Source organism: Nasonia vitripennis, chromosome 3 (assembly GCF_009193385.2).
Source record: "Nasonia vitripennis strain AsymCx chromosome 3, Nvit_psr_1.1, whole genome shotgun sequence".
In the NCBI taxonomy this organism is placed as follows: domain Eukaryota; kingdom Metazoa; phylum Arthropoda; class Insecta; order Hymenoptera; family Pteromalidae; genus Nasonia; species Nasonia vitripennis.
In genome coordinates this window covers 11329137-11401068 of record NC_045759.1, presented here as the reverse complement: position 1 = coordinate 11401068, position 71932 = coordinate 11329137, and the positions used below count along the sequence as shown (strand labels likewise).

The 71932-nt window shown below is 47.5% G+C and overlaps 3 protein-coding genes across 3 annotated transcripts; 1 reads left to right on the top strand and 2 right to left on the bottom strand.

The window, feature by feature from the left end:
- Window positions 1-15153: 15153 nt before the first annotated feature.
- Window positions 15154-16371, top strand: LOC116416769. Its single transcript, XM_031926335.1, has 3 exons — window positions 15154-15309; window positions 15370-15938; window positions 16092-16371. Exons 1-3 carry the CDS (start codon window positions 15154-15156, stop codon window positions 16369-16371), a joined length of 1005 nt encoding a protein of 334 aa, XP_031782195.1.
- Window positions 16372-16379: 8 nt separating this feature from the next.
- LOC116416770 (acrosin-binding protein-like) lies at window positions 16380-44504 on the bottom strand. The gene is made up of 2 exons (XM_031926336.1): window positions 43397-44504; window positions 16380-16486 (listed from the first exon to the last, which is right to left on the bottom strand). The coding sequence occupies exons 1-2, from the start codon at window positions 44502-44504 to the stop codon at window positions 16380-16382; spliced, it is 1215 nt and encodes a 404-aa protein (XP_031782196.1).
- Window positions 44505-64172: 19668 nt separating this feature from the next.
- On the bottom strand, window positions 64173-64983 carry LOC100302000 (venom protein K). The gene is given in 5 exon segments (NM_001161556.1): window positions 64173-64355; window positions 64431-64514; window positions 64643-64693; window positions 64769-64789; window positions 64857-64983. Coding segments are annotated over 5 exon segments (351 nt in total). The 5' UTR covers window positions 64923-64983; the 3' UTR covers window positions 64173-64226.
- Between the last annotated feature and the right edge of the window lie 6949 nt (window positions 64984-71932).

The window sequence follows — 71932 nt, the reverse complement described above, 5'->3', positions numbered from 1 at the left end:
TCTACAAGTGAACCTTTTATTGTTACGGAGCGCACTTCCTAGAGTCCGTCATCGCCGACCCCGAACACCTAGACACGAAAAGCTATGTAGCGTACTAGATAGCTGCATACTTGAGGTGTTTATTTATTCGTGAAGCAATTGTTCAAAAATATAACCTCTAATTGAAGAGCTCTCGGTGCTTATAGGGTAGGTGGATTTGAGGTTTAGTTTTTAGATAAAAAATTATCACCTCCACTTGCTTTCCTTCTATGTGCTGCGCATAAAAACCAAAGCTCGAGATAAACTATGTTATTATTTATGGATTGCCGTTATTTATTATTAATTTAGTTTGTACATATTGAAGTACTTAATATATCAGATATGAAATTTTGAGCGTAATAGTTCAGTTTAGGTATATATAATTAAATATAATTATCATACTAAATTAATAAAAATTTATAATAATAGGTCTAAAATAAATAAACAAAGAAAGAAATTAATTTTATTGTTCCTCGGTGTACATTTCTAATCGATTTAAAATTCGACATTTTCACTGATTTAAGCAGTGACCATTTCACTAATTAATTCAGTGAATAATCACTATTTGGCAGTTGCATACTTTTCACTGTATAAATTAGCGCATATGCACTATCAATCAGTAAAATTTCACTATTTTACACGGAGAGAGTACTTTGATAAACATTATACTTTTCTTTATAAGCTACTATATTGTTAGATAAAAATATACCATTTTTATTTAACTCATCACCAGGATTATTTTCTTGAATTATTACGATTTCGATGTATGCTAAAATCTCACCCTCTAGTTAAAAATAGAGAAAGGGGATGAGTTAAAGAAAACAAAAAAACATGGCAATGCAACAACTGAAACGAAGCAGACTAATGGTTTCCCCCTATAAAGAATTGATTGGGATATGTATCGATGTTCTCTGTATGTTTTTCGTTTGCAGTGGTTAGGTACAATTAACATTCGTCATATTTTTTTAAATCATAATTGGCATGCCACTTTTCATTGAGATACGTACAACATCGTTGATCATACTCTAAAACTCAAAAAGACGCAATATTCTATTCATTCAGTGCTTTTAATACACTATCCAATTTGCTTTAAACTTTTTACATATAAAATGGGTGAAACAAATAAATACATCCCATCCCTGGTAGCAGCGTTCCCGAGAAAGTACCTGGAAACTACCGAGATTTTTCAAATGTAGCAGGTTTCCAGAGTAGAATCTAGATGAAAACCCTGATAAATCAGACATGATTTCTGGAAAAATCTCGGTAGAATTTTTTCTCCACTATGATTTGTTCATATAACCTTACTTTTCACACCAATGATCCTGCTCTTCATTGACATTGTTTGAAAATATTCATAAATTGATGAATATATATACCTTATAAATTCATCTACAATGTCTTTTAAAGGGGAAGCATGATTTTTAAGGTGCACATTAATAGTGAAAACCTAACCCTACACATGCATGCTCTCATACATGACAGTATGTACAGCATTGTGTACTGACTGTGCAAACCTCATCATTGGTGACTTTGAGCATCGATGACACTTTTTACACAGTAATTGCACTTGAACAAAGTCAGTCAGTACAGCATGCTTGTACCTACTGTCATATATGACAGTATGCATGTGTAGGGTTAGGTTTTCACTCTTAATGGGTACTTTTTGAAAATCATATTTTCCCTTTAAAATCATTCTAGATGAATTAATAGGTTAAATATTCATTATTCAACATTGACTGAAACTGTGAAAACTGTAGTTCTGTCTGCTATGCTATTTTGCTGTATAACATAGCAGACAGCCTCTACAGTACTTCTAGTATGCCTGTGCCTGGCCTGAACCGTACGCGCATGCGCAAAAAATTAAGAGAACTTCTGCTACTCGGGTTTCAGCGTAGAAACTACGCATATTTCTCGACGGATTCTGGGTTTCATTTCTACCGAGTTGCTAGGGAACGGGCCAGAACTTATCGGCCATTTGCTACCAATACAGAATATAGAAATTAAATAAAAAATCCTTTTGGCAAAATTTTTGATTGCCAACGAAGAATTAACAGAAATTGTTCATTTACTATACGAAAGCAAATGGCAACACTGGTCGAGAAGCGCAAATTCCGCTGGTCTCTCGGGCTCGTCCTGCTCGTCGAGCTTATAAAACGGGGCTAAAAACGAATTAAAGCCCAGTCTGCGAAAATGTCCCCCGCATTAAAGTTCGGACTAACAGGTGTGCGCGTATGCTGATATGCTCAACCCGCTACTGCTGCTGCAGCACAGTTTCGACATCAGCATTAAGCTCGTTCGGCTATAGATGACTTTATCGGGCGGGGGAGGACGAGGTGCTTGTTTTGTAATTAATTTCGGATTTTACACAGATTTTTGGCGAAACCCTACACGCGCGCCCGTATATACGCCAGGATTATCGTCGCCGGCTGCGTATAACGGATTTCGTCGCGGATTTTATTTGACACGTCGCAATATAACGCTTGGCCGCGGTTCCCGCTGTTTGCGATCTTTACTGTCTTTCATGATTTCCGCGCACCCGAACATTACACGCGATATTATAATGCAGTCTCGGAGATGGGAGCTGAAAAAAGGATCGCCCCGCGCGCGCGCGAAATTCTAATATCGATACTGCGCGTGTGCGTGCGACAATATAAAGCGAGCGCGCGCTATCGGGCAATAACAGCCGAAGCGAAAATCCCATTCCCCTCTTGCCTTGCCGACGGTAAAGCGAGTAAATATTATATGTTTTACACGCGTCGCCGACGAGCGTGCGAGCATAAATTAATTCGCGCATTCCTCGCGCTCGCTTTGTAATCGGATTTTCCGGGCGGCGGCGCGTCGATCGCACGCACGCACGCCCACCCACACGCAAGATATTATGAATCGGCCTATAATTGAATCCTGATTTTACGGCTGTGCAGCCTGCGCCATCGCAACATAAGCCTTTGTGCACCGCGCGAAAACGAGGAGAATTTTCATAATTCCACCGCTGGCGCTACGCTGCAATTATGCGCGCGGCCCCTCTGCCTTTGCGGAGGTCTACCGCTGTTGTAGCCGCTGAATTAATCAGGATCGAAACGGCCAATCGAAAGCTGTCCCGCGAATGAGCCCGGACAAAGCGATTCGCGCTTTTTCGACTCTTTACCTCGTGTGTTCGTTTTTTTTTTCGACTATTTCGACGTGCAAAACGCATCGGTGATCGCTTGCCACTGGGATTATGAAAATGAGCCTCGAGGGGGCGCGCGAAAAATTCGAGAGATGCGAAGTTGCGGCTGGAATATTTTGATTTCGCGTCATTGTTGCTCGGCGCTGGCTACTTTGCGGAATCGAGTATTGTGGTTGTTCGGTTTTTTGTGACGTTTAAATTCGATTAAATCAAAATACTCGAGGGTCGTATGCGCAAATTATTTCGGGTCACGTACGTTACATCGTCGTTGTTTTTACGCAATCGTGCGCTAGTATAACTAATCAAAGGCTTACGGAGCATTACGATAACAAAGTGTCCCTCTAGATTCCAGCGAAAAGTTAGTTACACCGAGTTCGCAAAGCCGAATTCGGCGAGGGAAGCGCAACTAACATTTAATTGCCGCGAAGCAGAAGCTCTATATACAGGGCTACTGGCAAAAATATACAGCTACAGCAATTCCGAAGCTTCGATCAGGAGGGATAGAAGCAGTGGGCCGCGCATCTGCACAATTCAAGTGCAATGGATTCGCAAAATCGAAGTCAATCGAGCTTAAAATTGAGCGGCGCAAAAAATACAAGTTGCCAGCCCTCCCATTGTACACCTACTCCGGCGCTGCGCGCACACACACGGCTGTAGAGGACTATGTGTGTACGGGAGGCCAACTCCCTGGTTACAATGCTAAATAAAGGGGGATCTCGAATAAGAGTGAGAGAGAGCTTTTTGAAAGGGTCGTCCGTGAAGGGAAGCCGACCGGCTACGCCGGGGAATTTCGCCTGGATTCAGACGGCAACGGCAATCTCAGGAGAAATATATACCGGCGAACGGATCCGTCGAGGAAAAATTGGACTTGGCTTCCTCTCTTTCTGTACGGAGTGCGTACGCACGATACGGGCCTTCCAGGGATTTCATATTTGTCAGGTGAAATCGTTTGCCGACGATAAGAGAAAAATACTTGCGATTGCGGGACTGGCTCCCAGAGAGGAAGCTTATCGACGAGTACAATCAATATTCGCTTTGTCGGTCGACTTGGCCCGAAGAAGTAGCTCGAAGTACCGAGTTCATAATCGAAGTCCGCGGGGCTGGAAGCTACTGAAACAGTAATTCCCCGCGGACAAATCGCTTACATCCGAAATCAAAGCAAACAACGGCATACAGAGGCTACTGCGTCATACCCTTGAACAGACGTCCTCTCTCTCTCTCTGTCTCTCTGTCTCTCTCTCTCTCTCTCTCTCACTCTCTGTAACTCGCGCATTCGAGATCCTTGCCGATCGTCGAGAACAAAAGCTCATCAAATCCCCCGATTCACTTAGCCATTGTATATTACACAGGGCCTGCCATTATATACGAGCTGCGCACACAACTGCGTTCCTCCTCGGCCATAATTCAAAATGGCCGCTTCGCAGTCCACTCCAGCCTCTCGCCCTCTATGCGTGGATATATAATACACATCGCCTGGCGGGTTATAAGGAGGTCTTGAGACAACGAGAATCAAGAACTAGCGCGCGAGCCGATTGCAGCTAGCGCACGTGAGAATTTACCAGTGGCCTATTGTGCGGCCGGTAGTTCGCATAACAGTTTAACGCCAAAGTGGGTAATTCAGCGCGCGTTTGACAACATTTCCATGGAGCGAAAGAGGGAGAGACGAGGAGGGAGATAGGGATCTATATGCTAGCGGCGGCGGCTGCAGTTATACACCGACTGCGGGAACAATGGCGCGGAGCGAGAGAAGCCAGCGATTGCTTTATAAACGCTTTGGCTTTTCCGCCGAGCGAGCGCAACTTGCTTTTTTCTCGACGACTGTGCACACAATTATTGCAACGTCCAATCAACGGTCCCCGGCACGAAAGACCCAATCAATCTCATTCGCGGGGCGACCCGACAATGCGTCCAATAAAAAAGTGCCAGGGCATCTCTCCGCCGCCCGACACTCGGCTCGTCACTTTATTCAGCCATTAGTCACGCCTTTTGTTCCCTCCGCAGCTCCCCGCGCGCCTTCATTTCGACCTCGTCGTCGTCGTCGTCGTCGTCGACGTCGTCACCGGGTCTTGGGCATTTTTACATATTCCATTTTCTCTCTCGCTCTCTCGACGCTGCTGGCGGTATATATACACGGGCTGCTTGCCAAACCTACTTCGCTCTCCCTTTCTCCCTCGACGACGCCTTGGAGTAGACGGCGGCGACTCCCAAGATGCCATCCCTCCTCGAAATCAATATGCAGATTACCTCCTCGTCTCGCGCCATTCGCGCCAATATGACGGAATTGAGAGGAGCGGCCGCGAGTCTGCCAAAATCGACCCTCCGCAGGAGAGAGCTTATCGGGCCGCCGCGGTCGCGCGACTACTTCGGTAATTCGCTCCTCTTATATCCATACTTTTCTTATACTTCCGCCGAGGGCATACCCGCGCGTGGCCCTTTTATCCCGGCTTTGTCTTTTAATCTTGTTCGGCGGCTTTTTACCGCGCTGCTTTTTCCGTCGCGGACGCGCGGCGGTTATTCATGGTCCGGATCGATTCGAGCAAAAACCGCACCCCGGACGGCTCGTCGAGCTAATCAAAATTGAGAATCGCGTCGCACACTCCATCACCGCGCGGAACGAGGCTCTCGAACATTCGTTACGCTCGAGAGTCCTCCTACATCGTCGTTGTTTAATTAACGCGATACTCTTCGCAGCGCCCACGCGGGGGTGAGTAAGCAAAAATCATCGTGCAGGAGACATCCGGTGCATATTGAACTTTGCATTACTGGTCGACGCGCGCTTTCCGGCGTTCGGCGAGCTGCTGGAATTTCGATACCGCCCCTGGAGCGAGGCAGCGTGGCGGAGACAACGCGCGGAACGTCGAGCGATGCTGCGGCCTCCGCTGATGCTGGAAGCTCGTCGGTGGGAAGTTAAGGGACGGAGCTGCGCGCGTGCAGGCTTGATGAGGTTATCGGGGAAAATAACACGGGTGGGATGGGATACGGGATTACGGGCCGGGATAATGGAAAGTGCTTTATGGATATGAAACGGGGATTACTTTTTTGCATAGTGAACGAGGACTGCAGTTTGATAAAATTCACGCGTCACTCGTTTTACACCCATCTATACTACCTCGTGATTAGCAGTTCAAGATTCGCTCAATAAAAAAGGCAAGCTCGTACGTGTATGGCCTTCACAGAGTTTCATCTAGAGCCTCGGCACAATCATTGCGTGATTTCCTCTGTACTAAAGATGTGCTGGACCAAAAAAGTCTCGAGATTTCACGTCCCGTCTCGAGAAAAATAATTCCGCCTCGTCTCAAGAATCCTGAAATATTTTTGGATTTTTCGAAAACTTCGAATATAGCTAAAAAATAACACCTCAATGCGCATGCATTGTGCATACTATTATTTGAATTCTTATTGTTCAAAATAATTACGTTCTCGTACTAGAGCGGGAATGGGCCATTTTTCGCACTCAAGCGCGTGTGCAAATAGTATATTTCAATACAAATGCGTAGTATCTGATTCTTGCATGGATCCCTGTGCAAGGATTACTTACTCAGTGCACATGCGTTGAAATTTTTCAAAAATTTTCAAAAATTTTTTGGCATCTTTGAAAATATTGCAATTTTATTAATTTTAACCAAAATAACTATTTGTTTATCTCCAAAACAATTGGATTTTTTCATGTGGGAAAGATCTGAAATTTACTGTATGTCTTTGCGGCATATCTGAACCGTACTAGTCTTCGAGGCAAATCTGAACCGTACTACTCTTCGTAGGGACCGACGGTATGTTCACGTACATTCGCGTACGTTTTGGTTAAGATTCGAACACTTCGTACTGGGTGCGTCCAGACAGACACGCTTAGACGCTACCGTTTGATAATCGGTAGCGATTAGCGCAGTGCGACCAACTCAAGCTTCGCTTTCGCGCGAACGAACGAACGAACGAACAGACCAGCAGATCAACGCATAGACCTTAGGCTGGAGTAGCTTGGACAAAAATTCTCATTTGTCGTCTGCACTGTGTCGCTTTAATTCCACGCGACTGAGTCGACTGCTGTTGTATTTGCCAAAAGTGCCTGCAATTTTACAATCAACATAATCAGATAAGTATCAGTGTTAATAGATGGACTTTTTTTATAAAACGAGGTTACTTTGTGAAATTTTTTTTATTTTTAGGGTTAGAAAAGCGGTACTTGGAGATGTGAGCAGTCAAGCAGGAGGTTAGGAGACTCTACAGCATTGCACATAAAGATATCCTTTTCAACATCTTGCAGTCAATCAAGGATTTCTCATATACTTCCTGATGGTGGTGAGTGGTCTTCTTGGCTGATTCGATTACCTGGAGACAAGCCGGATGCTGCATTCATTGCTGCTTTGAGTTGTTGTAGCTGCTGTATAAGTATGCCCTGTCTACTGGTGCTGTTTGGCGTTCCTGGCAGAGACCAAGAAAAGTGCTGTTTGGCGTTGTCAGCTGTTACAACTCCCTGAGACGACCTTGAAGATGAATGCAGGGCTCGCCAATCACTTTGGAATCATCTACCTGTCCAGTGTGCGCTATCCACTGGTGCTGTTTGGTGTTGAAACGAAGTACTTACTATTATTAACGAAGTACTTACTATTATTCTGCGTACCGTCAGCCTCAGGTGTTTCAAGAAGCTCCGCAGCTGTTGGTTCAGGAAGCTCCTTTGGTCGTCATCTTATCCCTATCCTTGTGCATATACTATTCGGGTCTGAGTGAACAGGGGATAGAAGGGGGTGGAGTGGTTGGGAACGCCATCTATGGGATGTCAAACGGAGCTAGTTGGGTTTAACAGTGGCGCCAATATTTATAAGACTCATATTAGTAAGAGCTGATCACAGGACTAAATGCGGAAAACTTGAGGGGGAATATGATATTAGAAGTTGTGATCGCGACGCGTTTATTATAGTTTAATTCGTCGGTACGTCACAATAGCAATCCAATAGCATTCGACTAATGACTACTACGCTATTGTAAAAAGGAGGTGAAGTGACTGGAGGGTCAGGATGATTCAAGTATACTAGGATGAATTCTATGAAATCTTAAGTAATTATGTTACAGCTCATTGACCTGTCCTGGCCTTAACCTATCTAGGAGGCACAGTCAGCGCCTTACTGTCGCACTCAAGATCTTTTAACGGTTTATCAACCTGTACCATAAAACGGCAGGTCATAACGCCTCACGTTACGGCACCAGATTTTATCTCAGATCGCCCAGCATTGTAGCGATTCTGCAACAAGGGACTAAAATCGTAGATTATTCCTGTGGGTGGGTTTACTTCCCGAGCTGTAATCACTTGTGGTGAGGATGTGCTAGACTAACAAAGCCTTTCGAGATTTCTCGTCTCGTCTTGGGACAAGGCTTGCACGGTCGGATCGGGCTCGTGGCGCGCGTTATTCCATAAAGAAATTTCCGAAAACTGTGTACTCACCTTCTACTACGTCTGACCCATACCTAAAACTCTTAATGAGGTCTACCCACCCCCACTCTTTTCAACGAATTTCATCCTGCCTCAACCTTCTTGATTAGACTATCCTAACTAACTCACAGCTGCTCCAGCCATGTAAAAGGTTCGGTACGCACATTTTCAGTCAGTGTTGATGAAACGGCAGTCCAAGACATACAACTGTATAGACAAGATGACAGGCGCAGACGTAGTTTTAGCACGGCAGTTAAAGGACAAGCGAATCATGCGAGAATTCGCCAACTACTTCGGCGAGGATTCAGAGGACGACGTTGAACATCTACCAATCCATAGAATCAAAAATCTAAGAAGCAGCAGCTCTGGGAGACCCCAGAAAGTCAACTCGAGAAGACTTCATGCCAACCAACAACTTCGATGATTCAACACAAGGAACATTTGACGAGTTTATTCGAACCTGGATCTCTGCACCGTCCAGCTCCGGTGATCCAGGATAATAAACAGGTTGATCATCCACATCGGCCAGCAGCCCGCAAGTTCAAGGGAATGGAAATAAAATTACCCCAGTCCAATTAGTAATGCAGGTTCAAGAAGATGACATCTCGAAGATAGTATAGTTCCAAAGAAGCAGCCGTTCATTGTGCCAAAGCAGCCGATATCAAACTCTCAGATGGCAAGAGAAATCCGCCAGATGTATGGATCTGGACGTTCTACAGCAAAGTACAAAACACGCCCAGTTTATGCGCCGATTCCAATGCCGGATCATGGGCTAGCTGCAAAAAGGATGGGTTTTATGTAAGTTCGTAAATTAAAATTTTTTTCATTACTTTTAACGTTTGTAAATACTTTTTATGTAAGTATGTGAATTAAAAAATTTTTTTAATATTTTAATGTTTGTAAATTTTGATGGACAAAAATAGATTTTTATTGCAGTCAATATTTGGTTTTAAGTGTAATACAAAGTTTTTGTACTTTTTCGTTTGATAAATAAAATTATTTTTAATCGATTATAATTATTTCGACTATAATTGTTAAACTAAGCTTCAAGAGACATCACTCCCATTTTCACCTGACACCCTTTTTACCAACCTATATATTTGTAATTCTATTAATTGATATAATAATTTTGAACCTAACTATTTAAACTAACTGGCTTCATAAACAGTCCGAAGAAAGGAATCATGATGCTATATAATGCTAGCTAAATCTAATATTTGAAATTGATTATTGCCTTTTTACTCCTGTAATCGTACGACATAGGAAACCCCATTCTTTTTGTTATCGATTTTTAGTTCAATAACTAGTTGCCAAAATGATATTATTGCTTTTTATTGTCATCATTTTTTTCAAAACGTTTGACAACTTCGTTTTGAAGATATTAAATTTTTATTAAATTACCTTTTTTATCATAACACAATTGAATGGTTTTTCCCGAGAAAAAATCCGGAGGAAATTCCAATGCCTAACCCCTGGTAGAAAATTAAGCAGTGCAACTAGCCAGTTTAAAATGCCTGTCACTGACGTAGAACTGCCAAGTAGAATATAAAAATATATTCTATGAATAAAAAACTTGAATAATAAGAAAAATTATACGAAAATGGTTACAACAATTATTGTTGATGAGAAATCAACTTAATCACCGTTTACGCTAATATTTGTAATATATTATTAAAACTTATGTATTACAAAGGCGAAGTAAAACAACCTAACCTATTCACACAATAGTATTCGCCGCGTAATAGTCTGCTCATATCGCAGTATGAGCATAGATAGGATATAATGTCTCGATCTGGAAGTTCCTTATATACTAACCGAACAGTTTTTTGTCATTTGCGAGTGGAGTTTACAAGTCGCCCGCTAGCGGCAATAAGTGATCAGGCGAATCCTGTCGTCGGGTTGAGTTACGACGAATTTTTGAGCTCTGTCAGTATCAGTAATTTTTTACCGACGTAACACAGCGAGTCAAAGCGGAGTGCAATTTTTACTATACTGGTTTAGCAATTTTTGATAAATGTATAGTAAATATTCACACAAACATACTATATTTTCTGCATAGGTTGAGTTCGTCTCCTGATTAGGAGAAAATATAGTAATTTTTAGTTATACATTTCTCTCCGTGTCGAGGACAGCGATTATAAAATCCCGACGTCTATTACTGATAAACTTATAATTACGTGGCCCACTATCACTGACCAATTGAAATATCGGATCGCGAACGTAACTTATGTTCTCTGCGCAAATCAGCCAAAATCACAAGCCGACGGGCGAGCTGCTCTCTGCAGGCAGTCTTCCCTTCTCGGGTAGCAGGCACAGCAACTACGTTGCCCGAGAGAGAAGACAACCCAAGTCTTCCTCTCTTCACGCGGCACCTCCCGTATATACGGCCGTAATCGATAGGGAAGAGTTCAAAGACGGGCCCAACGCGACTTCTCTGCGCCTTCGCACCGAGTCCGTCGGCCTATGCAACGATCATAATCGATGCGCTCGTGCGCCTACCCGCTGAAATCCATCGCCTCTGACCCGGTTTATCATTCACATCAGGAACACAAATATAGACTGAAAGACACAGAGCGCACTACCTAGACTTCATTTTTTCTTTTGCCGAACACACCGGGATCCTGTCTCGTCTCGACAAAAATCGTCGAGATAAATCTCGATTCATCTCGATCTAGTCTCGCATATTCTTACTTTAGACGTATCGTTGGCTTTGCTTTTTAACGATCGATCTTCGCTTCTCCGCCGACGAGATCTCGGACGCGCGCAATCGATTTGATGAGCACCGAGCGCGCTAAGCCGGTTCGATCTTCTGAGGATACATGCGAAAATTGCAAGGACCAATCGAAGACGCAAGCCAATGCAGCGCTGAAATCAAAGCGTCCGCTTCAAAGGGTCGTGATCAAACTCAGACACGCGGCTCGGCATCGAAACTATTCATTCGAGCGAACTTTGATCCGCACATACGTGTACACAAGCCGTGGCATCGTTCCCTTGCATCTGATTTAATTGACAGTCGCAGACGGAAATCCTCCCGCGGCACAGCTATATATACAGGCCGTCCCTGCACGTACGGAGTATTCAGCTACGAGAAAATTCGCGAAATCCTCCCCTGGACTTGGACGCGCGACGGTGGCCCAGTTCGCGGATGCTTCTGCTTCCGATAATCCATCTGTACGCATACACACCACCCGTCCCTCACTGAGCTCAGTGATTCTCTGCCGCTGCTACTGCCTTCGGATTTCGTCGGATTGCTCGATGACGCATCGGCTTCGTCTCTCGCGGAGAATTAGCTCTTTGTCTATGCATGCAGTTCTCCCTGCTGCTGCTACTCTCGGCTTCTGTGTGTTTGCTTGCGCGACCGTGTTTGCACTCCTCTACCTCCCGCAGTATATACGTATGGGAAAGACGCGACTAGTACAGCCGGGGTGATGAGAGGAGGATTGGCTTAATTGCACTGAAAGCACTCGTGTTTACCCCGTCTCTCTCGCTGACGTGGGCCTACGCGTGCGCGCATCAGAAGAGGCTGTGTCGGTTGTTTATTCAAGAGTAGGACGAATGTTGAAAACTTTTACCGTTGACTTTTTTCACTGCGATAAGAATTTTCATCGAAAACAAAGTCCTTCAGATGCTTTCCCGTGTTTGCGTAGTTGCTCGCGTCGATGTATCACTACATGGGGCTGGAAATAGTACATTACGCAACTAGTGCGAGGGGAACACGATTTACACACGCGTAGTAGTTACTACCACTAAGCTATCACGAGTGCGTAAGTCGTGTTTCCTCGCACGAGTTGCGTATACTATTTTTCATAACAAATGTTGTGGAGCTCGACATTATACTAAATTAGTATATTATACAAATTATATTTATTTCATAATGCGAAATAGGCCACGCTCCTGTGAAAGCTTATTCATACAAAAAGTTCGTTCAATCACACATTGTCGTTATATACGAGTGTAATTATACTAAACTAAAATATTTTTGCAAATTTAAAAATGAATTAGCCCAGCTCTGGTCTGTCCCCTCCTCTCTCCCTAAGAACCTGACGGCCGGGTCAGCGGGCGTGGACGGGAGAGCTCTAGGCGTTAAGCGGCGCAAGGACGCCGACTCAACATGGAGCCTGAAATCATGGCTGCCAGGATGGTGGACCCCCTCACGAGGGCGATCGTGTGCGAGGGATATCCTGATGAGGAGCTGACGCATCAGCAATTGGCACTCGTCAACGAGGCGGTCCAGACAGAGATCGATAAGATCCCCAATGGACCGTGGCCCGAGTTCAATGACTCCTTCGTGAAAATGGGGTCCATCGTCGTGGTAGCTAGCAACACCTTTTCGAGGGACTGGCTGGAAGAGATAATCCCCCGGCTAAGACCTTGGGAGGGCGCAAAGCTCCTCATGGTTGGGATGTCGGAGCTCAAGAAGCCTCGAAGGGCCACTCTCCGCGTGCCTGGAAACAGGCTTGAGCCGGGAGTGGTTCTGAGCCGACTGAGTCACATGTATCCGGACCTGTTGATTAGTAGGTGGAGGGTGCTGAGTATCGAAAGCAGGGAGGGGCCAGAATGTGGAAACTTTCTGGTGCTCAGCATACCTGAAACCTCGGTAAGGCTGCTCCGGCAGCGCAATTTTCAACTGCACTGGAGCCTGGGCCGGATTACCGTCAGGGTTGATCAGGGTCCCCGGGGGCAGCGCGAACAAAGCAACACTGTCCCGTCCTAATCACCATGGCTGGCAACTAGATAGTGTTTATACAAATAAACTTGCATCATAGCAAAGGCGCTTCGGCCGCACTGGTCAGGTGCATGGCTAAGATGCACACAGGCATATGCCTAATACAAGAACCTTGGCTAGTCGCGGGGAGGATCAGGGGTCTGGGGGGGGGGGGGGGGGGTGCTGGTCGGATCTATAGAGACCCCACGTGCAGCGTTCCCAGGGCGTGCATACTTGTTAAAGGTTTTGATGCTCTGCTGCTGCCGGCTCGGTGCAGCAGGGACCTCACGGCAATAAAGATCAAACTCTCTGTAGGAGGGGGCTCTAAGAGGGAGGTTGTGGTGGCCTCTGGCTACTTCCCATACGACTCTCAGAAAGAGCCCCCGCCAAGGGAGGTACAAGATCTTGTTGAACACTGCAGACAGCGAAGCATTCCTCTTATACTGGGATGCGACGCTAATGCTCATCACATAGTTTGGGGCAGTTCGGATACTAACGGCAGGGGCGACGCACTGCTGCAGTATCTGGTAACGACGAGTCTGTGTATTATAAACAGGGGCAGAGAACCTACCTTCTACAATTCGGTTAGAAGTGAGGTGATTGACCTAACTCTGTGTACAGTTGGAATGGAGGGGTGGGTGGGCAGCTGGCGGGTATCTAACGAATCTTCACTGTCCGACCACAGATACATCCAATTCGAATGGAAGGAAAGATGCTCGGAAACAAGGACCTTTAGGAATCCCAGGAAAACAGACTGGGCGTTCTTTAGGGAAAACCTTAGAAACGAGCTTCAATCCTTCAAACCAAGTTTTGGAACAACGGATGAGCTTGATCACTGGGCATTTGAGCTAGGTGAGATAGTAAACATCTCTTTCCAGAGAAGCTGTCTCTGGACCATCCCAAAGGGAACATGGGGTACCCCATGGTGGAACCGGGAGCTAGAGGATCTGCGACGTGAAACGGGGAGGACCTTTAAACAGGGCCAAGAATACTCGCAATAGTGTCGATTGGCGGATTCACAGAGAAGCCCAGAGGCTATATAAAAACCGCATCAACGCGGTGAGAAGGTCGTCACACCGGAAAAGGTCAAGTGGGCCATAAGGAACTTTCAACCCTTCAAGGCGCCGGGCATCGACGGAATCTACCCGTCATTCCTTCAAGAGGGGCTGGAGGAACTGGTTGGCCCCTTAGTAAAGCTCTTCAGAGTAAGTGTAGCTTTGGCTCATATACCTGAAATATGGAAAACGGCCAAGGTTGTGTTTATTCCTAAGACAGGGAAGTCAAGTCACACCACCGACAAGGATTATAGACCTATAAGTCTTAACTCCTTTGTGTTTAAGACACTAGAAAGATTGGTGGATAGATTTATTCAAGACGATATCCTAACTGTGCTTCCTCTTCACCCTAACCAGCATGCATACAGGGCGGGATTCTCTACAGAGATTGCCTTACACTCGGCGGTTTGGCGCATTGAGGAGCAGCTGGAAAGGGGGGAGGTAATCGTGGGAGTATTTCTAGACACAAAGGGAGCGTTTAACTGCACCTCTATCGAAGCAGTTATCAAAGAGGCAGGACTAGATGGGATGCCTGGACCATTAATAAAATGGCTTCAGGGCATGTTTACACGCAGGACTGTGATCTCGAGTCTCGGAACCGTAACGGTCTCCGGCAAGGTCAGTAAGGGATGCGCGCAGGGCGGGGTGGTGTCGCCCACCATTTGGTGCCTGGTGGCAAATGGGCTACTGGAAGCGCTGAATGGGTGGGGCTGCTATGTTCAAGCCTACGCGGACGATTTCCTGATACTTGATACTGACAAAAGGAAGTGAAATTGGCGCAGCCATGGACGCTATGCAGCTTGCATTAAGGAAAGTGGAGAGATGGTGCTGCTCGACGGGACTTTCGGTTAACCCGGATAAAGTCGAAATGGTGATCTTCTCCCGCAACTACAAGTTAGATGCCTACAGAGCGCCCAAACTCTCTGGAGTCGCCCTACAGGTAAAGGACTCAGCTAAGTACCTCGGCATTGTTCTGGATAAAAAGTTAACTTGAGAGAAGCATCTCACGGCCCAGTGCGATAAATTCCTGGTGGCTCTCTGGACATGTCGCAGGGCATTTGGCAGTACATGGGGACTAAGTCCCTGGATTATACTGTGGCTATACAGGGCCGTCCTGGTACCTCGTCTGCCCTACAACGCGTTGGTCTGGTGGCCAAGGGCGGAGCTGGCGGGTGCTAGGGCAGCGCTAGAGAAACTCAGAGGACAGGTGCTAAGGGGGGCGACAGGGGCCTATAGGACCACGACTACCAAGGCACTTGGAATCCTTGTGAAGTTGGAACCACTCCATCTTACTATCGTTGGGATGGCTGCTAAGGCAGCGCACAGACTCAATGCGTACGGACAATGGACACAAGGCATGAGGCACACCCGGCTCCCGGGTGGGGTGGGTCTCTTGCCGGAATTTTCCATCAAAACTGAAATGATGATCCCGCGCTACTTCTTTGGAAGAAAATACGGGGTCGTGATACCGACAAGAGAAGAATGGAAGGCCCGCAGGGACAGTCTACCAGGAACTGGGGATGTCTGGTACACAGATGGCTCTATGGCAGAGACTGGCACTGGTTCGGGGTACTACTGCCAAAGGGATGGAAGGGGAACCTTCTTTTCTCTGGGGCGGAATGCTACGGTCTTCCAGACCGAGACATACGCTATACTGACCTGCGCTTAGAGGAACATTGAACTCGGCGCAAGGGATAGAATTATCACCATTTGCTCAGACAGTCAGGCGGCACTTAGAGCACTTATGGCTCATAGGACGACCTCCAGACTGGTCTGGGAATGCAAAGTGGTTGTAAATCAGCTGACCGCTCACAACAACAAGGTCAGGCTGCTCTGGGTCCCAGGGCACACCGGGATCAGGGGTAACGAAATAGCAGATAGACTTGCAGCTTTGGGAACTAAACACCCTCCAATCGGGCCGGAGCCCTACAGAGGTGCTGCAAGGTGCCTGCTAACGGGCGAAATCCGGGGCTGGGTTGAGAGGGAGAATACTAAGGAATGACAAGGAACTCAAGGATGCAGACAAGCCAAAGCAGTAATGTCGGCTGGACCAAGTGGATCGCAGGAGGCAGCAGAAATAACTCCCGACTCCTGACACAGATAGTGACCGGGCACATCTGCTTAAGGTACCACGGTCTGAAGATGGGGGCCTATATGCAGGCGGTGCGAGGGGGCGGAAGAAACGCCTACCCATGTACTGACTGTTTGCCCAAAATTTGCGCAGCTCAGACATCAGTGCTTGGAGGAGCTTTTCCCCACGTATGAAGAGATTAGGGCACTCGACGCGGGAGCTATATTGACCTTCTGGAGAAGGGCAGGCTTACCTGCGTAGGGGATGCCATGACGAAGGGTGGTACAATGGGTTTACAGCCTAAGTGCCAGGGGTGTTGGTGGTCCCCCCTTCATAGTAATAATAATAATAGGTTATAAACAAGACGTCTTGCACTAATGATACACAATTTCGCAATCATACATATGTAAAACAAATGACAGCGACAGGATAGGTTTCCCCACGCACGCTTAAAATGTTCTCGCGCACGCTGTGAGAGAGCGTGCCTAAGTCGATGACTTTAGCGCCAAAACAAATGACTCTAAAGTCGAGCTCCGCGCACGCTATTATGAAAAAGTTCATTAGTCAATTGAACGGTACCGAGCTCTCTTGTTTTTTAATCAGCGCTAATGCTTGATCGACAATGTACCTTAATACGCTCTTTCAGAGAGTAGATTTTGATTTTCAGCGAATATCCTGAAAGCAAAAAACGATTCGAGCGCAGCGTCGCGAAGAAATCTCCAATAATCAGAACCTCATAAACAGAGTCGTCGCGTTGAGGACACGGCGGATATTAAATGTAATCAACTACTGCGCACTGATATTTATCATGATTAAACAGTCTCGTCAAAGTGAAGTAGGGTCGTCTATTTTCGAGGCACATTTAATCTCCGAGCGCGACTTACGACGACTCGAGCGTTTTTCCTCGTTACAGCAACGACTACAACGACGAGATCTCCTTTGAGCGCAGGACACGCGCGCATCTTTTTATACGCAACCCGGTCTAAATTAATGTCGTGTAATTAACATCGTATCGGTTTAGCGCTGATGATGCCTGTATTAAAGCGATAAAAATATCTACCGGCTGCCGAGCAAGAAGTCGATTCACGAGTGCGTCGACTCCTCGGTCTCGTGTACCCGGAAATTAACAAATTTGTCTTATGTAACGCGACATCGTAAGAGCAAATAAAAGCGCTCGAGCGATGCATCAAAGTGAGATATAAGCGGCGCGTCGTGTATGATTAATTCTCAAAGCATATATACCTCATTAAGTTATCTGCATTTAAACGCGAGCCGAAGCCAGGCAAAAAAGAGCCTGCAATTTTCTAAAACTCGAAAAGCCCATATCGGCGATCTCGCGCGGCTCTCTGTGTTTTTCCCGAGCGCGACTGCGCCCCTGAGTAAGAAATAAATTGCACCTCGATTAATATACAAGGTCGCGCACACTTGTGTACACGATAATCTCGTATAAGGCGAAGCCGCGCTCGTATAAACGTCCTCTGCGGCGCTTCCGCGATCCTCGATATATCATCAATAACTCGCAGCGGGAGGGGATTCCTCTCCCTGGATCGGTATGTAAAGAGCGAAGTCCGTTAGAAGCGATCGCTCATACTCTCTCGCTCGCGCGCTCAGCTAAGTACGAATTAACCCTGGCGCGTGTATACGGAGCTCCTCTTCCTGGACGCGCGATCCGGTTCTCGACTTACTTACTGCGCGTGTGTGTGTCCGCTACTGTGATGACGTACAGAGTCTCGCCTGACACGCCGCTACAAAGTAATGATGCATGTGCGTCTATTTGCGAAAAACGAGCTTATAATATTATTACGGCTGGGGCGCGATAAGGATACTCACCGGGTAGTCGGATGCGGGTTTATCTGCTGTGGTGTATCGCTGAAGTATGTTAAGGAGAGACGATTAACATCGAACATTCTATTTATTGTTTTCCAGGGGGGCTTAGCAGTAGGTCTGCTATACAGGCTACTGCAGCCGCAGCCTCGGGTGTGATCCGTTATTCAGATGAGTGGAGATAAGTGTATGGAAAAATCTTCGTAAATTGGACGTTTGCAAAACGTTGCCTGAATAACAAAGCTAGCCGAAGTATCTTTTTCACGGGTTTTCCATGAGCTTAGTACGTGAATACAAAAATGAACACGTGTATAGGGTTTGCTTTCAATATGGTCTTGAATATAGTCCACTGACCTCTCAGTAAAAATTCAGAAACATAATATACCGTGTGCAGTTTCACGAAAAATTCCCCAGAGGGGGTTATTTCAATTCTCAGAAAGGGTGGGTATATCAGAGCTTGAAAGCCCAACAACGAGCTTTCATAGCATTCACTCTGTTCACTGACCACAAACCACAGAATTATCATATAATATTAAAGACTCTATAAAAATCAAAATTCATAGCAACATCAGTGAAGCCCAGTGAAATCTACGGCTCGCATCTTGGCCACTCTAAATCGATTCCGGCACGCACATCTAGTGACTCCGGGCAGGAAGCACGAGTCCCCTGCAGAATTCGCGCTCGTAAGCGGCTTTATAACGCAGCTGCCACGCGCCCGGCTAAATGGGCTCTACGCGCCGAAGTCGATTGCGAAATACATCGTCGATTAAGAGCGTGTGCGAGCTGCCCCGGTACTGATCGATTCCGTATACCCACATCGCCGACGACGATATTTTCTCTCAATAGATTGTTGTTGGACCTCGTGAAGAGCAACCCGGTCTATTCGACGGCGTGTGCGCTATACTCTCGGACATTAGGAATTTGATAGACCGTAAAAACGAGCGGGCGTTATGCGCTGAAAATTGCGGCGCAGTACTGTGGAGAAATTCGAGATTTTTTTTCGCTAGCTGCCATACTGTCGGGGCTGAAAATAAATTTCGCTAGAAAAGGGCCGCGGTGCTTGAAAATTCTCGGAATTGCTGAACAGTTACGAAAATCGATTTCGAACTATGTACCTCGTCGTGGGGAAGAATATAAAAGCGCGCGACGTATCGGACACGGCTGGCAACAAAGAGAAGGGGTCGAAGTGGGTGATTCCGATGGAGAACTGGAGGTGAACCTCGTAACGAGGGTTTTACTGCAAGGCCGGTGCAGCGCTGCATCATTGACGATTCGTCAAGTGGAACGAAGAGAAAAGGAGATTATTTCTGCTAATCTCGATGAGGATTAATCGCGGGATTCGCCGCAGCCATAATGATTATTAAATATTCGGCTCTATTAACTCGCTCGCATCAAAAGGACCGCAACGAATATCAGCGGCAACCGCACTCTTTGGTGAATTCAATGCGAGCAGAAATAACAAAGTTATGTATCTGTCGAAATTTGAAAATCCAAAATGCAGTAGGAGCGATGAGCACTCCGGAGCCGTAATACGTTTACACTTTAATGGCGGTATTACGCAACGCAGCGTCGCAGCGCACAATGCTAATGTAAATTCGTAATTGACGTTTCAATCCCGCGCTAAAATTCCCCATCAAACCGCACACATCAATGGCCAGCATTCGCGCATATATTTGTCGGCTGAAATTTGAAATCCGCACCGCAATGCCGCATAATTCATCTCTCGGCTCTCGACTGCCTCTCGAAAAGTTGGCCTTAAAAAATGAAAACGCACGCGCATCGCGGGAAAAGCGCGCGCTCTTCTTCAAAGGCTGCACTTATCCGCCGGGGAGAAAACTTTGAAGCTGTATTACCGCCTCGTCTTTTTGCCCTTGACAGGCTGCGCGGAGGCATCGCTCTTCACCGGCGAAGACTTAATGAATATGCGAAAGCTAAGCGTCGGACGTAAAGTTTGATCCGGATATTCCGCATTATGCCCGGACTGCGGGGACTGACGCAGGCCTGCTCTTAACTTTTTATCACCAAGGGCTCGACTTTTTTTTCTCCCTCTTCTAATCCGAGCTTCCTCGTCTGCGCTTGCAGAATGTAATTTCATAAAGTCATCGTTATGCGCGTATGACGAGTCAATTATTTGGAAGAAAAAGCCGTGACTCGATATTCCCCGAGAAGCCTTTCTTGCGGTATCGTCTCCTTATTATTACACAGGCTCGTCCGGAGCTGCTGTACATACACTATGTACAGGCAAATCCTGGAGACGAAGGGGGCGAGTCTTAGGAAATAGTTCGAGACAGCGTAGCCCGACGAGGCCAACTTCCGGAGCAAGTTTTCGACGAACTTTGCCGTGCGCGGCAGGCCTGGGCTCTCCGTATTCGATTAGTTGGGTCAACGACGAGCCGTTGCTGCTGCTTCAGCTCACTCGTGAAAAAATAAGCACCGGTTATTTCGAGCGACGACGGTATAACTCCAGGCCAATGCGGTGCTGCATCAGTTTCAAATTAAATAGCTGTAGAACACTTTTGCCGCGGCGGCGTGGCTACTCATATTGCTATACTTATGCCGAAGCTCTTCCAGAGAAGACAAACTTTCGCGATGACTTCGGGATGTGTTCGCAAATACTCGACCTGATGGGCTACACCGGTACAATTTGTTTTTCGAAGGTTTCGTTCTCCAAAAATTCGCGAAACAGTGAATTCATATTTCAATGCGCATTATATTATGCAATAAATAGCATGACTTTTAAACAACATATAACCGTTTTAAATTCGAATTTCGCAGCATTGCTCATTTTCCGTATACATCAATACAGCATATCGCTATATGTACACCCAAAAATTGTAAAATTTGCACGCGCACACACCAACTGAAAAGCGACTACTTATGCCATTCTTTCAGAAATGCGCGAGGGCGTAAAAGCAGCAGCAGAAGCAGGCAGACGATTCAGCCGAGGGAGCAAAGCGCACTGAAATCCAGCGGCAGCCTCTATCAGACATGTAAATCCCGACAAATTCAAGACGACGACGACGCGGCTCGTCGGCGTTATTATGCCTCCCAAAGTGGCGTCGTCTCTCTGAAAGGGCGACGCGAAATCGTGTAAACTCCGAACATGTATATATAATACACTGGCGCACGTACTCGGGTCAGTATAGCTCCAGCTCTCACGAAAGCTTACGAATATCGCGGTGCTCTCTCTCTCTCTCTCTCTCTTTCTTTTGCGAACTTCATAAATACAAGTATAGATACAGCTCTTCTGGCCCAGCTGTTTTAGAGAAAGAGAGAAAGAGAGGGAGGTATAGAGAGAGAAGTTCGGCCTAAGTAGGCCTTCGGGCCATGGCGAACGAGTTTCTTCTCGAGTCGACTTTTCGCCGGAGTAGCTGCTCTCTGCGCACGTGTATATATATATATATATATATATATATATATATGTGTGTGCATAGTTCATAAACGTCCGCGCGCAGTTCGCGCGCTCGCTTCTTCTTCTTCGCGCCCGCGCCTGCGACGGCATTATCATAGCCCCCCGTTCCGACGACTTCCTCGTCCGCTTGTTATATGTATAAACTCCAGAGAGAGAGAGAGAGAGAGAGAGAGAGAGAGAGAGAGAGAGCAAATTCGCGCACTGGGGCTGGCATATATATATATATATATATATATATATATATATATATATATATATAATGCATAGCTCGGCGCTCGACTTCTGCTAGCCGTTAAATGGCCCGAGGATCGTCGTAGATGGGCTTTGAAAACAGTCAAATTACATTTATGAAGGAAGTGGGAAAAGGAATGAGTAGTCGGGTTCTTAAATAAAAAATGCAACAATTTCGTGGTTCAACTAAATATAAACAGTAACTTGCTTAGGCATAAAAACCCTCACGGAACAGAGGGAAAAGCCTGAGCAAGCTAGTGAAATAGAAATTATTTATTGATCAAGTAAATTAATGAATTTATGTAAGCATAAAATACAAAAGTCAAAACTTAGTATTTAATTTAACTTACGCAGTGGATAATCGATCCTTATATTTACAGAGCGCTCGCTTACCTAATATTTCGGGGATCAGCCCCTACAATAATGCCGCAAATCGCAAATATCGGTGCGCTGTACGTGACGGACCACCCTCTCTTCTGGGTAGATTGTCGATCGAGAAGATGGAGATATCCCGGGGTGGCAACGCCCAGCACGTCACAGGGCCCCGACGTCTCGGGAACGGGTCCAGCCCTCGCTCCGTGAACGACTTGAGACGACTCGTCGAGTCGTCGCGACCGGGACCTATAGCGAAGATTCGCTATGCGATGACAGCACGCTTGTGTCTCGCCCACACGGAATTACAGGCACTTTATTTACACGATTATAGAAATAAGGGAGGAATCACACGCGAGTGATTCACTGGCAAATATAATTCAAATTACAGCGATTACTACAGGTACAATACAAAAGCTATACGAGAATAGAGGTAGGCTTCGGATCACACTGCTCTCGATCGATGCCGAAACGAATCTGACGCTCTCGCGCGCACTAATCGATCTCAGACCGCAGAAGGGCTTACGCATGCGCTCTTTCTTTTCTTGGCGCGCCATAATTAACTCGTCATCAAGAGGCGCGAGAATCAAACCGTGCTAGGTGATACATATTTTATGCGGAAACGTATAATACGCGAACAGGCTTATTTTTCTTTCACTAGGAATGAAGGCGCGCTTCGCGCGCTCCTTATTCTATCTATGTCTAATAACCCTGGTAGAAAAAACAACATAAGTTTTGGGTACACTAATTTCTGCTAATATTTTTACCATATTACCTACCATATGTTACCATATTCTGTAATACTTTAAATATAAGTATATTAACAATGCCCAAAGTCGTTGTCGTTAAGGTCTGAGAAGTGAATTTGAAGAAAAGTTCAGTAGAAGAGTCAGTGAGTATAAGCCTATTATTACAACCCTATTCATTTGCATTGTAAAAAAGCTAGGCAATTGAAATTTTACACAGATACTTGATATGCTACCTATAAAAACATGTAATCCAGATGATTTTAATTTAACTGTTTTCATTCATATTTTCACATTGAGGCACATGTGAATTTTTTATTGTATTTTTGGTTTTCAGTGTATTTTTACATGAAGAAAGTGATAAATATTTTGCCTTTCTTGTCAAGACATTAATAAGAATTTTAACTCTTAACAGTCGTGAGAGATTTTGAGATCGATGCCTATTTCTCTATTTTTGCATTTGCTCTCATTCGAAAACTAACGGGTCTAGAGAGCACATATTTTACATATAGATTTATTTTGTGTCAATGAAACAATATACAAAGTTCAATTAACCTTAACTGAAATACTTTTTATTTCAATTCCGACACTGATGTGAATAACTTATACGACTAAATAATTATCATGGGTGTTGAAGTCGAAATCAAAAGTATTTCAGTTAAGGTCAATTCAACTTTAAATATTTTCACAACCAAAACAGAAATATATATGCAAAAAATGAGCTCTCTAGAAATTAGTTTTTAAATGAGAGCAAATGCAATGCAATGGAAAAATCTCTAAATCTCTCACAACTATTAAAAGTAAATATTCTCATTAATGCCTTAACAAAAAAGCCAAAATATTTATCATTTTCTCCAGGTAAAAATACACTGGAAACCGGAAATACAATGTGCTAGAGATAGTAGTTACTGCGTGACTGTCTATAAGCAAAATGTGAGCCGCTAAATTAAAAAATTCACATTGCCGTTGGTGTGAAAATATGAATGAAAACAGTTCAATTATCTAGATTACATATTTTAAAATTTAAAGGGCATTGTAGTGATAAACTCAAATTCACTGACTCGGATACTGAACTTTTCTTTAAATTCACTTCTTAAACCTCACCGTGGGCGACTTTGGGCACGGAGACACAATATATCTTTATACTTTTTATTCTTTTAATTGCACTTCTCACTTATATTAAAAAAAAACTAAATAACATACACACACACACACACACACACATTATTACCTACTTCAAATAGGGTTAGGGTGACACTTTTCAATGCACATGTTTCAATACTACACTTTTGGTAATGATTAATTTATCAAGATTTCTTGTTGGTAATATTGCATATATTTTTTTCTGAATCCGCTATTCAGATTTCATACTATTTAACCTCATTTCATTTTATTTTAAACACCTGAAAAATTTCTACCAGGGTTATGACTGTTATGAGGGTTATGAATTTAAAGCGTGCGGGTTCTCATCTGTTACCTAGGCAACCGACCATAGCAACCAATCAGAATCACGTATTAAAGGCTTCACAACCAAGTCCATCATTTTTTTAAGAGAGGAATTTCATTTTATTTTAAACACCTGAAAAATTTCTACCAGGGTTATGACTGTTACGAGGGTTATGAATTTAAAGCGTGCGGGTTCTCATCTGTTACCTAGGCAACCGACCATAGCAACCAATCAGAATCACGTATTAAAGGCTTCACAACCAAGTCCATCATTTTTTTAAGAGAGGATTGAGGCGGCTCAAAGACTTTGCTCGAAATACTTCTCATAAACCCGTCAAGTCTTAAATATAAGTGAATCTCGCGTGCACTCTTAGCACGAAAACTCTCGGAAGGTCGTATTCGATCCGCAGAAGTGCCGCTGCCGCGATTACATTTCTTACGCTCCAGAAACATTCGATGACCCTGCAGCCGAGCTAGAAAGCGCGCGCCGAATGCATTTGAATCGCCAGGCCATTAACGAAACCCGAAGACGTCCTCGAAACATTTTTTTATTTACTCTAGGTGTACACACTTGTGAAATCTCTCCCACGCTAATACTATCCACTCGCAGCTCCTTCAATGCCCATCAGCCTCCGCCGAAGCTCCCATCTCGCACATAACCGAAAAAAAGAATAAGAGGCAAAGTGGCCACTTGACCCACTTAAATTAAAGCGAAGTAATCGGGAGAAAAAAGACACCACGAGAGAATTCTTATCTCGCGCGCGAGTCGAGTGGCCGGTGTGTACGAGTACCTGGCCTCTAGCCGGTGATATGCCGCCGCTGCTGCTACCACTGGTTCGTCCGTTCTGTCGTTGAATGGAAAGAGGCGCGTTTGATCGTGCCACTACTTTACGTATGAAAGAGGCCCGTGTGTTACGCGCGGAATAGCGATATATACCGGCGTCGATTGCTTTGGTAACAGGCTGGGCTTTGACATATTGGCGCCAATTTCTCAAAGCGAGGGTGCGACAGCCTTAATCGACTGGTCGTTTCCATAATCTCTTGGTACTGCGATGTACACCATTCGCTTTTCATTTTATTTGATGGACGTGAGGTACTTTTGAATAAACATAATAAATGTAAGCTGTTGCTAATTTTGTTCAACAAAGTAAACTGATATACTTAATGCAGACCGCCGTATAATTTGATTACAGCAAAATTAATGTTCGTTTAAGCACACTTGAAAGTTCGGAACTTTCCATTAAATGCGAAACCTTTTAAATTGAATCAACCACGTTATCCCCCGGCATTATTAAACATTCCTTGCGACAAATTTAATTGCCAGTTTAGAGTTGCCTGCAGTACTTACCGAAATTATAAAATGAGCTCGAAAACGAACACGCAGAGCCGGTTCCCGACTGTATATTCATAATATACAAAGTTTGCCCTCATCTTTTGACATCCCGGCAAAAGGGATGTGCGCAAACTTTTTGATCCGTAAGCTCGTTTCCGGGCAATTAAGCGAAATTATTCGGGGCAGTGTTGAAGCGCTGGATGTTTGCTGCATACATATATCTGTAATTTTCATCGTCATAAATGCCTGGAAAAACTGTTATCTGCACGCGTAACGAGATTGCTCTGGCTTTTTCGGGGAAATTTAATACGCGAGAGTGCAGCTCTTTCTAAAGTTATTGATGGGCTATACAATTTTGACTTCGGGCGGAGGAGAAGTTTCGGCTGAACCGTTGGCCTCGCGAAACCTACTTCGTAACGTCGTGCTTCTTCATGAGATTAAACTAACGCACATCCAAGCAAACGAGCTCGGCAAACCCACTCAGAAAAGATCACCTGTAGTCTCCCCTTCCCTCGCGGCTCTGCAAAAGCCAGTGAGCGCGCACCTTCAGCTCGGTAAATATGAGTCTCGTGTCCAAATAAGAATAAGAGGAAGAAACCGAGGAGAGAGAGAGAGAGAGAGAGAGAGAGAGAGAGAGAGAGAGAGAGAGAGAGAAGGCTGCAGACGCGCGCGCAGCTCGAATGCTACAGGTGTTGTTTAAAATTGAATGCTCTCCGTAGAAGAAGACGAGTCGCTGGGTATAGAGAGCCTCGTCTTAACGCCATAAGCCTTTCTCTTTGACCCAGCGACATCCGTGGATCGAGTTACCGGCTTCCGCCTTCCTCCTCTCGCTCAGCTCTGTCGTCGTGGCGATGGTCGTTTGTTTTGCCAAGCGGCTACTGTGGCACTTTGTGGCGCGTGGCACGAAGTCTCGAGTGCGTTGATAAAGTCGTGCTTACCTGGCGCGCCAGATGCGACGAAAGGATTGTTGGCTCTCGGCTGTTTTTTTTTCTTGTTTTCGGTGCTTAGCAGCTTGTGCAATTGGGGGAGGATCGCGATTTTTTCATTGTTGTTAAATCATGCAACAAAATTAATAATTCGTTGATTGCCTGAGCATGATGAACGAGTTGCGTCATGTTGCACAGTAGCTTATTAATAATTAATAAGAATTATTGAGCGTGCCGAAACCGTAGTGAATAATTTTTAATTATATTTTAATAATGAATAAGCGAATTGCGAGGAATTAATGATTATTACTGATTAAAATTAATCGCAGCCCAGTTATGAAATGCAATATTACGAATTCAATAGTAATTTTATATTCATTCAAAAAAACTATGTAACTCGATAAATGTGAATTGGTTTCGAATTCGAAATACGCAATAACCGACAAATTGAAACATGGCATTACAGATTAATCTCGCGAAATGAAATGAATAAGGCGCATATCGCATTGCGAGGTATCAAGAGCCGGCGAGTCCATTTGAATGGCCATAATCGTCGTAATTTAGCTCCAAGTGCCAAGAAGGCTCTTCGCCTTCCTTAAAAACTATTCCAATTACAGAATCAGCGTAGTTTTGAGTGTTCCTCGTATGTCCCTGATTTCTGCTCCACCTCCTCCCACTTTTTTCCAAATAATGAGGAAGATCGGCTTATGCGGGGGCTATAGTAGAGGGTATAGTTGTGTACCGGTCAATGAAGGACTGTATAGGCTACTCTTTCTCACTCTTTCCAGCTGATAACGGTATAATTAGCCGATGAGGTAAGACGACAATTATAAGAAGGATTTTTTAATTCTAAACTTACTCATTATCAGAATCAATTGATTCCTGTGATCCATTAATCTTGGGACACAAATAGAACGGTTTTCATTATTTTCTTTATTCTATATAATTTATTCTACGCAAGTACTTTTAATTGTATAAATAAACTGTCTCTGTTGGACACCGAACAAATTGTATACATAAATACCCTTCACAAAAATATTTTATTTAAGAAAATAATATAAGAACGATCCTCGTCCTCACCTTACTAATCTACTGAGCGACACTATCGCATCGTCATTCCAAAATCCCACCTCAACGAGCCAACTCATAATCAACCACAATCCCCTACTCCAGATTTTTTCGTCCTCTCCCGGCGCGTGTCTTCGCTTGCCATAACAGACCGTATACACAACAGCGTATACTAGTTCCAGCTGGTGAATTGCCGCGCGGCAGCTTGGCGCGCGTGCAGGTGAATCCCCGAGCGGCGACGCACCTGTCTTCCTCTCGCACCTGGTGTCATTTAGGGCATGTGCATCCGCCTAGCGCCTGATGCTCCGCCGCCCCGTGTTTTACGACTGCGCGCGAGGGATTGGGTTATGGCGCGCACGAGTCGGCTATTTTTCTGCGAGAGGATTATTCATGCGGAAGGATCTCTCTCTCTCTCTCTCTCTCTCTCTCTCTCTCTCTCGCTGCTGCTGCTACGCTGTCGTTGCTGTTGTTGCTGTTGCTTGCGGTCTTATGTGTATTCGAGTGTAATTGGATCGTAAACTGATTTTGGTCAGCTTTGCGTGCGTTGGGGTTTTGAACGAGAGAGAATTGCATATGCAATGATTTTGATCGAACCCGAGCGTTCCGGGCCTGCATTGCAATAATTCATAACAACTGTTGTCGCCATTAAGAAATTATTAACATCCAAACGCGAACGAGGAACATGTTCTATGAGTTAATGCATCCATCAGAATTAGCTTTGAGTCAGTCAGCTCTCTGTTTCAACGGGAACGCATACCGCCGACGATGATGATTGCGTTTATAAATGTATTCGAATCCGCGCAATCATTTAGAATGGATTATATTCCCGATAGTCCTAATCAAGCGAAAACGACTCCTTTGCTCTGCCTATGGCGTCCGAGAGAGTAATGAACTAGCACAATTGCGTTGATCATTGATAATCATCAAATATCCATTATTATACGTGAAATTGAAAACGCCTCTAGTAATAATATCAATGCACAAATACACAAAAAAACCTGATCAATTCGCTGATAATTCTGTTGACCGGCTGCCATCGTGCTATTTTTCAACGCAGGATCACTTTTTGAGATGCTTCATAGATGCTGTACTTGCACGAGAATCGCGTGTACAGGTGTTTGCGCGCACACGAGAGAGGAAGAGGAGGGAAAAGAAGCTATTTGGCTTTACGATCGCGCGTCGCATATTACGGCGCAATTTTTTTTACAACGCCGCGCCGCGGCGCAATTTTACATTATACACGCCCTGCCCGTGCGGAACTCTGAATTAGTTAATAATTACGCTTCGGAAACTCGTGCTTCCGAATACGCGAGTGGGGGAGAAAAGTATACGCACCTGTTCCTCGCCAATCGGGGATGGTGCATTCGTATAATATATCCTATAATAGTTTTTAATTATCTTTAATGTGGGATATGCAGCTTTAATCGTTCATTGTTCTGCGTTCAATTGGTCCTTAGAGAAGCGTTTTAATTCTTATTGTCCTGTTAAAGCGTATACATACCTACTCTTTGGGAAATTCGCGACTTTGCGATTCATGCATAACTGTGTTTCATTATTACCAAATGCTTTTATAATTGATGGTAATCAAAGGCACAAGAAAAATAATAATTGAATAGCTTCTTTGCGATTTGATTCAATACTCGATGTTGAACAAAAAATACCTCTGAATTTGTTTTACGAACAAGTTTATGTCTCATGAAAAAGAAAAGAAGTGGTACCAAATCACTTAACAGCGTCTTCTTTTTTACTCGACGTGAAATATGCGTGCGAAAATAATTCATCAAACTGAAGCGTGTAATTACTTTAAAAGCCCATTAATAAAAGTCGTGGCGCATCGCGAAACTGCTTCCAGACTTTCCATCACCAGGCTTCGGCTTATGATCACCGTAAAGTTACGTTGCTCGCTCAATGCATGAATTCGCGGCCCAACTCAACGTCTGCTGACAGCAGCTGAATCTAATTCTTTTGCCCGATCTTCCCTCTCCGCTTTTTCTTATCTCGGCAACGTTAAACCGTAATCGCGTTTAGCGAAACGAATTTCTCATGATGCTGCTACCGGCGGTCGGTGTGTACTACGGTAATTCCCATTTCAACCAGTTCATTGTCTATGCATATCGTCTGCGTATACTTGCACGATGGTATCAGCTGCTCTTGCTTACTTGCCGGATTACTCAGAGGATGATTTTACGAATTGGTTTATACGAGCAATGCATAATCTAGACGCTGAGTGTCGCGCGTGAGCAGAAAAATGGCTTTGTTTTGGACGTGCTTTCGACTTGGGTTTGCAGAGTTCTTTGAAGATACGTCCCATGGTGATTAATGCCCTGATGAAAACTTTAATAAGTACCTGAATTATTCCGCGAAGCCAATGCAAATTTCGCATCATTTGAATAATGATTAAGATTTTATCGTCGTCGTATTTCAAAGTAATGACCGCCTCGACTATTACTTTCATCCAGCTAGCTGTATAATGTTAACTATTGAAGAAATAAATACAACATAATGCTCTCATTCGGAGCACGCATAAACTTTACCGCAAATAATCTTCAAAACAAATATCGCCTTATTCTGTTGCAGGTAAGCGAAATTCGGGGTTGCATTCGTGCATTCCATTCCTGCAGCACACTCAGAAGACACACACGACTTCAGAACGTAATCGCGCTCGAGGCACGTAAGTGTATACATACGCTCCGTTCTCTCTCTCTCTCTCTCTCTCTTCTCCCCTGTCATACAAGGATGCGCGGGGATAGGGGCTGCGCGCCGGCACGGAGGAGCAAAGAAAGGGCCGTATCCTATTTCAAGCATATAACCGTTATTACTCGCGGAGAAAATTGAATCGGCCAATAGCTTTATACGATTTGCCCGGGCGTCTCTCCCACTGCCACCGTCGTCGCCTTAAACTGCGAAAAGTCGGGCGGCTATTCGGAGATCTCTCTCTTGGCCTCTCGTACAAAAAATATAATGAAATAAGAGAGAGAAAAGTGCAATGAACGGGACACGACTCCGGGGAAGTGGTCATGAGAGACGTAAAGGGTTGAACCGTATGTTTTGTCTGTCTATAATAGTTGAAGGGATATTGTTAAACTCGCGGAAAGGTGTCTGGTGTGAGTATGGTGCACCCTCTTTCGAAACAAAAGTAGGTCCCGGGCGGGTGTTAATTTCCGTGTAAGAGACAATAAGCCCGATTCTCGCGGAAGCAATCCAGCGCAAAACTAAAGTGCCACTTCGGTCAAAGCAGAGTCCGCTGCAGCGCTGGACACACATTAAAACAATCTGAATATCGGACACTGCTCGCTTCGAATCGAACGACTGCAGCCGCACGGGGCAGTGCGGGTTCGCCGGGCGATGGTTCAAAGCCTCGCCGATTAGATCTAACGGCGCCGCCGGTCTCCCACTCAAAAGCATCAACGGTGGCACGCGCGCATGTACATGCATGCAGAGTGCATCGATCGATCGAGATAGATAGATAGATAGATAGATAGAGAGAGAGAGAGAGAGAGAGAGAGAGAGAGAGAGAGAGAGAGAGAGAGAGAGAGAGAGAGAGAGAGAGCATCACACACATGCGCGGCTTTGTGACTGCCGCCGAGCCGCCCAGAGCAGAGCAGCGGCAGCCCCTTCTTGTCTTGGTAAATTGCCGCGAGTTAACCCTAGGTGCATCGTTAATTGAGTCCAAAGTAATTGCTGCATTCGGAGTGCCCATAATTGCAATCAATTAATTTATAGACTCTCGAGCGCGGCTAGAAGCCTATCCAGCCATCTCCGCCTATATCTTGATCCGACCTCCCGCGCGCACACTCTCCGTATAAGCTCGGGGGTTCTGTCTTTGAATTTCTATCTGTCTGCCGTTAACTGATAGGATGCGCGCTTGGGCTCATTAAATGGCATTCGAGAGTGCGTAATACGCAATGCCTGCATCAACGCTTGCAACTTGGCCCGAAATTTCATCCAGCCCGCGGTCTTAAAAATCTGGGAGTCGACGAGCATTGTGAAAAAGCTCACGTTTGCGAGAAACGCAATTAGTCACGTAGCCTGATTTCCTTACATTAGCACGGTGTATTATGCATTCTCAGCTGGCGGTGCGCTGCGGACTAGCCAAACAGCGCGCAGTTAGCGAAACTTGGCCGGCGTGTATTATTCCATTTAGCAACAAAAAGCCACTCGCTGAATCGGCGTGTAGCGTTATTCATGCGAGCTTTATTCTTCAATGGAGAACACTACTAGCTGCGTTTGCGCTTGGCTCACTGAAACTGCTCCGCAATCAACTGTGCGAATAAGTTACGCGCTCTCGCAGTGGTGCATATCGTATAATAAGCACGTAAAGCGCTTAACACTTTTGGGAAAACAGCTTGGAAATAGAATCGCCGGGGAGCTACGGTCGATTTGGATATTTTGGACACCGTCGACCCCGAAACTTCCTTCACGCACGTAGACGTACAGCCGCAGAGACGGCCGGACGGACGTACGCACGTGGCGCGCTTCGGTCGATTTAACCGGGCGAGGGTATTGAAATATTCATGGGGGGGCCGATGTCACGCGTTTCGCGGACCTTCGCTCGCATAATCCGAGTCTCGCACGAACCTCGTCCGCATACAGTTTCCAGAGTCTTGCGAGTGAACGGAATTCATGGATACGATTGGAATTGTATCGCGATCCCGAAAAATACTCCAAATCACCCTTCCATTATCGAACTTCCCAGCGGACGATACGTTAAAGCGTTCAGACGCGCATCCGATGAGACTCGTAATCGCATTGGTCGCCGTGGCCCTTCCTCGCGGCATCTCCTCCAGCGGCAGCCGGCGCGAGGAAGTAACGGTGAAAGAAGCTACGCCAAACTGATGAAGAAAAGAAAAAGCGAGTGTGTGTGTGTGTGTGTGTGAGAGAGAGAGAGAGAGAGAGAGAGAGTTCGCGCACGGCTGGAACAGAAGCGCTCACGCGTCGAGAGCGGAAATTGCACATACACAGCTCATAGCCGTAGCTTAAAACGCGAGGAGTTTCGCTACTGTGTGGTACCGCCAGCTCGAGACAGCCGCCGCCGGTAGGTTATCGCCTGCAGGTTGCTGACTGCGGAAGTTTTTCAATTTCATTGAGACGCTCGCGCGCGCGCGGCGTCGCCTCCTTGTGCTCCAGCCGAGCCCGGACCGAGATGCGTGCACGAACGACGCTGGGCAAACACGCCGAGAGTAAAAAAGGCCTTGGACAGAGGCGGAGGGAGACGAGGAGCGGAGGAGGAACAAAGCTGGCCGGACGAGTGCCTGGGAGCTAGGAAGAGATCTATTGGGTTGCAGCGGGAGGAACTAAATGAGAGCTGGGGCGAGAGAGCCTGATGAAATGGACGTCCTTTGGTAAAGGCAGCTCTGATAGTTTCGAGAACTTCCACTGGTGAGAAATCGCTTTCCAGTTTCAACTCGAGCGTGTAACGGACGGAGAGGAGACGAGTCGGAAAGCGAAAAATAGTAGACGCGGGCTTGAACCGCGTACCTCGAGATTAACAAGCGGGAGCTCTAACCACTGAGCTAACGTCTACGATGCATTCGGACGCTATGCATCGTAGTGCGGCTTGGCGGACTCTTATCGCTGACTAGTCTTCGCTGCTCGCGTTGCAGACGTGTGCGTCTGTGACAAGCGTAACTCTTCGCGGTCATTTCGTCCTCCCGCAGCGCCATTTTGTCGACTCGTAAATTCGGGCGGGAAATTTAAATTCGAAGAGTACGCGAGGATAGCGAAATAAAAGCTCGCACGCGCTCGCGGTGTATAGCGAGAAAGAGACCAGGCACAATGCGACGCCAGCAGACTAGCCACGGGGAGAAGCTGCGCAAGACCGCCCGAAGCCATGCAGATCCAACTTGCTCCAAGAGTTTAGTTTAGTCCGTTCTCCGGCTAAACTTCTATTCAGCGAAATTTGCCGAGCTGGCCCTCTCTCCGGCCGCCCACTCGTCTGTGTGATGCTGCGAACTGAGAAAGAGCGCGGCAGCGGCGGCCGAGCACACGCGCGCGAAATTCGATTTCGAGCCTCGGACTGCATTAGCGTTGTAACCTAACGACGTCTACTTCAGAGGATGGAGATTTAGCATTTCAGCGGGGGCCACTGCTGGTCGGGCGAGTCGATGAGACGCTACTGTCGGAGAGAGAATGCAGAATTACGGATCGGAGGGACGCCGGGAAAAAAGCCCGAGTGAGAGAGAGAGAGAGAGAGAGAGAGAGAGAGAGAGAGAGAGAGAGAGAGAGAATGGAGTGGATGATGCACGCGTGCTGAGAATCGGGATCCTGCGCTGCTACTGCGCCCGAAGTGACGACCAAATGGAAGGGCGAGAGAGCACTTGTGTGTGCAAGCTTTTTCAATATTAGAAATGCGTTTTGCTCGAGCTTATGGGAAGGTTTTGTATTTTCACGACACCCTTTAACGAACAAAAATTATCGCTTCTAATTTTGCTTCGAATTTACGGCCGTCAAAAGTTCGAGACCCTTTTAACGGCATGAAAATGAGCGGATTCTAGCTGCCGTAATAGCCGTAAATTTTCGTGTAATTTCAGACAGCAACTTTGATCGTTAATTAACGTTCCTACTGGCGGAATTCGATTAATGTTTTGCTCGAGCGCAACAAGTTTCGCGTTCAACTTCTCTGTACGCAAGCCTTGAATTTCGAACATTTTTACTCGAGTCAGAATGAAAGGAGTGAACCGCTCAAAAGCGCGAATATTCAAGCTCTAGCAGGCTTAGCCGCCGCAGCGTATACCAGCTCGAGTATCTCGCGCCCAAGTCCCTCAAAGAAAGTCGAGCCACCCCAAAGCCATCCCGGCAAAATACGTAACTTACAGCCGGGTCAAGTGATTCTTAACGATTCTCCGCTCGGCGAGCAGAACAAACACGGCCGGCCAGAACGGTCTTTATTCCTCTCTACCTACTCCTTCTCGGCGCAGGACTGCTCTCTCCGCTTTATCCTGAATTTTGAATACTCCCACCCGGCGCGCCCAAAGAAGCTCTCCCTCTCGTCGTCGTAGGGGGCGCCCGCGCAGAGATGGGACGGGAAAAATAAAGAGGAGCAGGACTTCAAAGACCCGACGGCGCGGCAAAGACGAAATAAAGGTCACTCGCTCTCTTTCTCTCTGTGTAAAGGGGTTTCCGAAAGCGTCGATAATGAGGAAAATCACATTGCCGTATATACGCTCGGCTGACTGGGCTGGTGGAAAGGGGGGTAAGACTTCGTAATTGAGGGACCTTGATGAAAGGCCGAGAGGCGGCCTCTTCCTCCTGCTCCGCTTCCAATGGTCCAAGGCAAGGGTGAAAAGAGGAGAAGTCGTATCTGTACACAGCGCAAAGGGGAGCGCTAAAAATGTTTACACTTTTTCCCCTCGTTAGAGAGGGATTTTGAAGGAGGCCGATTGAAGTCCCAATGCTGCGCCGATCGTTATCGGAATTATTACGCAGAGAGGTCTCGGCAAAAGCGTCCCTCTCGTAGATAAGATATCGCAGCTTTACATCAGAGAGAGAGAGCAAAGATTTTTCCCGCTAGCGCGCTCGCATGAAATATGCAATCAAAGGGTATAATAGCGTTTGATCCACAAGTTTTTACGCGCGAGCGATGTAATATTTGATGAGAGTGAAAAGGCGCCGTTAAGGGCGCGCGGGCGAATGCGTAATTTTTCGATTATCCCGCGGCGCGCGCAGTTCTTATTAATTCCAAAGTACATCGCCCGGCCGTCGCCGCGGAGAAAGGGAGCGAACGAGGAAGAAGAAGAAGAAGAACTCAGTCACCATAAAATTCCATTGTGGAAGCTTTTTATGTTGCCTCGGAGAGATTTTATGCTCTAACTTTTATTACTTGCCGCAGCGCGTAGATCGCGGTGGCGGCCCATCGCTGCTACTCCTCCGCAGTATTATAGTTGGCGGCGCTGGACCGCTTCGCGCGCGCGTTTGGTCTACAGCGAAGCTCCATAAAACTCACGCGTGCTTTCGGATTAGAATATAATCTAGCGCGAGTAAATGCGTAACTCTAATGTACACCTTGGCAGTGGTGCAGGCGCAGCCGGAAGAGTAGGTGTCAGACGGCGTGCAACAGCTGCGCTTCACAATAACCGAGTTTTTTCATCAGGCCGTACGGCGGCGCAGCCCCTTGGCATCATTAAGACGGACTCGACTGCGCGCCCCAAGCTTGAATCCCCGTCTCTCCCCCAGCAGCAGCATCCAAGAGCGCATAATTCCCATTAAAACCGGCCCTGCCTCCTTCATTCTCTCGTTAAGCTCGCGCTCGCGCGTGTAAAATTAAAAAGGTGAAAGAGGAGTTACGCGCCTCCTCTCCACAAAAGAAGGCGAAGAAGAAGCAGTCGCGACGCGCAACGGGGCAGTAGCTATACACACGTGTATAATACTTACGCGAGCCGTGGGCTAGAAGCGCATACGCGCACAGACAGACACAGATCCAACTCTCTCGCTCGTGGATCTGGCTTTGACTACTCGCACTCGACCATATTTCACGGCGAGAGTCGGCCGCATGCAAATCTCAAGTCCTCCTTTGTGAGAGTGCGAGAGAGAGAGAGAGAGAGAGAGAGAGAGAGAGAGAGAGAGAGAGAGGGAGAGCCCACGGTTGTGTAGCCTCGTCGCCGGCGAACAACGGGACTGTGTTGTACGCAGCTCCCCGATGCCAAACTGCTTGCGCTTCTTCGTCTCTCCCACGCCTTTGTCTTTATCAGGCGACTCTACACTCCTCGGGCGGGAGGGGACGACGACTACTATACGATGACGATTCCTTTTTTGCGCGAGTTTTCAATGGACCTCTGCGCTCGCGCGGGCGTGTAAAAACTCCCGTCCTGACGCTTCCCGACTCTGAGAGCAGAGTGTGTTGGTGGCCAGTTCTGCCGGTAATGCCCGTGGGCCGCGATGACGCGAGAGCGCTGTTTGACTTTTTTTTCTCGGCGGGCAGTAATATGCACACGATACGCGAAAAGATTCACGCAAAGTTGTTAATACAACTCGCGGAGTATTATAAACACACGCTGATTTATGAGTTATTAAAGCCAGCCCTACCGCAGTCTCGGGCAATCCACGATGAAACCAAGAGCGACAGGCCAGACAGTAGACTCTCGGCAACCGCGGACAAAGACTAAAACGTAGTAATTATTCGATCTTGAAGGTGCGGAATTTCGTGCTTACACTCCCTTTCTCTCTCTCTCTCTCTCTCTCTCTCTCTCTCTCTCTCTCTCTCTCTCTATCTCTCTCTCTCACTCGGTCGACGCGCTTTAAAAGCCCACACGCGAACGAAGGCTGCACAATTGCCGCACGCATAAAAGCCGGAAGTTTGGAGCCAAGCGAGCTTCGCTATCGAAGTTCCGCCTTTCAGCAGGTGCGACAGCGAGCTTTAATTAAATTCTGGCCCCCGGATTTGGACAAACTGCCGCGCGCCTTGCTCAGAGCTTTTCTGTTATGGGAGAAAAATGAAGAAGCCGAGTGACGGTGTGGCGAAGATAAAAAGGAAGGAACGACTCTATCCAGCGCGTGTGTACTGTACATTCGCGGAACTAACGGTCGCGCATCCTCCGACGGAGCGATGACACACCTGCGGCTCAATTGAACTCTGAAATCTCTGTCTCTCTTCTAGTAGAACTAATAGGAGCCGATGAGCCGTATAAAGTGGCAGCGCTCGCGCATAATCCGTCAGAGTCGGGAAGAAGACGAAGAAGCAGCGTCTTCCTCTCCGCAAAATAGTACACTCGCGGACCGGTTTCCCGGCTAATTGCGTCTAGGATCGCCATACGGCTGCCGCTCTGCGGTGGACGCCATTACCCGTTAGCCCTTTCTCGCTCGGCTGACACAGTGAAATGACGAGCGGCTGTCACGCGACGAGTATGACGCGCGAGTATAGTGTATTAGTGGCGACGTTTTTTCGTTTTAGACGCGACGACCGCGGCTTAATTGAATGATGCGAGGCGCCGCTTTCTTGCCGTGCGAGTACGCGGAGATTATCGTCGCGTGCGCAGGAGTTTAGCGCTGATTGCCTCGACGCTCTCTCGGCCGATTGACAATCGAGGAAGTACTTTTTGTCCGCGCACGAGAGCTCTTACGTCCCTTGCGCCGAGTTAATTGAACTTTATGCCCAGTATTTTCATATGGTCGTGGATTTTTTTCTCGCTTAATCGGAGAGCGTCAGGTGGTGATCGCATATTGAAATCAAGTCACTGCATTTAAATTGCACGTAAATCGCAAATTGCCATAAGCTTGTGACACGCGAGAGTTTGCGCACACTACATGATAGATTTTAAGCGTAGTTTGTTTGCCGAAGCGTCGATGCAACTCGTTATAATACGAGCGCCTGATATTTTATTCATGCAGATGGACTGCCATTATCACTTCATAGTATAGGTGCGACGTTGAAAAAGCCCGTCCTTCTTATAAATACCATTTAAATTAAGCCTTAACGAGAGGCTACAGGTATTCGTCACAAAAGAAAGAAGCTCCCAAGCTTCATCGGCTGCAATTACGAGCAATTCCAAATCCATAATATTAAAACCCGTTACGAGATACGCGCGAATCAGAGCGATTTCGAGAAAACTCTGCACCGACGAGCAAAAAGAACATCCGAATATAGCGCTCGCGATATAATTCCGCAGATAAATAATCATCGCGCGGCGGATAAACAAGTGGCTTAAATCTCCCCGCGCTAAAATCATCGCGACGGCATTAAACTTAATACTCGGCTCGATCGTCGACGATAAGAGCTGCACGCATCCTCTCCTGCTTGCGTATAAGAAAAATGGGCGTATATTCCTCGTTTTATTTCCGGCACTTCCTTCTCTCTCTCTCTCTCTCTCTCTCTCTCTCTCTCTCTCTCTCTCTCTCTCTCTCTCTCGGGATGAGAGCTGATTAGACTGAGAGCGGAGATTCGCGAGAAGAGGTGATGATGGCGAGGAGAGAGAATCGACGGAAATGGGAGGGAGTTATTCGTAGGATGGGTTCCTCAAAACGCAGAGATAATGACTGTCCTTGCGTTAATTAACCGGTTCGCGTGTGTTGATTACAGCGGCGTGGGTAGTCTTCCCTTGTTTATCGACGGTTTAAAGATAATACATACGTCCGCGTGCTGGGACGTTTTTCGAATTATCCGTTTAGCAGCGTCTCGGAAAATTACACACGCAACATTTTCAAGAGTGCTAGTCAGCGCGCGGGTAAATTGATTCGAAATTAGCGCTGCTTTACTACCTCGTTATCCTCCCCTTAGCGCGTCGGCTTCTCCTTTTCTAAATTCCGGAATATTAGAAATTACAAGTCCGCAGCCGCTCGGTCATCCGCGAGTCGCGCATGATTCGCATTCGAATCGCTGGTTATTAACTTAATCGCACGCGCGCGCTTCCGCCTTTTAAACGTTCTCACCCCAACGCGCATTCCTTAAAGTAAACAAGTTTAATTTGCCTCGATAAAACACGAGTGCGGCGGACAGCTCGCGGCGATTATCGAACATCACACACACACACACACACACACGCAAGTGCGCGCTGATGTTCGACGCTGTCGTCGATACCAATCACCGATAGACACCGGCGGGTTGGATTCCCTTTGAAACGGCATACGTACGTACTCGAAAGCACTCGCAGTTGGCGCGGCGGCTCGCATGAAAAATGTCCCGTTCTAATTGCAAAACCAAATAATCATAACTCTTCCGTGCGGGAGAGCGAGAGAAAAGCGAGCAGCATAACCGGCCGCACTCCGCGCGCTTAGAGAGAGTCTCATTAACCGCTCGCCGCGAGCGATTAGACAAAACGAAGGCTTGCCGAGCGAAAAAAAGGATCGACAAAAGCTCTCCGTGGTGCAGCTCGCGCGCGGATAAGTAAGCGAAGGAACGAGGAAGGCAGACCCGAGGGACGCGTTAATATCTCGTTATACTCGCTCTACTCGCTCGGCTTTAAATAACGGCAGCTGCAGCCAGTACGCGCTGCAGTACGTGTAAGCAGTACGTGTGTGTAACTCGAGAGAACGGTTCGCTAAATCCCGCGGAATCAGCCATATAATACGAGGGGCGGGGAGGGGGGCTTGGAGTGCCCGATGGCTGTTTGCCTAGGCGCGAGAGCCAGCGAGAGCGCTTATTCACGCATTGCTGGCCAACTTTATTATTGTTGCAAATTAGCCTGTTTATCACTTGTTTTGCAAGCTTGCGCGGATGCGAGCTTGTTTTGAATTGTAATTCGGGCCCGCACCGCGTTTGTTCCTCCCCCGAATTCCGCGTGCCGAGGATATGGGATTGCTTAGCAATTTATGTTATCGAGGGTACACACACAAATTTTAATAATCCGGGAGAGTAAACACACCTGAAAGTAAACGATCCGATTCCCTCGACGGACTGCCACGATATATAATAAAAAAAGCTCGGCGTAAAACGAATCCCTGCAAAAAGCTCTCCCTCCCCGAGGAAATACTAGACAAAATAAGTCAAGCTTCGCCGGGGCAATCCCGTCGTCGCGCTCCCGATTGTTCTACTCCATAGCGGCGATTTGTCGGAAAATTAGTCAGGCTTAAAAGCCCTGACGAGGGTCGGCTGCGCGCTCGAAAAAATAAATCTCCATCTTTAATCTTTATCTCTTTCCCCCTCGGTTCTCTCTCGCGCGAGCGAGCGAGCAGAACTCGTTGCCGGCAATATTGTGCCCCCGCGCCGGTGTGTACGAGGCTACGCGGAGCCACTTATGCAGCGATATTGCGCAGCGGCTGCGCTATGCCTTTATTTTCCTTCTCTTCCTTTTTTTCCGCCAACCGAGAGTCTTCTTTCGCGCTACTGCTGCCGCGATTCTTTATGCGCCAGTGCGGCGAGCTTATTCCTTTTGTTACTGCCTTCCGGAGGTGAGATCAAATTTTCGACTTTCTTTTATTATTAATACGCGCGATATACATCGACGGGAGTTTTGCGCGCTTTCAATCGCTGCTGCAGCGAGCGAGCGAGCGTTTAAGCGTACATCGGCAAATACGATTTATCGTATTCCAATGATAATCTAACGGAGCCGGGGTATACGCTATAGGTCTCGGCTACTTTCCTGTACACTAATCCCGGGATTACCAGCGTACAAGCCAACGTCGCTGCTGCGCTACACAGCCGTTATGCCAAGAACGGCGGGAGCATATAGGGTCCTATGATTTTGCAGCACTGCTCGCCTCTATTTACGCTAATTTACAATCAGCTCCACGCGCTGCTGCGCGTATTATAACCGCAATATTCGCTTTACACGCGCTATTGCCGATGTACATAGCTTATAGTACAAATACACGCGCGTCTTGTCAATCTCGACCGTTTCTACTTGGAAAGTATATCGCACACGCGCAGTGAGCCTCTGAAATAATTAATCGCTCTAAAGAACGAATAAAAAATATAGTACGGAAGTCTGAATAACGCGGCGCTCTCGCTTTCATTATCTCGAAAACAAGACGAAATTCCAATGTAATCTACCCTTATATAACTCGCTAGCCACTCGGCCGCAGCGGCAACGGCGGCGGCGGTTTAACATTTGCGCACGGGAGAGAGCAGCCGCCGCCGCTACATAACATACGTACCCACCCTCGCCGCCGCGTACTTTCCCTTTATATGTGTGCGACGCTGTGCCTCCCAACACAGGTGCGCAACACCTAGAGCCTCGCATGCACTAGGATTTTTCTAAACGTAGGATTTGACCGCGATCATCACGTTTGGGAGAACGCTAGGGAGAGGGGAAAATGATCACACACAATGGTTAAGTTTTATTGCACATGTATTTCGCCCAGCCCTTCCCTACAATACGGTGGCTGTAGTGCCTCCCGCGCACAGTTTAGCCACGCAGGGCTTACACTGGGACGCTTAAACACGAGCCACGCTCGTGCAGCAGACGGCTGGCCACAGGCCCAGGTCCAGTCCGCTGACGGCTGACTCTCTCTCTCTCTCTCTCTCTCTCTCTCTCTCTCGCGCGCGCGCGCGGGCTATGCCTCCCGCTTGTGGCAAGCCCGACCTGCTGCAGCCGCGCAGCTATAGGGTCTTGCGCTGTCTCTATCTCACGCACACGCGTCTCCTCGCACTGTTCTCTCTCTCTCTCTCTCTCTCTCTCTCTCTCTCTCTCTCTCTCTCTCTCGCGTGCGCTGGCCAGACGCCTCGCGCAGAAGACGTCTTGGTGTGCGCCCGCACTGTACACCAACACCCTGGTCTCTCGAGTTCTCTCTCTCTCTCTCTAGTGTGCCCGCACCACACTCGTCTCACTCTCGAATATCTCTCTCTCTCTCTCTATCTCTTTCTCTCTCTCTCTCTCTCTCTCTCTCTCTCTCTCTCTAATACTTTCTTACTCGCTCTCTCCCTGGTGGACGTCCGTCGGTGCTCCCGCCGGCGCCTCCCTGACTCTCGTGGACCTGGTGACGGCTAGCTTCCTCGGCTCTCCCACGCCAAGGCTGCTGGTTGCTCTGGTCCTCCGGACAATGATGGCGGACTGGCTAGCTTCCTTCCTCTCGTGCGGATGGTTGCTGGCTCGTCCGGGTGTCGGCACTTGCTCGTGCCAACGCGCTGCACCTATGACTCTCTCACACTCTCACACACTCGCACAACCTCGGGAGACTCTCCCGATTCTCCTCGCAACAGAGGAGGCCACGTATCTCTCTCGCACGTCGACGTACTCCGTCGACAGTCGTGAGAGAACTCTCCGATTTCCCGCTCGTTCTCGCGCTCACTCTCCACTCGCGCTCGTCGGGCCCGCGCATCTTCCTCGCGCCTGATTGGCTGGCAGTCCGCGCGGATAGCGAGTCGCACATCGGCGCCCACTGATTGGCTCGCGACATGCGGAGGACCAATCAGCGCGCGCGCCGTCGAGGCTCACTCTCGCGCCAACGATGCTCACTCTCGCGCTAACGTGGACGGTTAGCCGGCCCGTTCCTCGAACTCGAGGTCAGGCTGGCACTGACAACAACAATCCAACTCGCTTGTTTCTTCCGCGCACTCAGAGCTTGGCCGCATCGAACGAGATTCCTCGTATCGACGCGGCTGCGACGTTTGCAACGTCGCAATCCCCTCCCCTTAACAATGCTTCCTCTCTCGGAGAAGTTGGCCTTAAACTTTTTACTGGGTCCTGGGTCCAAACTTTCCTCTTTTCGCAGCATCTCTCCAGCTCCACTCTCTCACTTCCTCTCTTCTCTATTCTCGCTGACTCCTCTCTCGAAGAAGTTGGCCTTAACCCTTTCACTAGGTCCCAGGCCAACACTCTTCTCTCCCCTGCACATCTCTCTAGCACTACTCTCTCACATCCTTTTCTCTCCACCTCCGCTGACTTCTCTCTCTTCTCATTTCCTTCCTCAGCTCTCCGTCTTTCTAGCATTGCCATTTTTCTCCGGCAATCTAGACACAGACCTGAGTGGCTCACTCGTCTGCAAAGTTGTCATGATGTCTGTGGCAATTGCCTACGCGCAGGACATTCCCTTCGTGAATGTCCTTTTTGTTGGCATGCCCAGCAGATCATCTCCGGGCAATTCAATGCCCGGTGCCCCACTTTACAGCAGGTGAAGCACGTACCATCTCCTCGCCTCTCCCCTCGAGCCACGGCATTAGCGGTCGGACGCACCAGGCCGCGCCATACGGTAGCTCTCTTTCTCCTCGTTGAAGCTCTCTTTCTCTCACTCGTCCTCTCCTCAACCTCGATAGAAGGCAACTCGTCACCAGGGCCTGCATGCTCTGTCCTCTCGACTGCAGCGGCTCTCTGGGTCTCTCCTTCCTCCTTGTACGCCGCACCGGGAACGCGCATCTTCTCCGCTGGCAGCGGAGGTGCGTAATGGCTATCTAACTCTTTTAGCCGCTCCCAGCGTCGGCCGTACCTCTCCAACTCTTCCCAGCTGTTGACGCATTTTTCGCCAATAGCTCTCCGGTATTCCGGAAGGAGGTTCTGATATGCGATACGAAGCAAATCACGTTCGGATGGAGGTCGGCGAAAGCGCGAAGCCAGATACTGAAGACTCGCGATATACGCCGCGATCTTCTCTTCTCTGTGCTGCGTTCGCTTGCGCAGATCTTCCTCCAAATCCTCCCGACAATACGGAACCATGTATCGGCGACGAAAGGCCCGGCAGAACATTTCCCATGTTCGCAAGCTCTTTCTCTTCGCCCGATACCAGCGGCTTGCCTGCAACTTGAAAATGCACGGCAACACCGCTAGCAGCTCGCGGTCTGGCACCGCTAACGCTACTGTGCACTCACACAGTCGATCAAAGAACTCCTCCGCCTCCTCGTGATCACTCTCGCCCGAGAACTGGAGCTCCCAATGCTTCAGGAACTCCAAAGCCCTGAGCGAGTCGGCTGATCTTTTCCGGCGTTCGGATGACGTCAGGTTCGCTGAGTTAAACTCGCAGCTCGAGTTAACTTCGAGCTCGCTGTCACTGCTCAGCAAACCTCTCTGTCTCCGTCTCTTTCTCGACGCACTTTTCTCTCTCCTCTCACTCTCCTCCTCCGACTCCTCTTCCGCACTCTTCTCTCCTTGTCCACTCTCCTCCTCCGACTCCTCTTCCGCACTCTTCTCTCTTTGTCCACTCTCCTCCTCCGACTCCTCACCCGAGCTCACACAGCTCCGTTGCATACTCGGCCGACCTCCAGAGTTGCCCCAAGAGACGCGGCGTCGCACCGTTTCGCGCTCTGGCTCTAGCAACTCTTTGTCCGCGTCACCAATATCACTCGTGAACACAGACGGTCTGCCTCTCAGCTGGTCTAGAGTATCTGGGCGAACTGAATCAGTCATTTTGACTGGGGCTCGCAAACATGGCTTTCGCCCTATTCGCTCTTCCTCCATTTTACGCGTCTGTTCTATCGCCTCGACCCGTACCTGCTCTCGCGCCGCCTCCCTCGCCTCCTCACGGACTCGTTGCAGCCGCCGCTCATGCTCTAGCGTGGCTAACTCGTCCCGCAGCTTCGCTCGAGCTTCCAGGAGGGCTTCCTCGTAAGCTTCTTGCCAAGCTACAGAAAGCTCCTCCTCAAAGACTCGAGCTCTCGCATCCTCAAGAGTGAGTCCGCATTCTTCCAACTCTCTCACACGAGCGTCTCTCTCGCTGCGATCGACACTCACTCGGCTCGCATAGCCGCTGTCTACGCTGACGTCTATGCTTGAGCCCGAGCCTCCTCGCAACACATCTCCCTCGGCCACGTCACTGACTGTGCTGGAGGTTGCGCAGGCCGCGGTTCTTGCTATCGTCCTTTCGGACAACCGCAAGTAACCTGTCCGTTCGCACCTCGCGATCACAGTACACACACTGTCTCTCTCACTCGAGCACAAACTTGAAGATCTCTCTTGGCTCTCATTGTCACTCGACAACGAGACCGAGGAGTCTCCTTGCTTCCGACTATCGTCGAAAAGCTTTACTCGCGAGCCCCGCCGACGACGCTTATGACGTACTGTGTGCCAGTCGTCGCCGTTGGCTGACTCGCTGTCGCTAGAGCGCACGCGTCGCAGCACATCTCGTGGGGACACGGTAGAGCCTCCCACGCTATCACGTTTAGCGTTGGGCTCTACTCCAAGTCCCACTACGAACGGCCGTTTCGTCAGCTGATTCATCGCACAATATGGTGCGACTTCAACAGCTGACCACTGATCGCTGAGCTCTCTTCGCCGTCTTTCTCCACACGAAAATACGTCAGCAGCTTGCCTCGTGGCCCGCTGCGCATCTTTCCGTCGCTCACACTCCGCGCACTTTACACTAACACTCGCGAAAACACTTTACCTCTCCCTTTCGATGATCGCGAATCCCCACCAGGGATGCCAATTGCGACGCTGTGCCTCCCAACACAGGTGCGCAACACCTAGAGCCTCGCATGCACTAGGATTTTTCTAAACGTAGGATTTGACCGCGATCATCACGTTTGGGAGAACGCTAGGGAGAGGGGAAAATGATCACACACAATGGTTAAGTTTTATTGCACATGTATTTCGCCCAGCCCTTCCCTACAATACGGTGGCTGTAGTGCCTCCCGCGCACAGTTTAGCCACGCAGGGCTTACACTGGGACGCTTAAACACGAGCCACGCTCGTGCAGCAGACGGCTGGCCACAGGCCCAGGTCCAGTCCGCTGACGGCTGACTCTCTCTCTCTCTCTCTCTCTCTCTCTCTCTCGCGCGCGCGCGCGGGCTATGCCTCCCGCTTGTGGCAAGCCCGACCTGCTGCAGCCGCGCAGCTATAGGGTCTTGCGCTGTCTCTATCTCACGCACACGCGTCTCCTCGCACTGTTCTCTCTCTCTCTCTCTCTCTCTCTCTCTCTCTCTCTCTCTCTCTCTCGCGTGCGCTGGCCAGACGCCTCGCGCAGAAGACGTCTTGGTGTGCGCCCGCACTGTACACCAACACCCTGGTCTCTCGAGTTCTCTCTCTCTCTCTCTAGTGTGCCCGCACCACACTCGTCTCACTCTCGAATATCTCTCTCTCTCTCTCTATCTCTTTCTCTCTCTCTCTCTCTCTCTCTCTCTCTCTCTAATACTTTCTTACTCGCTCTCTCCCTGGTGGACGTCCGTCGGTGCTCCCGCCGGCGCCTCCCTGACTCTCGTGGACCTGGTGACGGCTAGCTTCCTCGGCTCTCCCACGCCAAGGCTGCTGGTTGCTCTGGTCCTCCGGACAATGATGGCGGACTGGCTAGCTTCCTTCCTCTCGTGCGGATGGTTGCTGGCTCGTCCGGGTGTCGGCACTTGCTCGTGCCAACGCGCTGCACCTATGACTCTCTCACACTCTCACACACTCGCACAACCTCGGGAGACTCTCCCGATTCTCCTCGCAACAGAGGAGGCCACGTATCTCTCTCGCACGTCGACGTACTCCGTCGACAGTCGTGAGAGAACTCTCCGATTTCCCGCTCGTTCTCGCGCTCACTCTCCACTCGCGCTCGTCGGGCCCGCGCATCTTCCTCGCGCCTGATTGGCTGGCAGTCCGCGCGGATAGCGAGTCGCACATCGGCGCCCACTGATTGGCTCGCGACATGCGGAGGACCAATCAGCGCGCGCGCCGTCGAGGCTCACTCTCGCGCCAACGATGCTCACTCTCGCGCTAACGTGGACGGTTAGCCGGCCCGTTCCTCGAACTCGAGGTCAGGCTGGCACTGACAACAACAATCCAACTCGCTTGTTTCTTCCGCGCACTCAGAGCTTGGCCGCATCGAACGAGATTCCTCGTATCGACGCGGCTGCGACGTTTGCAACGTCGCATGTGTTTCGCCCGGGCGAGCGCATAGCTCTCCGCATTTTTCCCTGCTGCACTCTATATCAGACGGCCGACGGCCGCCGCCGCTGTTTTATTCTTCTCTCTCTCTCTCTCTCTCTCTCTCTCTCTCTCTCTCTTTCTCTCTCCCTCTCTCGCTTTTTTAACTCGCTACTCCCGGCTCTTTCTTTATTTCCACGCTTTTATCCCTCTTCTGCTCTCCGCGAGCTTCTCATTCCCCTCACTTAGAGGCGGAGGAGGGATACTTTTGGCGAAATTGAGCTTTAATGAAGGAAAAAGTAATATACCTTAACCATCGCGGTCTTATATGATGTTTGCGCGCGGGATATATAGGCCTGCGGATGAAACAGGGAAAACTTTTGCATTGTGATGCAGCGGCGGATTCTCCGCCCGGCGCGTTCATTCCACAGGCCCTTCTACCCTCAACTTTCGCTGAGCGGAATAATTTTCTAAGATATGCGCGGCCAACTCGTCGAGCTTTTCGAGAGGAGGATCTTTGCTCGCGGTTCGTTTTTGCGAAGACGAGGCTTATAGCTTCGCAAAGTGGAGGGGTTCAGCATTTCAAGTTAGAGTAGTTTTCGTCATATGGCCTGACTCGTTTTTCATATCGGATACCCGTACGCGTGATTAGTTCGTTGCTCCAATTTCCAATGACAACCGCTCGATAATCGAAAAAACTCTGAATAGAAACAGACGCGAGCGCGGCGCATAATTTTCATTTTACCGTACGTTTAATAACCGCAAATGATTTATCGGGCGGCGCCGCTGCAGCCCCGAGACTTTTATCTCGTTCATCGTTTTCCGCCGGCTGCAAAACGAGCGTATAATGCAGAGGTTACTCCGAGCCGTAGTTTTACTGCACTGATTTTCTCGAGCCTCATATATAAATACGGCGAAACGATGTGTTATTGTCACCGAAAAATCTTCCGGCCGCAAGTAATATATTCCAGCAGTGAGTTCGCCAACAGCCCGGCTGCAGCGGAGCTCCCCCTGCCCTTTTCAACACATGCATAATACTCTCGGAATATTACGCGAAACGAGAGTGCCGGTCGCCTCTTGGAAGCGCGCTCGCCAGCTGACGTCACCTCCTCTCGCTGCAGCTTCGAGAGAAAAATTACGAAAAGACGCGCGCGGGGAAGAGGGACGAGAGAGGGAGATGCAGCTTCTCTATATGGACGCGTCGGAAACAGGTTGCAGTCGCCTATATGAAACGAGCCTCGTCGTTTTGCGCTCGAGGGCAATCATCCCGTGAGGCGTTTTCTCGCTCCTCTTATCGGCCTCTCCCTCTCGCTCTCTGATGATCCTTATACACACGCGCGCGCATACATATAGGGCCACTCGTTTGCAGCTCGCTGCCGGTTTGTTTTATTCCCTTTGACTTTTCTTGCGAGTGCGCCGAGTTTTTCCGCGAGGGGGAGTCGCGCGCAGAAATGTATCCGTGTCGATGCAAGGAATGTCGAATGAGCGTACGTCGTATACATCGCGCGATCGTTAGCCGTTTCGCGCCGAGGTACATGGATGCCGTCGTATAGCGATGTCGTAAAAGATCGTTCTCTCATGTAGCTGCAGGAGATGTAAGAACGCGCGGATTTTGTGTCCGATATATGGAGAGCGGGACTTTGTCCAAGGAGCCGGTGACCCGAAAACCGGAGTAATTCTTCGTAAAATATTGGGATGCTTGCAGAGTTCGCAGAGCGGTACGGGATGGGAAATTTTTTGTTAATTTCGCGAGCGTGCATTTTTGCCATTTATTCTCGGTTCGCTGATTTCGAAAAATTGCACTGACGAACAGCGGAATTCTCTATGGTGAATTTTTGGAAAACTACTGGATTTTCAACAAATTTTTGCCATTTTTTCTCGGTTCGCTGATTTCGAAAAATTGCACTGACGAACAGCGGAATTCTCTATGGTGAATTTTTGGAAAACTACTGAATTTTCAACAAAACGTAATAATATTTTTAAATTCCCGTGTTAAAAACTCTTTTAACAGATAACTATAGGGACATTTTAATATTATTTTCACGTTTCCTAGCTCTGTTTTTATCCAAAAACATACACCGAAAAATTCCACTGCAACGTGACGTGGAAACGTATTATTGAAAGAATGAAATAAAATAAAATTGATTGTTTCGGGGCGTGCGTCATACGGCCCTGCGGAGCGAAAAAACATGAGTGTAAATCTCAAAGCCAGAGGGAAATTTCAATAATTCCAAAATATGAAGCAGACAGAGCGCGTCGTTTGGCTCTGCGGCGCGCGCGCAAGAATCCAATTCTATAAATCACAGAAATGCGTTTTCGGATGAGGCCAGTCCGACACACGCGTGCGCTCGCTTTTTTCCTCTCCAGCCGCCGCTGCCGCCGATCGACGCATCGATAATGGATATACGTCTCGGCTTTATATAGGAGTAGCAGCGCGCAACTTACTCCCTGGGAAATATATCGCTTTTCCACTCCTCTCTGTCCTGTCCTTCTTTTTCCAGCAGCGTATTTTTCTCTGTCCGACGGCAGCGACGGCGGCTCGATATTATATTTGCGATACGTCATAATTCCAATCAGCAATTAATCGCTTGTAAATGCCCGACCGATCTCTTCCTTCTCTATCGCTTTCATCTGTCGGAGCATGTTATTTTCGCGTCTTAATGCGAAACTATCGATCAACCGTCGGAGCAGCTGGGATGTATCCTTTCTGATAGTGATTCGGAATAATCGCCTCTGTTTACATGCTGGATGCATTTACGCTCGTCGAATATTTATGAATTCTACGCGTTTTTCTGCCCGTTGCTCTCGCGTCAGACAAAAGCCAAACGCTTTTAGTCGCACTGCGAGCGTGAAATCGCCTTCCATTTCCAAATTAACGGACGAACGTCTCTCTCGCATACTTCATCCCTCGTGTGCCCATATATAGCGTCGCATGCGTCGCCGTACATCCGGCGCCCGTGTACTTTACGGAGAGGCGTATAGCTCATATGCGCGCGCCTACGGCTTTTACACGGCCGAGGGATCAAGTCTGATTTTCGACGGCGTTATACGAGCTTTTGTTTTTGTATTACGGCGCGCGCAAATTTTCCCTCTTGCGTGCATCAGTCCCCCCTTTTCCCCAGTTTTACGAGGTTCCTGATGTTTTTCGAGCTTCTCTTTCGCGCTTGGCGTCTCGCCGGGCCTTTATTGTTTTTTTTTTCCTAAAAAATTTGAGGCGATGATTTTATACGAGAGAGTTTGTGCGGCTAAAGCTCGTGAATGGCTGTGTGCGTGTTTGATGAAATTCGAGCTACTCGTCGTCCATATTCCTTGACCCATTTAAAACGCGATGGTAATATTTGACGCAACGTTGAAACTCGAAATTCAATGCGTATGCGACGCGGCTAAAAATAACAATTTTTAAAAAAAAGCACGTGTTGCGCACACTACCGTTTATACCCCTCGAATTAAACATTACCGCACATCTGTCCGTGAGGCAAAAAGGTAAACAGCCGAAATTTTTTCTCCCCATTAATTCAAAGCAGAACATAGCTCGTCAGTGTTCGAACATCACAATTCCCACAAGCGCATAACTCACGCCTCCGGGGCAAAAAATAGTCACTCAACAATCTGGCCCATAAAAGCCCTAAATGTTTTCTCAATTAAATCCCTCTCCTCGGTCGCTGGTCGAAAAGCATCGACCTCGACCGCATATGCGCGAAACTCGCCCATCTGGCGTGTGATGAATGGCAAAAATGACTCGCCGACGCTACTATATCACGCGAGAACGAGGCCGACGTAACCCAATATGCCGACTATAATATGCGCTCGCGCGGTTGGTGTAAAGCGCCTTCTATCCGATGAGCTTCTGTCACTGGCGCAGACCCTACCGGGCTTTCGTGGAATTAAAGGTGCATAGCAGCGGGCTGGTCACTTTTTCGGTGGCCTCCTCTGTTTGTTTTTCGGCTTTGAGAGATAGTATACTTTTGCGGTGGCGAGGATTAGCGGAGAGGAATTTCATGCGGTGTTGCACTGGACGTAGTGCGTTTTCGTTTGCGGTTGACGTATATTCCGTCTCGAATACATTCTCGCGAAGATCGCGCTAATTTCCTAATCCACTCGCGGGTGTAAAAAATGTCGAGCAATCTCTTAAAGCCCATACAAGCGATCGTTCATCTTTACGCCCTCGGCCGAATCAACACTTCGCTTTACGCGTCGTCCGTAGCCCCGCCGGCGCATTAAGCTAATCCCAGCTCTAAACGCAATTTTTCCGAAGTGTACCTCCGCACTCGTTACGCACTACTTTCATACAGCACTACCCCGAGACTGCGTTGATTCTCTTAATCAAAGCCTCCTCGTATAAAGCGGAGCTCGTAAAAACAGCGAGCAGAGACGCCCGGAAGGAATCAGCTCCGCGCGATAAATCACGCAAATAAAATCCGCTCAGCGCTACTCGTGTCGATATCTCCGGGCTATTTATCCGCCCACGAGACAGACCGGCGGCGGCGACAGCGACGACGACGCCCCATCCGATAAGCGACACCTCGTTACCGGCCCTCTTTTCGTGTTTGATGTGCGCCTGGCATGTGTGAGTGTGTGTGTGTGGTAGAATCGCCGAATCGACTCCGATGCTGATGTGTAACGCGTGAATGACGAGAGGATAAGTTTATGGCGAACGTAAGTATGTATACGCTGGCAGAGAGAAGTTGAAGCCGAGTGGAATTTTCTGTTTCCGCGGAGGCGGCGGAAAACTTTCTCCTCGGCCGAGAGAGAGGTAGATTTTTTTTCAATGACTATACTGCTTCTCTTTGGTTATTAGTTTTCTTTTTGGGTAATGAAAGATTTACGAGGGGGCTATATGAAGGGATACGTTTTAAAACTTCGAATCATCACTAGCGAATAGTATATCAAGAGAATGTTTATGGCGTCTGTACCGAAAATAAGAAATGTTACTCCGATATCGAGAGCCGACCTCGGAACTCTGCGTGTCCCTCTCGCAAACGTTAGTGGGTGTATTTAGTGCGTGGGCAAAAACAAAAGCGGTCCCGAAACAAGTCACGAAAATAATTTCGGAAAAATTGAGCTCGCGCGCGCACGCGAAAGACCGTCAGACTCCGGGCAATCTCTCCGGGATCACTCGCAGAGCAGCGGGAGCTTCTCCGCGATAAAATCAATATTGAAACAGCCGGAGAGAGAAGGGCGCGTCGCTCACGACGAGAGCCTCTCTCTCTCCCCCTCCGGAAAAAAGAACGACGCTGCCGGCGTATAGTCTCTCTCGATATCGCCTGGTCGTGTTTTATTAGAGCAGAGCAGCAGCAGAAAGCCGGGCTCGTTTATTAAGGTCCTAACGGCTCGGAGTTCGATTCGTCGATGGCTCAAGACGCGCAAGCTCGTATAAATGGGGAAGTGGCCAAGTGAGAGAGAGAGAGAGAGAGAGAGGGAGAAGGACGTGGAAGTGACTTTGGACTGGATCGGTGAGTTTGGCCAGATAAGACCTGACGCGCACGGGATGGGCTGCTTCGACTATACGATCCGGTCTGTAGCGCTTCTCGAGTCCGAATATTCCGAGGTGCACGTCGTACACTTCTCATTTCGCCGAGCGAGTAAAAAGAAGAAAACTCGCTCCTCTAATGCGATCGAGATCATTTCGAGATTACAGTCGCGCCCTGTCGGATCAATATCGGTGCGGCGCTTTTTGCCGCGGAAACGGAGGATATTGCTCTATTTTTCCCTCCAGCCACGCGATGATGGCTGTATTGAGAAAACATTTTTTAGCTTTAATCTAAAGCAATGGCTCTCGGCCACGTCTGTATTATTTCCACGAGTCGATCACTCGATTTTCCGAGGAGCGAAACTGCGCCGCTCTACAAGTTCCCGAGCGGACATATGATGTGTTTCGAGAGGTGCAGCCGCGCACGATATGAAGAGCGAGAATTTGTCTCGAGGTGAGGAAAAAAAATAAAGGCCGGGCCGGGGATCCATCGAGATGATCGCGTGAAATTAAACAAAATACATGCGAGAGGATATCTGGAGTAGCAGAGAAAAATATCGTGTTTTCAGAAGGATTGCCAGATTTAGGCTGGAAAGCGCTTATTTTTCTTCGCGTCTCCTCTCAGTCCTATTTATCCGGCCGGTCTTCGTATTTTATCTTGTATTATATGTTCACAGTTTTTCTGTATTGCTTTCGTGTTGGCCTTTTTTTATCGGGCCTCAATTTTCTGACCCGTCGGCATCGGTGTGTTTTCTCGCTGTCAGCCGATGATTCGAATCTTTCCAGATGTTGCGTCTGGCTGCTATTCTGAAAACGAATTGCCGAGGATTATTGAATAAAAAGGGTCAGTTTTTTCATTCGTACGTGCTTCAAAGTAATATGATATTATGTACATGGTACACAAAAAATTGTTTCGCATTAGAATGAAATACGATATTTTGTACTTGTATTCGATGGTAATAATCAAGTAGCAAGCCCATCAAAGCATGAGGTGAACTACATCCTCAAACATCATCAGAATGACGGGTCTCTTTTCTCTGCTATTAAGCTAAATTTATTTAAGGAATTTATTGTTTAATAATATTTCATTCGTTGCCTGTTAAATTTTTCGAGCTGAATTTTCTTCAGAATTTTTAAAAGCTGTGTATCGATTTAATGAAATTAAAACTTGCTTCCACTCATCAAAGAATTAGGTTCAGTCGCTGATCACTACGGATTCGAATGCCAAGTCTCTTTTCACAGTGGGGATTTTCGCCTTTGTTAATTGCCAGTAATTGCTTCGTGGATATTCTCTTTGAAGTTGTCAATAAATTTTTAGCGTCCGTGTTCCTCTGTCGACATAATGAAATCAAAGATCGGTCCGAGTCGTTGAAGTACTCTTCATTTGTTACTTGCAGCCTACGCGTCAGAAATTGTGAAGTGACACACTTCCGTGTTCCTCTGTCGACATAATGAAATCAAAGATCCGTCCGAGTCGTTGAAGTACTCTTCATTTGTTACCTGCAGCCTACGCGTCAGAAATTGTGAAGTGACACACCTTTCGAATCTCTTTTATCGAGGTTTCGAAAACTTGACACTTCGGAAAATTTCATGTAATACAGATTCGCGTTTAATAGTTGCCTATCTTTTCTTTGAAATTGTTAACGAATTTTCAGTAGCTATGTGTCGAGGTGATGAAATTAAAAGTCGTTTCTCCACTGATTGAAACTTTGATTTATATTGCCTGTAGAAATTCACATTTGATGATAACTGACAGTTAATTGTTTGTCCTATTGCATGATCCACCTAGAACTCTGATGGTAACAAGAAAATTCAATTTAATTCGTGGAAAACTTCGAAAGTTACTATAATATAAATTACCATACCTTTATAGATGAAAATCTTTTGAACTTAACTAACCATCTATAGTAATTTATTTTGGTCATGTCGATTTCACTTTCAAAAATTATTTTCGAATACTATAATAACCTATCATGTAAAAAGTTAACAATCGCTCGACCACCGCGACAAAATCCTCACAGTCGTTCTTTATTCGTTTCAAAAGCAGCACACATACGTTTTCTCTTCCCCTCCCGCAGAACCGCCATTTCTCGTATAAACGAACAAAGCATAGCGGCGGCAGTCGCTACTCGCCGGCTTATTAGAAACCCGAATAACGAAATGACGAAAAAGGATTCGAGGCGCGCGCGCGTGTCTCCTATAATCCGACGATCGAAAGTGAAAAGAGGCGCGTGCGATCCAGCGCACCTGCTCTCTCTCTCTCTCCTTCCATCCCTGAGTAAACGAAAAGGGTCGAGCGACTCGGCTTTAATTTCGGCAGCTGAACGCAAGGACTCTTATATAGTATACACTTATCGGTTCGTTTTGCTCTCGCTTTTAAACTCGATTAAATAGTTGTTACACACACACACATGTACACACACACACACACACACACACACACATATATATATATATATATATATATATATATATATATATATATATATATATATATATGTTTGTGTGTGTGTGCATGTATACTCGCTACTCTTTGTAACAACAAAATCACGCGTCGAGGATTTTTGAATATATCTATAAAACAAAACATAGCCGTCGGCAAAAACGGAAAAAACGCAATAGCCCACCACAGTAGACGCGTAAAAACAATACCTCGCGGTGCGCTATATAGCTGCGGCACGAAAACAAGTGCGAGAGCTCCATCACAGTCTTCGGCAGAGCCATATTGTTGATTGCGCGCCCGGCTCTCTCCCGTCATCTGCGGATTTACGACGATTTTCAGCCGCGTTTTACACGCAATCAATGCGCCCGCGCGCGTAAAACGCGCGGCGTATCGCGGCCGTCTATCTGCTCGCCGTACACGGTGAAGACGCAGCGGAAATGCAGGAGAGGCATTTCGAAATGTCACGAGACGCGACGTACGTGTATATTAGGCTTTGGGTGTTGGGGGTGTGAGGAAGGCGAGACTCGCTGGGAAGGGTCGGGTGCAAAAGTGCGAGGGAAGGAAAACGTGTACCGGTTTCATCGAAGGCTGCAGTCCTGAAAATTCAACCATCTCGATTCAAAATACCAAAGTTACTGTCAAATTCTAAATTCGTAAACACACGCGTGGTCAGTTAGAACAATATGCAACTCGAAGCTGTGTATCGCGTTGCAAACTCTCTCCCTGATGTAACAACTCTCGCGTGATTTAGCGAGGATACCCTTTGCGCGCGCGTGCATATGTGCGCGAACTTTTGTCGGCAAACAGCATTTATTGGCAGAGAGAGAGAGAGAGAGAGAGAGAGAGAGAGAGAGAGAGAGAGAGAGAGAGAGAGAGAGAGAGAGAGAGGGAGAAAGAGAGAGAGAGAGAGAGAAAGTGCAACTCTCGAAGGCAGTACATTTCAGCTTATCGCTTATGCCGAAAACTAATACACAGCTGCCGCCTACGCGCGCTGCGGTTGATATTTGCGCAGAGCACCTGATTTATCGGCCTTTGAACCGGCATTGTTTATTGTACTCTCGCGCAGCGCGCTGATAAATTGCGCTTAATTGGCGCGAACGATATTCCGAATTAACGGCCACGAGCTAGTCTACTGGCGGAACGAAAAATTTTTAGAGTTAGACGCAGAAGAGCACATGCGTTGCGCCTGGGGGAAGGATCGGAAAACGAAACTACACCCTCCCCCGCGCCCGCGTGCATAGTCTCTGTGGAGTTGGAGTGAATCGGCTGCATCGGGGTTTTGATGTGTTTAGAACGGAAACTTTGCCCTGCTGCTGCCGCTGCCGCGCGCGCGAAATTCACTATCAGCGCGTCTCTCCCGATACGACGGACCGAGAGCATGAAATTAGGAGAGAGATAGAGAAAGCGACTGCAGCAGTAGCAGCCGGGAAAGTTTACGGCGCGCGCCAGTTGGCATACATTCGGGAAAATTAATAATTGCCCCTCGCTCGCGCGCGGTGGCCGAAGAAATTATCGGATTTTTTTCGCCCTCTCCCCGCCGGCGTAATCAAAATTTCAAACCGAGCCGTGGGCTGTTTTAAAAGTTGCGCTTTGGGGATAAATAAAAAAGCAAAAAAAAAAAAAAAAACAAGGCAAACGAAGCATAAATTCTCCGCACTCGTGCATGCAGCGCGCTCGTAAATCTGTTTACGCGGCGAGCGGGGCAGAGGGATTTGGATGTAGCTCGAGCGCGTTTATTGTTCTCGGGATGCGATATTACACCTGCGCGCTAAGCACGAGGATCGCGTTATTTTATAATTAATCGCACGTGTTTGGCCGAGTATAAGCTCTCGAGGTACATACGCTCTCGAAGCTGTGCTGCGGCGCCGAGTTTCAATAACAGTTCGCTATAGTCTAATTATCGGCGGGAATTATCCAATAATTACAGCTGGGGCGCTTGCGCGTATTACGCTGCTTTTCGGTAATTAGATTACGATTTTATCGTTCCATTGAAGCCCGGAAAAATAATCTATTTTTCATCGCAGCTAGGGGCCGCGACGGCGAAAAAGTTGGCAATTATTGCGGCCGCACTTGTTCCCCTTGGGGGAAATCGATAAATCAATGGGCGACACAGGTTGTAACACGAGCGCGCGCGAGCGAAATTCATTTGTCGGATTCGGTCGGCGCGCGTTTTATGAATGTGAGCCGCGTGCATGTGCAACAAGTTAAGCTCTTTCGTAGCGTCGCGCTAATTGCTTTTCGCGACAAGTAAAACAGCCGCGTTTACACGTCCGGCTAACGAACTACCAGCAGCAGCGGCGGCGGCTAATTCAAAATCGAGCACCTGAAACTCGAGAAAACGCTGGCGGTACGCTGCTGCTGCTGTTGCTGCTGGTGTCGTAAAAAGACGCGACACAAAGGGCCGGCGGCGGCAGCAGCCTGCATTGTCGCAGTAGACGCCCGCGTAATTAAGTATTGATCAGGGCGCCGGCGGAATCGGAAACCGCCGGGCTCTCTCTCTCTCTCTCTCTCTCTCTCTCTCTCTCTCTCTCTCTTGCGTCCACCTGTTGCCCCGCTGCGCGGGGTTTTCTGCCGGGACCTCCGGACAGCCATAATTCGATAAAATAACTGTTATAACCCTCCGCCCGCCGGACGAACGCAGCGATATCTTTGTGGCTACAGGCTCGTGAAGCTCCGAATGTATTCCCAGCGAAACTTTTGCTCCGAAACTACTGTTTCCCTCTGTCCGCCTGCGTGCGTGTATCTATACTTGTTGACTGTATTGAGCGAGGCTCTAGAATACTGCGCGCGGGTAAGTGAAAAATTTTACCAACTCGTTATTCAAGACGGAAGAAGCTACTCTTCTGCTGAGAAGTTGCCCGACGCGAGCTGTTACGAGAAGATTAATCAGTTATAACGAGAGCTCGAAAATCTCCCCCAGAGCTGAAAAGCGTCCGATCGCAACAAAAACGCCGGGGATATACATAGTTAGCGCAGTCGGTGCAGGTAACAGAAGAAGCGGAGCGAGAGAAGAAAGAAAGAGAAGAACGAGTTCGTGTATAATGCGGGTCGCAGTCCTCCGGCTAGTCTCATTAGGCGGCTTAATTTCCTCTCGGAAGCTTGTTGGCATTTTTTCTCGCGATTTTCGGCCGCGAACGTCATCAATTACTTGCCGCGTCGTCGTCCGCGTCTTCCCCGGACGCGAAGAGCGAATTAGAGTGTCTTAATGAACGGCGAGTATATAGTGGCGCGCGCGCGCGCGCGTGGCTTAACCGTGAATGGAATGGAAATAACGAGCGTTAAAGTTTCATAGCCCGCGAGCGAGAGAGTTTCTCCGCGGAATTATCGCGATTTCTTCCGCACGAGCTGGCGCGGCGAACGGGTTGAATTATTTCCACGAAAAATCGGAAGTTGGGCCATGGCCGAGGGAATATTTATACGCGTGGCGGTATCGAACGGCGGTGGTGTACTGCTGACGAGCTTTGCGAGAAAAAAAGCCGTTGAAAGACTCCATTAATCGGCCGGTAATAAGAGCAGCGCTGCAAAGTGCATTAGAAAGCACTAGAAGCAGGTGAGAGAGCCGAGCTGCTGCGGGCCGCGGCTATTGTTACTTGTCGCTCGCAGGAATCGAGGCTTAAACTCGCTCTCGCTACGCTGTGTAAGCTTGCGGTTACTCCACGGGTAAAATCGGTCCCGCGGAGAATGGAATCCAATCTATTCGACCAATACGATCCAGTGGGCGTGATAATTAATCACGCCAGCCGCCGCGTGCGAAAAGCGCGACTGTACACTATACATACCTGCTGTATACGGAGAGCGGATCGATTTCGGATGCGTGATCGGGGATTCCTCGGTTTTTCGGGCCTCCGCCGCGCGATAAGGGACTATTATCAATCATAGGCAGCCGGCTCTCTTCTTCTTTGTGCAGCGGCTATCCGCTAGTTTGTGCATGCCGTATAGGATGGACTTGATGGACGGCGGCGACAGCGGTTTTCTATAAATTTCCGCGGAGGAAGCATTTTATTGCGCGCGCACGCGTAGCCGCGATTGTTTTGACTGATGGCTCCGCGAGCGAGCCCGACAGTTTGATGGACCGGGGATGTGTGCATGTATGTATATGCAGTCCAGCTCGATCCCCCTCTCGGTATTTCGAGAAATTATGTGCGATTGACGAGCTGCAGCAGTTTCGGGGATATAATGCACACGACTCTCTCGGCTAATATTGATTCGAACGCTGTTTACACGCTGTCGCTGGATCAGCCTCTCGGTATGTGTACGGATTTTGATTGACGAGTGCATTATGCCGAGGATTTTTTCAGCGAATTCGATTACCGGCGAGGCGAATATCGCGTGTCAAAGGATTTTTCCTCCGCGACTGCGCGGATAAATAAACATCTCCGCGTTCCCTGGTAGAAAATTAACGCTTCGGATTTGCTAAGACCTTTAGACTTAGCTAACTGATTTAACGATTGCTAAGCTAAAATTGAACAAAAAATGTGGCTTAGAAACCGCTAAGTTTTCAAGATGTCTGCCGGAGGTTAATTTGAGATTAAGAGGTTAGGATAATCAACAGCTAAATTAATCAGTTACATTTTATTAATATTCCAATTGTTTATATTTGATACAGTCCTACTCCACTATCTGAACAAGATTTGTATGATATGCGTGCACTGCACTTCATTTCACTTGACCGTACCAAGTTATCAACTGTATTTTCATAATGTCATGCTGTCTGATTAAATAAAATAAATAGAAATTGTTTGTATTAGCATGATAAAAGCGCAAAATGCCCTGTTTAACAAAACTAAACTAAAAATGAACCCATTTAAACATTCATTGTGGCTACGAGTACATTAGATAAGAATTTCACATTTTTCTTGTCATCGGAGATTTTGGACCTAAATCTCAAATCAGTCAATTAAAGTGATAACACAATAAAGATTATTTAAACTTATTCATCAGCTCTTGGAATTTCCAAAAAGAATACATATCCATACCTTTCCATTTGCAGTTCAAAAGTTATTGGAAAATTCTTTTCATCCAAAATTGAAAACCACGTCCCAAAGCTTAAAATACTTTTGAATCTTCTGAATAGCTTCTAAACTGCAAATTGAACGGTATTGATATGTATTCTTTTTATAAATGCCAAGAGCTCGATAAATAAGTTTAAATAATCTTTATTATGTTATCACTTTAATTGACTGATTTGAGATTTTGGTCCAAAATCACAGATGACAAAAAAAGGGGAAATTCTTATCTAATGACTATTAAATGTAAAAAATTTGAATATTCATAAAATCAAACTTATTCACTAAGCTGGTAATTATCCTAACCTCTTAACCTATCTAATTATAACTTGAATATATTTGCTACAAATTGCTACATGTCCTTTGCATTTCCTAACCTTTTTTCAATTTTAAATTTATATTTATTAATAAAAGTTCTAACCTCACAATTGTATACACATGACTAGTAAACTGAATATAAACAAATGAACTATAAGGAGCCGTGTATAAGCTTCTATTAAAGTAAGCGGTTATTTAGCGATTTTCTAAGCGGTTCATTAGCGTTATTGGTTAAATAAGCCATTGCTAAGCTATTTAACTGTTGACATTTCTACCAGGGTTGCGGGTAATTCGATGCAAACTTAGGGCTAAAAAACGCAAACAATCAGAGAGAGAGAGAGAGAGAGAGAGAGAGAGAGAGAGAGAGAGAGAGAGCGTGGAATCAGAAGGAATCTCGCGGCGTCGTAAATCCAGCTCTCTCTCTCTCTCTCTCTCTCTCTCTCTCGGCATTCGAGCGTGCAACATCCGCTTGCGGAGCTGCAGCAAAAGCACGCGCGTGCGCGCGAGAGAGATAGAGAGAGAGAGAGAGAGAGAGAGAGAGAGAGAGCCAACGAACTTGGCGATTTTTAATATAATGCCCCCCCCAGCCGAAGAAAAAGAAGCTCGAATGAAGGTCAACCACAAGCGCGCGCAGCCATTACGCGCTGCCGCGATTCCATTGCCTCCGAGGCACCGAACGAGTCTACGGGGAGAGGGATAAGCACGGCTCTATGAATGATCACTCTCGCGCGTCGTAATTACCCTCTGATGTATTTCTAGCTCGCATATCGTATCCGCACATACAGGAGCTTATTTACCCTAGACTCGGAACAAAGTCGCGCGCGTGCGCGAGAGAGCCAGCCGTGATTTACCGCGGCCGCGTTCATTGGCATTCAATTTCGCGCCTAGTGTTAACATCGTCCGGTTGTGGCTGCTACTGCTGCTGCTGTGTACGGATTTATCGGCGTCACCTGTCGCCGCTACTCTAATTTCCGTCGAAACTTCGAGGACGATCGACTGCGGTCGGGATCCGTATAAATGCGCCGCTGCTATCGATCTGCAATTAGAACGAAAAGGATCCGCGAGGCGTCGCGGAGATTTACGTCGTCTCCTCCCCGGTGTGTTTACACCGCGGCTGTAGTTACTCAATTTTTCGCTTGGCGCAAGCAAAGTCACCCCCTGCATAAACAGCGCGCGTCGTATAGCTCATAACTGTGAATTACGCTCTAAAGATGCTTACAATTACCTCGATTCCAGCGTATAGATACAGCGAGTAGCGTACATCGGAGCGAGCCAGATGTAATAAGCACCTCTGCGAAACTGGTTAACGCGAAATCTCATCGCTCTCTCTTTCTCTCTCTCTCTCTCTCTCTCTCTCTCTCTCTCTCTCTCTCTCTCGCTGCCGAGGTGACTAGCGCCGCTGAAACTAGGTTGTGCCCTCGTACGGGGATCACGGAGAGCTGAGTCGCTGCGCCCGGTATATCTCAGCTTCCATCATCTCAGGGACACGGCGAGCACAGGTAGTTCGCTGCTTCCTGCGCGCACGAGAGACGGAGAGCGAGAGACTCGGGCTTGAAACAGGTCCGACAGGTTCTTCTTTCCGAGCGGCAGCCTGAGGATCTCTCTCTCTCTCTCTCTCTCTCTCCGCGGATGATGGGAGTAAAAAAGGGAGTAGGTACGTACACGCGTGTGTGTATGTACTGTATCGCCCTCGTCTAGGACATTTTCTGCCGTAATTGTAGGAAACATAGTAAGACCGAGTGCATGTGTGATTACGGGCGGAAAATTGAGCGGGGGTTTTTATTCTTTCCGCGAGCGAGCGAGGCTATTTTTAGAGCCGCGCGCGCGGTTAAATGGAAATTTGTGCCCGCGCGATGGATATTCGAGACTAACAAACAGTATGCGCGGGTATACAAGGAGGAGTCTACTGCTCTCGACTGCATAGAGAGAGACAAAGATTGCAATGTTTGCGGGCCGAGGAAGACGTTATTGCGGGGGAAAAACTGCTTCATAATGACGAAAAACGCCACAGTTCGCAGTTTAGCTCCATGTGGCCTGAAAAAAACTTTTCATTACACACTTCCTGCTCGCTATTATATCTGCCGAGCGCAACGTTTTCAGAAGTTTTTTAATATTTACAGAAGCTCGCGCAGCGTGTAATGAAATTTTAAACTCACGGCGGCTATTTTAATTGTCTAAACGCGTGCGCACTCGCAGCTCTCGTACGCCCGCAACTTTTACAATACAATAAAAAGGCCCTTTCGAAATTTTCATCTCCCGCTCTCGCGAGGCGCTCGCGCGCTAACGAACGAGGCAGTAAAAAAATAATAATCTCAGCTATACTCCGGCCTGTGCCAACAAAGCCCATGTAAATTCAATGATTTACATGTAGATCATCGCGTGGTGTATAATACATCCGGTATATTACGCCGCCGAGAGCCATCCCTGAGCTCTCTCTCTCTCTCTCTCTCTCTCTCTCTCTCTCTCTCGCGCCAGTTTATCTCCTCGCTCGGCAGGAGCAGCGGCGGCAGCCGAGGGCGAGACGAGCAAAAAGAGGCGAAAGTGCCGGGCAGGAGAGAACCTCGGCAAAAGGTGTATTAGTGCAGCAGTGCGGCCGAGAGGCGAAGACGAAGAAGCAGCGGCGGCAGAGGAGGAGGAAGAATCCGCACGCGTGCGCCGAGCTATAGCTATACCTCGTGGGTAAGAGAGAGAGAAGGAGAGGAGGCAGCGAAGATAAGGACGAGAGAGAGAGGAGAGAGAGAGAGAGAGAGAGAGAGGAGAGAGAGAGAGAGAGAGAAGCCGAAGAGCGGCAGTAGGAGCAAAAGGATGCGGCACACAAAACGACGACTATAGCTGCTGCAATGTTGGGTTTCCGGTGAATGGCGAGCGCCGGCCACGAGCCAGCGTCCAATCAGGCCAGGAAACGACGGCGAAGCCACGCGTGGACCGAGTGCCTCGATCCCCTCTCCTCCACCTTCTTCTTTTCCTCCGTCTTCTTCCTCTCAGGCTCTCTCCCTCTGTACGTATAACACGTATAGGCTTCGCGCGCTCCGTACCTCCGGCAGTTCGCGAAGGTTTATGCGGGAAGCGGCTGCGGCGACTCCTTTTTGCACCTGTATGCGCTACGCGCACCCATTCGCGTGTACAGTTGCGAGCAGAGTTTGCCCCGCGATGCACGAGGCGCACTTTTTTGCCGCTGCGAGAGAAAGACTTGACCGACGCGTTCTGCGAACGCATTGTTCGCCGGGAATTGGGTCGGCCGACGTTTCTGGATTGGGCGGAATGCTTTTTTGCGGTCGGGCTTTTGTTTGCGGAATTTTTGAGGCGATCGCTGCGTTCGAAACACGATGACTGGCTCGAAGAGGGAAATCATCCAACTGGTTGATTATTTGAAGGTAGAATGTTTTACACATCTGCGAATTCGCTAGATAATCCACAACATGAAAAGGGAGCAGCTACCTGCAGTGAAAGAATTTTCGTGCTCACGTCCTCGCGAATTCATTTACATGTGCGTGGAGTCGCGCGCACGCACGCGGCTGAATATGAATCGTTCGGCTGTGTGTGAGTACGTATACGTACACGCGCGCACCGGATCATCACGCACGCACCGGCCAAGTGTCTGATATCAAAAGGGTCCGAAGAGAGAAAGAGAGAGATAGAGCGGCTCTTTCAGCTCCTTTGTGCGTGAAACCTGCTTTCCGCACGCGCGACTCTCGCCCAGCTATCCCCCCCCCCCCGCCCCGAGTTATACACGCGCTGAGCTGTGCTTTTTTCGCCTTTTTGCGTGTACATCGGTATTAACGAATATCGATCCTTTTTGTTCGCCTTTTGGTAATCAGAATTTTTGCGAGGATGGGAGAATAGTTCGCTTCTTTTTGTCTATGGACGAGCTGGGAAATGAAGTTGACGGATATCGGAGCGTGAGAGTCTTTGTGCTGGACTGATTAAATTTTGCTTCTGTTTCCAGCGAGTTTCGCCTTTGTTCCTAGCAGTCGGGCTGTAAGGGAAGTTGGAGTAAATTTAGCGAGTTGTTGTTTTATTCTTCGTAATTTCGACTCCGTTATTGTACAAAATTATTGATCATCGTTCGAATCGGTCGCGCTTTTGACAGCTTCTTTGCTGGCGCTGAAGAGATTATTTGCTATGCGTCTGACGGTGTCGATGTCATGGGGGCCTTCGCATAAGTAAGTTTTGAAGATCATCTGGAAAAGGTATGAAAGTATTATAGGTATCTCGGGCGTATGTCTCTAGGCGGTATCTTCTTCCATCAATATTACCTCGCAAAGTTTGCTGAAATCGAAGCTGCCTCCGGTTGATAATTCTTGGCACACTTTTTCATGATTTTCACAAGATGCTTTTTTCTGCAAAAAGTACACAGTAATCATGCAACTTATTTATATACGGTATTTATATATATATATATATATATATATATATATATATATATATATATAAGTAATGACCTCGTGAATTTAAAAAAAAATCTTACCTCAGCGACTAATTTGTCGATTTCTTCTTTGAAACTTTGCAACTGCTCATCCTGAGAACATAAGCATTACGTGTTAATTTTCTATGAAATCGATTCTAGCCTACATTAAAATTAAAAAGTACTCACTGTAAATTTAATCTCTTGGGCCTTAAAAATAAAACATTCGTTAATATAATCATCACAGTTAAAAATCTTTTAAAAATAAGTCGCTCACCTCAGCGTTGGTCGCTAAAATTATCGCCAAGCAGGCAAGCGCCAGAAAAACTTTCTTTTGTGCCATTTTTAGAACGGACTCCGCTGAAATTATTGCGACCGCGACCAGCTGCAGCTCACACCAGTTTATTTCACTTATTCGAATAACGAAAAACAGAAGCATTTAACAATTTTTCCTCGTGCGAACTTTGTATTGGAATCGTGCGAAGCTTCACAAAAGCAAGTCAATAAAAAGTTTGCGCTTATCGTGCCCGCGTAACACCGAGCGTGACTCGTTGACTAGCATAACAAATATTGAATAGTAAGAAAAATTCCAAAACTACAGCATCGAAAAACTGCTCCAATCATCTGCAAATCGACCAACGCGCTCTCGTCCTGTCCAGCATCCAGCTCAACAAGGACATGGTTGAATCAATGCCATGCAGCAGCCGGAGCACTGGCCAGCGAGGTTCTCTTTCTCTCTTGCGTCTCGTCGCGTGTACCGCCTTTGGCGATCGTGGGAATAAACCGGTGGCTGCCGCCGCAAGAAAGTAGCTATACAGCAGCAGCAGCGACAGGGCGTGCAGCGCACTGCAAGAAAGCCGCGAAGGAGAGTATAGAGCCCGCGCACCAAATCGAGTTCCAGGCAGATTGATCCCCGCGCCTTGTCCCGCGGGAACGACGTCGAGGTTCGGGCACATACTCTATACGCCCGTGTATATATCGCGCGGTTATTATTTTATCATTGAAATTTCGCGGTAATGGGGGCGCATGAATTTTCGCCGCGACTATGCTATATTATATGCGGGCGAGAGAGCTGATTGCCGGAGCAGATCGATTATATACGATGTAGAGGGGGAGCGTCGCGAGCGAAAGTTGCTCTTGAGATATGTTACACTACGTATGCGAACGACCGTACCTTAAGGATTATCGTTACGATTGCGGATGCAAAGTTCCTCTTGTTTAGAGAGCCACGGCGAATGTAATTAAACGGCGCGGCAGTGGGCTTTGCGCAAGTCACGCATCGTTGCAAAAACTTGTGCGTCTCTATGTGTTCGTGTGACAGGGCATGGGAACAGCATCGGAGCAGCGATAATCCTTGTGTACTGCGTTCGATTGTTCTCTGAAAGTGATTATTTTTTACTCATCGCATACTCGCGCATTATGGCCGTTTGGTTCCGCAAGTGGCATTTAATTCAATTGACGGGCCGATCCGAGGTAAATCACGCACGGGAATGACAATGCAGCGCTGGAATTTCGCGCGCAATGCTTCCCATGCGCGGGCTCGCTTTAATTAATTTTCGCTTCTTATTCACCTACTGGTATTTATTAATACGGGAGGAAGAGATGTGCTCGTCGAGCCTAAAAACAACGCGCAGTATGTGTATAACGACCGCTGTACTGCACGCGGTTGCAATTGCCGCCGGAGGAATGAGAAAATTTTCATTACGCAAATGTAAAGCTCCGCGGTTTTATATCACCACGGACATTGTAAACTTTAATTACTTAGAAATGTTGGGGTCATACACAAAAAGTTGGCGAGAGCGCGGAGTGCATGAGCGCGTATACACATCCGGCTTGATCCGGAACTTTTTTAATTATGTAAAAATGTTTGATTAGCCCGGAAATATAAACAATGCGCATTAACGTGAATCCTACGATTTGCTGTAAGCAAACGTGGTACATTTATATATTTATCTTCAGTTCTATACTACTCTAAGTGTAAATGCTCAAGATGGAGACGCTCGGATAACGATAAAGCGATTTGCCAGTGCGAGAGCCGCTACAAAAGGAGAAGTATACAGTAAACCGAGGTAGAAAAAAAGGACGAGGAAAGAGAAAAGACGCGTCGCAGCGGCTCTTTGTTGCCGTTGCTCTTCAAATATTATTTCAGTCAACTGGCGCGCGAGGAGTTTCGATTCCCGCGCCCTTTTTTCTCTCTCTTCCTTTCAGTTGCGGACGTCTCGCGCGCATAAGAGTATAAATACGGCTTTCTTTTTCTCTTTTTCGACTCTCTTTCTTCCGAGGGACGCCCGAGGTGCTCTGGGTCCTGTGGGCCCGCGGTTATGCGCGGAATTTTTCGCTCTTCGAGGCGAGTTAAGGAGAAGGTGATGGAGCTGCACGCAAGGGAGAAAGTGAGTTGCAACTTCTTTGTGCACTGAGAAAGGGATTTAGTTTTGCCAACAGCAAACCGACTTGTACGAGATTCCATTCGAAATGTTCAGTGAGCTAAACTATATATATATTTATTAGCCCAATTTGGATCATCGATTTTACCGACAAACTTTGTATAGAGGTCAGTGTAATTATTGTCTTTGTAATTATTGTAATTATTTGTCAGAACTGTGCTCTCAAAAATTTTGAACTGTGCAGCGCAGCTTCAAATACTCTTATCCGCGTATTATCACAACCTGGTGCATAATTATCAAGCATTCGCAATCATCCGGAACTTACCTTCAACATTGCTTGAATTCGAATTTTAAATAAGCAAAAATTTACTTTGAAAATAATCATTCGCAAGCGACTCCAGACTGCATAATTGCATGAGATTAAATGGGAAGAAACCCATGATACGAGTTTGAAAAAAGAAAAATTATTGAAAATCCTTGCAGTGCTCTGAACTTTATAACACAAGCGACCCATAGCAGACCCGACAAAAGGCAGCTTTGGCATAGGATGGTACACAGCTATATATATATATATATATATATATATATATATATATATATATATGTGTGTGTTTTGATGTATCACTTTCCGATGAGATCGAGCGAGGATGAACAGCAAATCAGAGAACGAATTATCCCATATCATACGTCTGATGCAATAACTCATTTCTGAATTTTATAAAAAAAATCCTTCTCTCTAAGTTAGTTCAGCAACAGCAGCCTCAAGCCTTTCAACTTTTCGATAACCGTAATCATATGCGAATACGCAAATTTAGCCAAGAAAAGTATGCTTTGAACGAAGAGTGCGCTCGGTTCCGTGCGTTCTTCAACCGCGGCGACGCGCAAAAAAAAGTCGTCGCGACGACCCGCAGCGCACGAAAACACTTCGCCTACACTGCAGATCGCCTCGACAAAGTTTGCTAAGCAACCTCCTCGCCCGGAAATTTTTAGCGATTAATGCCCTCTCTCTCTCTCTCTCTCGTCGCATTTTATTCCATACACTTAGCCCGGAGATTCATTAAGTACCCCGGGGCTTAATGTCCGCTACTTTGAAGCTTAAGCCGGAAACGAGAGTATATCGGGGCAGCACAAGCGAGCTTTTCCTTTTCCCCTCGTTTCTCCGCTGCTCCTCAGACGCAGAATAAACAAATCGCGAGAGAGTCAGCAGTAGCAGTAGCCGGTTTTCGAGAGCGCTTTTCTTTCAACTTCGCAGCGCCCCCGCCTCCTCTCTCGCTCTCTTGCGTCTTTTTTCGCAGCGGCAGTCTCCTTTGTTTCGGAATGTATTTTATTAGTCGCGGTATTAATTAGCAGAGGGCTTTAATGAAAGAGAAACTTTGATGATGTTCCGGGAGCTGCAGGAATGCCAGCACGGCGTTCTTGCTTTCGGAGTATTTGCCTCGTCTGGGAATTTAAGAGCGATGCTTCCGCGGAACAAAGAATTATCGAGTTTAACAAGTCGGGAGTAATGAGATTATGAGAAATTATCGCGTTACGCGGATACACCCGTTGGAATAGCCGTTTCTTTTTAACTTCCAAACAGATCTACCGTATACAGCTCTTAATTTTCAATAAAATTTCAAATTCCGCCGCTGATGGACTGTCTCCTTTGCGGTAATATCGGCATAGCTCCGCGCTATAACCCGGCGTCCCTCTCTCTCATCGACCCCATTCCTCAAGAGCATTTATACGATCGGAAGATATTGCTTTTCTTTCTCCAATTACGCTCTCGGGCTCGTTCTTTTTTCTCGCGCCTGATGTATCTTCCTCGCCTTCTCTTTCGGCGCTGAAGCAAAGGATCGAAATTCCGCAAGCCTTATATATTCGGCGATAAAGCAAAACTGCTGTCGGCCGCGCGTTATATTTTAATTTTATGTGGCACTCGGAAAATTTACGGGGCCGGCGTCGATGTGAAAAATGTAGCGGCGGCTAGCTCCATCTCGCTCGGGTTTTCGCGAAACGCCGGCTTTAACGATCGTCTTTATATCCGTATATAAGACCATTGCTTCCGGTGTTACTGCGCCGCAGCCGTCGTCGGCGTCGTCGTCGTTGAAAGAGGCACAAAGTCGAGCTTGAGAGTATAGAAGCCGAGTGCAGAGCAGCTTGACGAGGGATTTAACGGGATGGCGATAAGTGCGCAGTGTTTTTTAAGTTTAATTTCTGATGCTATACAATACACTCTTACGGGCAGTGATTGCGCGTTGGCAAACAATTTTTTCCCCGAATCTTTTTCTACCGCCGCGTATATTTATTCAACATCCGCTCGTTTCGCCCCTTTGCCAAGCAAAAGGCTTTCACCTGCACGAGCGCGCATAGTCTGCTGCCTCCATAGAAACGCGGAAAAAAATCCACGTTTATCGCGTGTGCAGCGCAGCCACGTCTTTCTCTCCCTCTCGCTCCACGCACGCAAGGGGAGGGAAACTCTCATTACTCACTTACTTCCACGCCAGCCCTCACGCTTTTTTTCATCACATCCCTCTCGCTATAGCGGAGGGTAGGGAGAAAAATGCACGCACAGCTGCAGCTTCCTCTCATTGAAATCCACGGCGGCGCGACAGACTCCCTTGTTGTTGCTTGCAAGCACGCGGCGGGCAACTTTGGCGAGCGGATTCCCCGTTGCGCCGTGCGGAGATTTCATTTTCGATGTTGGCATATTGAGCGCATAGCCTTTCCGACGAGTTAACCGGTAGCCACTGCGGCTGTTGCTGTGTTATTTGTACTTCGCGACAGAGGGGACAATGAGTGCTTTTTTCTCGAATTTTTCGTCGAGAATGGGGATAAACGATTTTTACGATGCAAAAGTTTAGAGTAATTGGAATACGCTGTTTAATCCGTCGGAATATCTGCTCGAATTACACTCGCGTGATTTTTTATTATAATGCATTGTTCGGGTTAACATCCGACGTACGTGGCTGCTTTTCGAATGGAATTCGCAAATGCGATGGATCGCGTTATTGTATGTATTTCATTAAAAACATCGCTGAATTTAACGCAAATATACTTGACAAAGCTTTTAAATTTAATTACCGAAGCCGGCAATGCGCCGCGGAATCTTTACCAAATTATATGGTCATTACGAATCCGTGTTCCATTAGCTCTCATAACATTTACCACTGGGAACGGGAATTTCCTTTGCGAATCGAGATATCAAAATCAACAAGCCATTCGACGGCCAAAAACATATAAATTCACACATCCAAAAACCGATTAAATAGTCTAGTGGAAGCTGGAGCTACTGCTCGCGTCACGAAAGCCGCACTATCAATCCGCAAAGCGAGCAGAGAAGTAGCGAAGAAGAAAAAGAAGAAGAAGAGGCGCATAGAGCGGTGTAGCAGGGGTGCCTGGTCTATTCTGGCACTGCCTCAAATCGCCGCGAAAAATCGAAAAGTTTTTTGGAACGCCTGGCAATAAAGCCCGAGCCAAAAGTCGTTGCGCCCGTGAAAAATCGCGCGCGCCGCGAACTTCGGATATGCGCGCGGTGTGCCGCGCACGCCGGAAATGGAACGTGTTCTCTTTTAAGTCCACGAACTTGCTGAACAATTGAGATCATTCACCGAGAGAGAATAGCCATAGTCCGAGGGTCAGCGAGTTGATGTGTGTGACACTTCGGGGATGGTCAAATATAGAGGCGAGCACGTGAGTCTTTTATTCGAGTTGAAAATAATTCCAGCGTAATCGTTCGATAATATTTATTCTCCTATTATGGCACCGCAAAAGCTCCGAAAGAAGCCAGACAATTCCGAGAAATCCAGGCATTTTACAAGGTCTCAATCCGGCATTATACCTCCTCGAGAATCAAGCAACACAAGGAGCAGCATAGAGCAGCAGCTCGAGTGCGGCTCAGCGACTGCGTCTCCAAATAAAAATACAGTTCAAACGGCTGTTTGAGTTTCATCGCAGCAGCAGAGGCGGCAGTTCCACCCCCGCGGCAGATTTATATTATGCGCCTCTTCTCTGCCTGGGAAAAAGCTCGGAGGGAGGCAAAGCGAAAAAAAGCATCTCTCGAGGAACCGGTCTCTCTAGAAGTATCGAGAGCTGACCGCATGCGACGTCGCAGTGATCGAAGCCGAGATCGCGAGGCTTCAGCGACCGCAAAGACGTCTCGCGCACCGGATACCTACTACTCGTTCGTCTGTGTGTGCCACTGGGATTAGTGTACGTATACGCGTCTATACACGCGGCTGAGCTATCAGTGAGGACCGAACGAAGCGTTCGAGACGATCTGCTTTCGCTGGTAATCCGGGTTTTGAGGGATGAATTTTCCGGACGCAGCTTTCTCAGATTACGCTCGAGCTGGACAGTCGCAATTTTATCTGCGATTTGTCCGGGAATTGGAAAATTCATTTCGACCGTCTTGAGCGCACTCCTCGAGGTAAATGCGCACGAGATTCGTGTAATTTTCGACGAGGATAAAAAAGCTCGCCGGAGCTTTTAGAATCGCGTACAATTAACGGCGACGGTGCTGCGCACAGCGGAGCGAGGGAGAGTTTAAACACGATTGGGCAGAAGTGCTGCTGCAATGCAGCGAGAGAGAGAAAGCCTCTTGTGGACGTCGGGCCGTTGTCTTCCATCTTCCTCCCGCAAAGTCGTTCGTCATTGTCGACGTGTTCTCTTTCTCGCTTTCTTCTTTTTGTCGCCTACGCGCGCATTTATCCAGTTTCCTATTTTATCCGCGATGCTTAGTCCGTTTATTCTTGAGCTTTTATTTATTTTAACTCTGTTTATTTTCCCTCCGCCGTGTCTGGCTCGACCTTGTTTTACGGCTCAACGAATGAAGATCGGTGTCCGCTCTGCTTGCAGGCAATTTTTATTTTCGAAAAACGAAATAACTCCGAATAACCTTCCAAGATCCACTCTCAGCACCGGAGATAAAATTCTAAATCCCTCAAAAGGCGCGAGCCGCTTTTGGCAGAGCGTCTAACACCCGAGGATA

Coding starts and splice junctions, on each gene's coding strand:
- LOC116416770 (XM_031926336.1), bottom strand. CDS start 44,504: ATGACTGATTCAGTTCGCCCAGATACTCTAGACCAGCTGAGAGGCAGA. Junction 16,487..43,396: donor CGAGGTTGAGGAGAGGACGA/GTGAGAGAAAGA, acceptor TACCTTAAGCAG/ATGTGCCCGGTCACTATCTG.
- LOC116416769 (XM_031926335.1), top strand. CDS start 15,154: ATGGACGCTATGCAGCTTGCATTAAGGAAAGTGGAGAGATGGTGCTGC. Junction 15,310..15,369: donor TCTCTGGAGTCGCCCTACAG/GTAAAGGACTCA, acceptor ACTTGAGAGAAG/CATCTCACGGCCCAGTGCGA. Junction 15,939..16,091: donor GAGACTGGCACTGGTTCGGG/GTACTACTGCCA, acceptor TTGCTCAGACAG/TCAGGCGGCACTTAGAGCAC.